Here is a 66,752-nt window from a genome sequence, read left to right on the forward strand (position 1 = left end):
ATCGCAGTTGGCAACCCTGTAGTATAAGGCATGGGGAAACGACATAAAACCACGATTTTCGACGGTTGGTCAATTTTGAACAACCCTACTGACAGTACATGACTTCACCGTGCTGCCATCAGATGTCGCTCTGTGTCAATGACTATGAAACATGGGCGTTAAAAAATTTGACCAATCACAATTGAAATCCACACACCCACTAATCTGACGTAACTGTGCGTGACGTGCTATTTCGTCATTCACATAACACAGACCAAATTTCCTCTGATTATCTCGCACTCGCTTCCATAATAGTGGCATCGAAGTGCTACAATGAACTGGTAAGCCAGCGCGCGGTCGATTATATATTCGCTTTCGTTGGCAAAGATGGGGCGTACATGTCATACAGGATACTAAAGACGCCAGATAGTTATGAGTAGATTTAATACGTCACTCGACATGGGATTGCCTTCGTACTTTGCTAAGATTAATCGATAGCACAGACTGTAAACATAGGGAGAGCTATGCCGCATCTGCTCGATTGAGACGAGGACAACGTCGCTTGAAATTGTAGAGGTCAATATTGGCGCTGCACACGTCTAGACCGTATTAGTGCGACGGTTGTTGAACTCATTTGCCGTACCGGTTCGCCGTAATATAACGTGCAGTCTGTTACATGTGTGTGATAGAAAATAATATAGTATTTATTACTTAATTCGCTCGAATATGTCGCTGCGACCGACGATCAATCTGCTTCGAAGACAATTGTCGTCTCAACAGGTAACTACTCTCACAGCATGTCATGACTAGATTATTGCTTAAAATATTGTGATGATCGAACGTTGCCGCTGAGCACTAAACGGCGGGAAAACTGAAAAACAACGAATATGTCGTAGTCTCTCTCGTGAATTTCCATTTGTATCGGCATGCGATGACTCTTATTTTCGGTAATTTCGCAGTACTTTTCCATGCCCCAATTTCAGATATCCTTGATAATTCGCTCTTAGACGCACATTATTGGAACTAAAAGCCTTTATCAATGCGGGGAAATATGGATCGGTGTTACATGAACAATACATAACAGCCGGCGTTTGCGACAACCGATTTGAGATATGTAGCAGACGAATAACCCCGGGTCAATGAACTAGAGTCGTAGCAAGCGCGTGACAAATCCTGAAATAGTTATGCCTATGCCTATGGAGCGGCTATCTATTGGACTTCTCGTAATAGCCTAGGATTTGTCAGTATGGGGGGTGTGTTCGAATTCCGTGTTATCCCCGCCTACAACTTGATAACACTGGACAAGTAACTGAGTGCTGACAATTCCAACCCGTTTCTTTAAATACCATATTCCCGGATACTTTCATGACTGCTTTCTGTTTCAAGTTCATGTAAACCTATGGTACCGATATTCGGTTCCCAACTGCTGAACGCACATTCAACACGTACACTTTTGTGTTTCTAGATCAAAAGACATGGTTCAAGCTTTAAGGTAAGCAGCATTTCTTTCCCAAACCCGTAAATGTAATGCTGGTGATTTCGATATGCATCTGCAAACACCTGTTTCGCATGGTAGCCTACTTACCAGCCGATGAAACCGCCATCGGGAGTAATCGTATTTGATCAACTTAGCGGATAGCGAGCTTCCTTTCTCTTCACAATTCGTGGTAATCAGCTAAAATCATCGAAATTGGACTTTTCTGTGGGTTTACCCGATTTTCCAATCACGTTGACCTTGAAAGTGTTTTAACTCCCTGCACTTTCAGGCGTCCGATTTGACAGTTGATATCACGACCAGACCGCACCAAAAACCGGACGAGCCCGAAAAATGCCTTTTCGGTAAGCACTTCACGGACCACATGTTTCTGGTCGAGTGGACCAGACAGCACGGGTGGGGAGTGCCGCAAATCAAGCCGGTGCAAAATCTCAGCATACACCCGGCCACTTCGTGTCTGCACTACGCAATACAAGTACGGCGCGACTACGCGAATTGTGAAATGATAACATCTAATACAAAGGCGTTTTGCAGCTTTTTGAAGGGATGAAAGGATATCGAACGGTCGACAATAGAATAGCGATGTTCCGCCCTGAACATAATATGGACAGAATGCTGCGAACGGCAAAAAGAGCGGCATTACCGGTCAGTCGCGATAAGTTAATTTGCTTTTCAACACAAATGTACTTTTTAATGGGAACAATTAAATTCGGTATATGAACAATTGAACATTGAATAGTTACTAAATACCGCCTGACACGATCGAGATCTCAGGGTCGCTGTATATGCCTGGAAGCAAACTCGTCATTTCGTTCGGGAAATTCCCGATATGTGCGAACTGTGACTTCTGTAAATTTGCGAATCGGGCAACTCAAATCCACTGGTTTACGCGTAGTGCAATTGAGTGTAATAATGTCCTATTCGCAACTCTGACATGAACACGATTAACTAGCATATAACGAAGGCAACGTTGGAGGCACGAACGCTATCGCCATGTTCGGTTCCGGCTGAATTTATGTTGGAAAAAACTATTCGCTCTTCCAACAGCTGGTGAAGTAGTTTTCATGGCTTCACCATACTTTGGTGTGTGATCTGAAGTCGCTAAAATATTCGCGCACGATACTTAGCTGTGGAATTGCCAATGTCAATTAGTCGACGATCACGGTACCCGCCAATGGCATACGTTTAAAATTGAAAGTATATACCGATATTATTATTCAGTCGGTACTTCGTCAGAGCAACGCTATTATTACGTTGCCAAGCTACACACACTCGTTTCAAATCTATTCCGGTATCTAAAGTACGTTGAACTACTTGAAATGCAGACACGGTCGTTGAAAGCGTGACCTCAAAAGTTGACAAGTGCTATCACAAAACGGGTGTAATCAGATAGCCGTGTTGACTGGCTGGGGACTGTTTCATTTGGTGAAAAGATATTTTTATTGGGGTTGAAACGGAGTGATTGATTCTTCAATGCGTTGCCGCCATTGTGTATTGTGCACAGTAGATACAATGGCATTCACAATCGGGGAGCGACCCTGTTGTATCATAATCGTATCACATTCGCGGGTCTGCGGCAAATAATATTAAGTAAACCGTTGCGTTTGCCTGAAACGTTTGGAGCAAAATGTGCGTATAGTTGCAGTAAAAGGCAGCTTCAATGTGTGGTCCTGCGCGTCTTATCTTGCCTCACACTTGATGAAATCGAAGATCTAGGCTTTTTTATTGTATTGCGTTGAGCAATGCTCAAGAGTTAGGGTATTGATTCGAAAAGGGATGGCAGCCTGCATAGTACATACGTAACGATGACACTTTCACATGTTTGGGGTATATACTGTAACTTTGGTCCGACCTCAAAGTCATTTTGTAACGTTGAACTTCACGTTTCGTGCTGTTGAAACAGAATGCAATCACATTGACTTATCTGAGCCGTTTTCCTTGCAGGAATTTGATAAAGAAGAATTTTTAAAATGCATATCGGAATTGATTCGGGTGGACCAAGAATGGGTGCCGGACTCCACAAAAGCTTCTCTTTACATTCGACCAACGTTCATAAGTATGGAGGTGCGTTGGCATAGTTGCTATCGAAACTCTATCTGCTATTCTCGCCATCTTGACTTTCAAACATTCGAGCGTAACTTAATTCTGATTTCCGACGTCACTTCATTGACGAGCAGATAGAATTTTCCCCTTGCGGTCTTATCCCTCGCCCCGTCCGCATTTATTGTGAGTATCGATTTAGTATTATAGTCTACAGAAGTTTTGCCAACTTACAATACCCAACTGCTTTAGGGGAAACTAATTTTAATACTTAGGATTTTGTAAAGCAGAAGTAGTTTTTGTACAGGTTGACGACACTTTTATGAGTGAAATTTTCACAACATCTGGCGAAGTGGCCCGGTATCTCGGTAACTGATTTACAGAGGTGGTCAGTAACGAAGTACTTCTACTTTTTCGAAGTACTCAAGTAGTTTTCCTCTACTTCTCGTACTTACTCAAGTAGATCTGATTTTCGCTACTTCTACTTCTACTTCGTAATATTTTGTGATCTACTTACTTACTTTTCGCTATTGTCAGTTTGTCAAGTAGAAGTAGTTCAATCCTCCAATCAGGAAGATAGCCTGAGAAATTTCGGGGTGTTTTCACGGAGTATTAACATTTAATTTTCATAAAAGTTGAGTAAAGCGAAGAATTTTCGTCGCGCTTCGCGCGCAGTGGATACGGGGTGGCCAGTATGATTTCACAAAAGTTTGGGTGAAAATAATTTAGGTCGCGGGCTGGCGTGGTTCCGTTTACACCACATTGTCGTCCTTCGCCCATATGAAATAATTCATCACAGTATATAGGGCTAATACATGACGTTTGAAACTGATGTTTCGCAATCTAGCATTTACTTGTCATATCGTAATCTAGCATGTCCACGGCGTGTCCTAATCCGGAAAAGTGGACTCTGATTTTTTTTAGTTTTAGAGCTGTTTTAGCATATCACCTTTGAAACTTTCTGGACTAAAGGCAGGGCTGTATCCAAGGCACAAGGTTCCGAGTCACAAGTCAATCTCGCTTTTATAGTTTTGACTCGAGTCATTTTCAATTCAGTACCGAGTCAAGTTCGAGTCCAAGTCACGGAGTAGAGTGTCGAGTCCGAGTTATAGTGTTTTGACTCGAGTCCGAGTCCAAGTCATTGTGTTGACTGCTCTGTTTCCAGTTTAAGTCTTGCTAAACCCACTTTTTATTACTCTGTTTGGTGATATCGAATGGTTCGCATTTACAAAATGCTAATTTTCCTCACTTATACCAGTTTCTGGTAACATTTTCAAGTATTAGTACTGATAGACAAAATAATTATAGTGTGATCTGATAACTTTCGTATTCTTCGAAATTACAATGAAATGCCTGTCTTGGTAGACCCAGTCTCGAGTAATGTGACTTGGTACGAGACTCGGACTCCGAGTCATGCGCAATGACTCGAGTACAAGTCGAGTCAATACACAAATTGACTCGAGTCGAGTCGAGTCCTTTTTCATTTTTAAGAAAATGACTCGAGTCAAGTTGAGTCATCAAAAAATCGTGACTCGAGTCGAGTCATTACAACCCTGACTAAAGGCATGAAATAGGCTACAAGTTCCACTTTTAGAAGTAGTATTTACATTTTACTTTCAATTCCCAGTATCATATACTTTGAGTTATAATTTATATCAGTTCTTTTGCCTGGAGAACATACATGTTGAAGTAAAAAAGCAAGTGTAGTAATGCCTTTAATTTATGGAAAAGATATCGAAAATTGGATACCTGCTGGTATGAATCAATATGAATCAAGCTTGTCACCTTTCGCATAGTTCAATTTGTACCTTTTTACAATCCATGTGAACGAATTAGGATTGTTTTCACAACTACTCACTTACTTGAGTACTTTTAAAGTCAGTCAATTCTACTTCCACTTCAAGTAGTTTTAGGTTGCTTATGGAAGAAGTACTTCTACTTCTACTTGAGTAGCTTTCTTGACTACTTTGACCACCTCTGCTGATTTATCATTTCGAAAATTTTACTTGTCTGTTATGTCATAATTATTAATCATGCGTTAGTCGATAAGAGGTATCTTGCAATTCCGGAACAAACCACATCTGAGTAACTACTTTTAAAGTATGTAACACCTCGACAAAATTCTCTCTCTCTGAAAACACTTTTCATACCTTCGTTTTTTTACTTACGCTTCAAGTAGGTCTGGTATATCTTGAAAATAACTACTTCTACGTCTAATTTAGTAGAAATTTTCAACATTTGTTTTGCTTGTGTACCATTGCCAGCTACTACTTTTACCACCTCAAGTAATTTGTCTTTTCAGCCTACGCTCGGGGTCAATGTTCCGAATTCTGCGCTACTCTACACACTTTTGTGCCCCGTCGGGCCCTATTTCGAGACCGGGTCATTCGAGCCGGTTTCGCTTATGGCGGATCCAAAGTACATCAGAGCATTCCCGGGCGGCGTGGGGGTCTACAAGTTAGGAAGGTGCGTGATATCAAATACCGTATATGTTGTACACTTGTGGCTCGGCTAGCCCGATTACAGTGTGAAGATTAGCGTTCATATTATATCTCGATTAGAGCGTAGCGTGACTGTTTTATTCCCATTCGCGTGATAGCTGTAATGTAACAATTAACGTACCAAGCATTTTGCAATGCGCAATTGTGCGTATGCGATTCCTGTTGCCCTCGCGAGAGCTTGCCAATTTTAGCTTTTAACGCAAGCTATCGTGCCGCAGATTATCACGACTATCAACCGCCGATGTAGGCTGCCAACTTAGAATGGCTGCTTGTAGCACGGTGTGGTATGCTAATTGGTGTTCTATGTTAACCATTGAATCGCTGCTAAGCAGCTGTCGTCTGATTTACTTCCTGTGCAACATTCTAACCGCTCGCGCATTCTTTATGCGTTTCCTATGCGTCGGGGTGTTGCATGGTGCCAACAACGTGGGGATTATTTCACAATCGTAGCCGTTTTTCGTCATTGGCAATCGTCAGCCATTGCATTGCCCGCGATATGTGAATGTGAAGTCATCACATGCTAACGTAACCAATCGCACACAGCAACTACGGCCCGACGATCAACGTCCAGCAGGAAGCCCAGAAGCGTGGCTGCCAGCAGGTGCTCTGGCTGTACGGCGAGGATCACGAAATCACCGAAGTCGGCACCATGAACCTGTTCGTGTACTGGATCAACGAGCAAGGAGGTGAGAGCGAGACATTCCGGTGGTTTTTCTCGCCGAGAGGTCGAGAGATGTCGCGGCCCCATGTTTTTCAGATGCCAGGGCACTCGCGGACCAGGGGAAGCCTACTGTGACCCCGAGCAGGTCTTACATACTTCTTTTTTCTGATTTCTGCGCGCGCGCCTTGAAAAATAGACCGGCCTGTAGCGCGGTTTCTCTTAATGGAAAGCCGGCTGAATCGTTTCCGTCGGCGTGATTGCGAACATGATTACGGGTATTACGTAGGCTTACCATACGTCCTCTTTTAAGAGGATTTGTCCTCTTTTTTGACTTTTTTGAAAGTGTCCTCGGAGGACGCCCTTTTGTCCTCTTTTTTGAGATTTTGTCCTCTTTTTTAGGATTTAGAGCAGATTTAGAGCAAATTGCGAGTGATATGCCACATATTAGCACAGACGCGAAGCTCCGACGGGTGAAAAACGGTGATTTTAGCTCTAAGCGAAAAGATGACCTTTTTTTTTTTTTTTTTTTTTATTTTTTTTTTAGTAATCGATCTGGCGACGTGGAGTAAAAAACGTTATTTTGAGATCTGAGCGGAAAAGATGACCTTTTTTTTTTTTTTTTCTTTTTAGTCAACCGATCACAAAGTGGGAAAAATTAACCGATTTTTGGGAATTTCACTCCGGATCTACAAGTTGCAAATTTCTGAAACAGTGTCCTCTTTTTTGATTTCCAAAATATGGTAAGCCTAGTATTACGTATGGTCGTATGCAGATACGCGCGAATAGTTGTTTACTTCATTACATCGCATTGTAGTACAATGCGATGTAATGAACAGATATGAGGGACGTCGAAACGTCCAAACGGTCTCTAACGTCTACCGGGGCCTAATACCGAATATGACAGTGTTCGACCGTGACCCTTTGTCTGTCTTTCTTCAGTCTAGGCCAGTGGTATATAAAAAAATCTATTACATTACATTGCACATCTAACCGCTTGTGATCAAAGTAGCAATCGTTGGTAAATCGTTTAGGATTGCGAGGCTTCACCTTGGAAAGCGCCTCGCAACATAACTTGGTACGAATTGCTGAATTGCAAATGGGCTTATAAATATTTGAACCACGGTACCACTGCTTTAGACGCTCTTCCTTGCTCTTTATCACCTGCTCACGTTAGTGCGGTAAGTCGCGATCAACCCGTAGTATTGCCACAAGTGCAATGAAATAGGCTTGGACGGAAAAATACCTAATTATCTGTAGGTATAGTGGAGAACGGCGTTCTATTTTGTGGTCACATAAGGATGATTATCGATAGATTGTGATGATATCACAATGAGCGATACTCGAGTAATCGATTATAAGCCTAATACGCGATTCGCACTCGAATCACTCGGATATTCGATTTACCTGGGACACGTAGGCCTAAAGAAGAACGCCTTGCGCATACTTAAAATAAGCATGGGTTTTCTTTCCGCAGCACACGCGGCCTCCCATTGCCTTGTTGAACAATGAACAATTGAACATACGCTGCTTGCGATCCTGCCGAGAAGGCGTCCACGCGAATATACCCGACTGACCACTGGTGCTGGTGTTGCGGTTGTCAGTGAATCCGACATGTGGTGAATTTGGCATTTGGCGGCTCATAACCCGAATACATTAATTCATACAAACTAAATTCCTAACGCGGAATTCAGTGAAGAAATCATTTACGAGTTATTAACGCAATCTTGATGCATTGCATTAATACAATAATAATAGCTTTTACATTTTTAATGCCAAATTCTCCGTGTGCTGAATTCATTGGCAACCGTTGTAAAACCGCTCATCGATCTCCAAGCGAAATAGCAACCCGATCATTTTCGATTGCAGAGAAAGAACTCATCACAATGCCGTTGGATAGCGGCATCATACTGCCCGGAGTGACGAGAACGAGCCTCCTCGAGTTGGCCCATCAGTGGGACGAGTTCAAAGTGACCGAAGCACGCTTCACGATGAGCGACGTGAAGAAGGCGCTGAACGAAAATAGGGTGTGTTTGTTGCCGTGTTTTGCTCTTATGTGCTTACTCCGCGAAGTGGTGCTTTACCAATGGGGTACGCGTTCGAGTCCCATCTAGGCTAATAATATCCATTGAACCGCGTAAGCGGTGTCTTACAAAAGCCAAGAACTAATGTAGGCCGTGTTATGAACCGGCAGCTCAGGAATCATGAAAAATAGTATCAGCCAATGGTGTAAAATGACCAATGTAGTCGAAATGCCATGAATAATGAAGTGTCTGTTCGGCCCCATGACGGCCGGCATGGTGACGTTGCGATAGTGCAGTCGATATAAGCGCGCTTTGTGGATAGGTATCTCTGCGTTGAATGTGAGGGAAATGGTGTGGGGGTGATTGCGTTCGGTACGTTTAAACCGTGGCAGCGCGAGGTTCTACCTGTGAATACGCTCTGAAATTGAAGCCGGGCATTGTGCAGTCAGGATTCCTCGGATTTCTTTGCATAGTTGCATTACCGTTGGGATCGCGCGCGATTTAAGGCGGCGAAATTGACTCTACAATACACTTTTGCTCACACGAGTCCGCGAAAGACTATGATTGGTGTAACGTGATCACACGCCCAACTCGACACGGCTGTTTTTCGGGCGTTTTAACGGGTCGGTGTTTGCCTGCTTGGACAACGCCCAGGCTATCGAGGCGTTTGCTCTGTATGTGTGTGCATTACCTCGTTGAGACGGCACGCGCGACCTCGGATGCACCCCGCCTTCAAGCGGAAACGATCGTTCAATAGGTAATAACCGCCGCCGGTCGCTTATCGATGCTGGATTTAGGATTGTTTAATACGCGTTGCGTCGTGCGCTCGATTGGGTAGCGCGTGCCGGTCAATGGAGATATGCTAGATTGATTACTGGAACACCCAGTAATTTAATGACCGGTGCCTGGCCAATCTGGGATAATTCGAGAATTAATAGCGAAAAACTCAAATAACTCCACTACCAGTTGGAATTGAGTCAAAGTTGTTTTGCGTCGTCTTTGAAGACAACTCAACAATTCATGGGGTTGACATAAAAATTTTAATTGGCTCTGCGGCTGCTTTGATACTTATTAGAATTGAACCAAATTTGGTCTGCAGGTTTTTTGGGGTATAACCTGACAATTTAATCAGTGAATGGCTGGAATCCGGAAACAAGTTATTTTTGAACAGCCCTAGTGCAGCCCGCCCGTAACGTGGTTTTTCTGTTAAGCTGATCGAAATGTTCGGAGCCGGCACGGCGTGCGTCGTCTGTCCCGTTAATAAAATCCTATACGTGGACGAGGAATTGCACATTCCCACCATGGACACGGGTGCCGAATTATCGAGGAGATTTCTGAACGTGTTGAACGATATTCAGGTGAGTGCTTGCCGCTTTCTTGCAATTGCGAACACGAAACGGGACTGTTGCGTGTAGCGACGGTTAGCCGTTACGGTAACAGAAGAGTGATTTAGATGCACCTGCCACCAGTGGCAAAACTAGGCCTAGAATACTCTTCTACTCACTTTAGTTTTGTCCGCCATATACACTAGTATTCTTATTAATATCTAACATGCCGTTGTTTGACCTTGCTAACAAGCATTATCCTATATAGTCTTGGTAATCGCATGATTGTAGTTGAGGAAGCTTTTGTCTGCAACTTCCCCGTATGAGATCACTAGCGTGACTTCGAGAGTTGTGTAGGAGTAAGCAAAGCGCTATTTGTTTCATGCGCTGGCACCTGAAACCAGTGCGGTATTCCGTGTAAAGTCACTGTGATATTTCACAAGCGCCGTCTGCTCACGTAATTCTAACAGCATATCGTCTGGGAAAGGTTGAATGCGGCAGACGAGTTGAGAATTAAGACTCAACGCTGACTACGTCTGGTTGTGGTGCTCAGTAACGAGTAACAACTAGAGAGCTCGCTGATTTATGGTGTTTCATTTTGTTAAATTGCTATGTAACTGCGTTTTTCAACAGTACGGCCGAATCGAACACGACTGGTCCTACACGGTGATGGATCTGCCGGAACAGTCGCTCGGTTCCTTGAAAATATAGCGGCTGCGAAGAGTTATTGCTTTTTCTTTAATTTTTGTTTTTGCACCTCTTGATTTTTGTCACACCTACACAAGGTTATGCGTGTACATAGCGAATTTCATCATTGTCTTGGGCTGGGCGCGGCGATTGTTCGATGCTGGAATCCGAGTCTGGTATATATCAAAATGCTTTCAACTGTCGTCTACTCATCGTTTTTACGCTCGGCTCGGATTCAAATCAGCCGGCTCTTCGCTTTGGCCTGCCCGACGCTTACACATCTGAAGCACAAAGTTACACACGATTTTCTTTAGTTTACTATGACCGTAGGACTACACTGCGCGATTTTCACTGGTTGCAACGATCATTGTTTCATAGTCTTTCGGGTAGCCCGCATTCAAGTTTCGTCGATTTTTTGCGTCTGACGCGATACACGCTCCCAAACGACTTTCCGTCAAGAATTGAGCGTCTTATTGCATTAAAATATACTTTCCGCATCCCCTGCCAGTGACGCCCAATTGTTGGCGATCAGATGAGCCTGAGCGACTGTGTGAGGGTGGCAAAATACTTTTCGTCATCATATACAATATGGAGGCATGTGCCGTCATTCGACCCGTCTGTTATACGATAACACGCGCACTGCAGCCGGTAGCGCATCGTCTGTAGGATGCAGTTTTCGTTTTTACGGCACTGATCACGTATATATATTAGTTAACGGTATTGTCGTGTGAATTTTACATTGTTCAGACTTTGCCAAGTGAGTAAGTGATGTCTTGAGTTCACGCGAGTTTTCTATTCCTTTCGCCTTTGAAGTTCTAGTATTGCTGTAGTGACGCTTCTAATCTGGCCGCACTCAGGTACACAAGTCGCCGTTCTTGAATATTGATTTGCTGAATAAAGTGATTTAGCCTGTGTTTTGTGGTCTGACTGGTCTTCCATTACGTGGAGGTCATAGTACGCGGCGCGTCCTGTCAAGGCAATTGAGCTGCTCAGTCAGGGCGGAGTAGTTTCTTCTACTGTCGCAGGCTTCTTGTACTAGTGTGGTACTTGAGTGCGTAGTTTCTAACTCCTCCAACGATCGCAGATGTAGTTCTATTTCGTTTAAGTAATATTAGTTTAGTCGACATCGGCAGTGGGAGATATACACTTTTGTCATGCAAGGAGCCACGGTGTGGTCTGTGATAGTTCGGCTGGAGTGTTTAACTCTGGATGCCATTCCTGTGGCAACCGACCCATGTCCTACCTATTTATTGCGAATTTGAACATTGGGCAATATCGTTTACCCGACTCCTGGATTTCAGACATGTTTCGGTAGTCTGAATTTGTATCTCAAATGCTCATGACTGTACAGTGTACTTAGGGCTCTTCAAAAATGACTTTTTTTCTCAAATCGTACTGGCTACTTGATAAAATTGTTAGGTTACCTAATTTAAGCCTACACACAAAATTTGGTTCAATTCCAGCCAGTAACCGCTTTGCTACAGGAGAAGAAAGTTTCTATTTATTATATATAAATAACAAAAAATTTGAAAATTTTCTGTTCACCCCATGAAAGTGTTAGGCTGTCTATAGAAACGATGCTCACCAAATTTGGTTCAATTCCGACCAGTGGAAGCGGAGTTATTGCCGTCGAAAAATTTTGATTTGAATAAATTAGTATTTACGGTGACCGATTCTTTGTTTATTCATTATAGTTGTGCTCACCGTAAATACTATTTTATTCAAATTTTTCGACGGCAATAACTTCGCTTCCACTGGTCGGAATTGAACCAAATTTGGCGAGCATCGTTTCTATAGACAGCCTAACACTTTCATGGGGTGAACAGAAAATTTTCAAATTTTTTGTTATTTATTTTTATATAATAAATAGAAACTTTCTTCTCCTGTAGCAAAGCGGTTACTGGCTGGAATTGAACCAAATTTTGTGTGTAGGCTTAAATTAGGTAACCTAACAATTTTACCAAGTAGCCAGTACAATTTGAGTAAAAAAGTCATTTTTGAAGAGCCCTAGGTACATGTACTAGCCACGCGGACGACACCAACAGAAAAAATAATAAATTGCATGCCAATGGATATCCAGGACGTGACGAGGCGAAATTGATGACCTTTTTTTATTCGTCGGCTGCCCAACATTCGAGTTTAGGCTACTCAGAAATTGAATCTGGTAGTACGGTTCAAAATATATCTGACTATGGCCCAAGCAATGAGACCGCGGGCTGCGAGCGAGATAGCGTAATGGTGATGCGTCCGGCTTCTTGATCGGTAGGCCGTGGGTTCGATCCCGGCTGGCTCAGACCAAAGACTCGAAAACTGGTGTCCGCAGCTATCCTGCTAGGCGCTCAGCATCCACGGATAGCATGAAGGAGAAAAAAGGGGGTGCAGACTAGGTGCCCTTACGGTCGTATCGCATCATCGTCGTCAACGCATCTTGATGGTGCAGGCGAACACGAATACACCCTTTCTCTCTAAAATAGGTTAAGAACCACCGAGATATAGACATCCTTCACTTATGTCCAAATGACGAGGCAGATAGTTCCGATTGGTAAATGAATTGTTTCCCTCTAAATCAAAAGTGATGTTCCAATGTCGGCAATACAGTGTACTGAGTACACGGGTCAAAGACACTCACGCGCCTAATATGGAGGGCCGGTGACCACAATGAAGGAACGATATGAAAATGTGGTGGTCATGCCGACTAATGCCTAAAACAAAACCTGTGTGGAGAGCGAGGCAAAATAGAAACTTGGTGGCAGATGTTGTAATCTTATTGGTTGACCTGATTCATTCCAACTGTACAATATGTGGAGTTCACCTCCGTGTGCACGGTGTACTGTAGGCTACTTGTGTAGCCTCTCGACAAGTGGAAAAGATTTCAAATATGGGACTGAATTTTTTTAATAATATTGGTAATAGCACCCTGTCTCGGCCCAAGTGAGCAGATTTACAGATACAGTTAAGGAGGTGCCGGTGCCTTCGAAAATTTAGGGCACGTAATCTAATAATTATACATCGGTCAGGCACTTTGATGCATGTTGGTGTTTCGTGACAGACCGTTTTCTATATAGTCAAAAAATATTGGAATCGTACAAACGTACCTGACTAAAATTTCTGTAGTTAGACGCACAAGATTCGAAATTGGCATTTCCTCACCGAGCGCATCATTTTCCTTTGCGGATGCACCGGGTCCGGGTGGCACTTTTGGTGGCATCTTTCAATTGCAGTGATAATTACGGATGGTGGCGGCTTTATTCAGCATATTTGCAATAAGCGTAGTACACAATGCACCATGCGATACTCAATATTATAATAATAATCGTTGGGTTATATCTTTCATCTGAACAACTCACAGACAATGTACATACAATGCGATAAGACACAATGCGGTGTAATGAACAGATAGGAGGATGTCGAACGACACGCATGCAGTTACGATCCTTATTCTAACATCCACCTCGGCCTAGAGTGCACGATGTCGCAGTTCTTTTCGATGTTGATCTTGTTGAAGCCGCGGCCCTTCTAGTTCTTTCCATTCCTTGTGAGTGCCCAGGAGGAGCCTCGCGACAGGAATCAAACTGAGTCCGCCTGATTGGTGGGCGCTTATCGTTGCCACTACGCTATCTCCTCCGCTATCTCCCTTATATTGCGATGTAATCAACAGATTAAAGAATGCCAAAACGACCAGTTGGGGTCTCTCAATCTGGCATCCACCTCGGCCTATAGTGCCCGACATCACAGTCTTTTCGATGTCAATCTTTATTCATCGTTTCTTTTCAGACGCTCCTGCTTGCTCTTTTCTTTTCTTAGTACGTTCTTCGTCGGGTATTTTCTGCGCTTTTTATCGCCGTATATTAACGACGACACGGGGAAGTGGGGCCCAGATTAATCTCGGGACAGGCCTACACCCAGGCCGTCAACGCAAGTAATCAGTAATTAGCAACATTTTCATCATTTCAAAACACCTCAAAACTGCGATACAATGAGAGAATATAAAAGGCAAGCAACAAAATGAAGTGGCATGTTGCGGAAGGTGAGATCAATTTCCCAGGTCGTGGATTTGTGTTCGGGTAATCTTAAGGGCTGACTAAATTGTGATATTTGGACTTGAATGTGGACAAATGGTCGACGACTGTTGGATAGTAGGCGAGATGATGTTCCGTCCTGATGATATGATAGTCGTTCCTCGAGGACGCGCGTGTGTTGCACTTGTGCACTTTTGACTTCGAGGTAAAGTAGTCGTTGAAATTTGAGGGGCAATGACGCCAGAGTCGCATCGGATCCGGACTTGGATCGCGTACTTTTTGATACGGTCAGAATCGCTATTGCAGACTATTGATGAGCATGACTATTGTAACTACCAACCACACTGTAGCCGAAAATAGGAACGAGCTGTGTTTAATACAAACCTCTGAGTTTTTATCATCATGTTTGTTTTGTTGCAATATTCAATATAAAACCTGAATTCGTACAGTATATGGTCTACTCTTGTAGTAGTTACTATAGAAATGTAGTATAGATAGGTATAAGAATAAGATTAGGGTTACCATATTTTGTGGCTCAAATTACGCACAGTCTTTAGCCCCTACTAGTGAGTTTTTCAATTAGGTATGAACACATTGTCTGTCGATATGACGCCATACTACCAAAGCTTTGCCCATCGACAGGAGTGGGACATAGGTCCTGAATTGAGCATTCTGAGCACTGGTGATTGCTAGCGTTTGTACAGGGATATCTAGAACTTCTATCTCGCAAACCTGTTTGCGGTACCGATTTGAGTGAGTAGTGAGTATACATGCGTTTTCATATTCAATCACAACCGACATCATCATATGATCATTGGTTTAATAGCAATTTTATAAGTTCAATACACCACAGAAATGCGATACAATGAGAGATAGGAAGGTGTCGAAGCGACTTGGAGTAGTCTATGAAATCGGACACCCACCTTGACCTATAGTGTAGTATTACCACCGAGCTTCTAGCTGTAAGACTGACTACTTAAACAGAAACCTTTACAAGCCGAACTCGAAGTGTATTCCCCAGCAGACCACATGCATGTCTGTTATTCCAACAATACAGGAACCCATCTCTGGGCGCTCAATCAAGCATATCATAACACCACATCTCCCTTTTTTAAGTGGGAGAGACATCAACACTACTTACACATAGCCTATACAAGTGACAAGGCATCGTCCGCTGGCACCATGTAGTATTACCAGCGAGCTTCTAGCTGTAAGACTGACTACGTAGACAGATACCTATACAAGCCGAACTCGAAGTGTATTCCCCAGCAGACCACATGCATGTCTGTTATTCCAACAATACAGGAACCCATCTCTGGGCGCTCAATCAAGCATATCATAACACCACACCTAGGCCAGGGGATCTCAGCCCATTCTTGGCCGTGGCCCATTTTCCGGTTTGAAAATGTGCTGCGGCCCACCTCTTATCTTGGAGTCATAATCCTGTTCAATGGGTGGTAATCGACGGCGGCCATATGCCTATTTCTCTAAAATATGCGCATTTTCTCTTAATTCACAGATAATATTTAAATGTAGACCTCTCGGCCCATGAAATCGCGCGAAGCGCGACGAAAATTTCCGTGTCTAATAAATATCCTCCAACAAACGACCAACGAAATAATCTCGGGCCCCTTCGAGCTCCCGCAATTGGAGGTTTGGATGCCTCAGTTACGGCCCTGGTAGATCATAGGCTAAAACTATGTGCATATTATGATCGTCCGCTGCTCCATTCGCGTCGCGAAACACAATGATCAAATCCACGCATCCCCTGTTTGATTGGGATTTTAGTTCCACTATTGTGGGGAATAATATAATTGTTCTGGGTCAGCTTCAAACAATTCATTGGTGAATGGGGTACTACAGAGAAGTGGAGAAAGATTTATTTAATATGCATGCTGTACAATCCACATTGCAGCCTATGTCTTGAACCAAACCAACTGAAGTTGATATGTCAGAATATTCAATCCAATGATACAATCAATTCATGTGACTCTTGCATTATGTACAATGATTTCCAGGGCGGACATTTTAAACCGACTCCAATGATTAATGCGCTCCGCTATTATTATTATTAAAGGTTTTCAGTGGCACTTATCACCTGTTAAGGTCTTGTGTGCCACGGACGCAAATAAGATCAGCAAAATTCAAGAAAAAGGCACTCAGCATGACAACGGCACTCAGATGTATCTACCACTTGATAGAACAAATTCAGCAACAGCTGCCGATGAGGCTGGGTTAGACAACACTTGGAACAGAGTAAAATGAAGATTGAGCCTAGTACACTCGTCGCGCAGAAATCTGCGATAAAATTGATACTCCGGACACACAATAACAAAATGGTACACCGTTTCAGGTACGTGACAACGTTCACAAAGGGGGGAGGGAACACAACCGATTTTGAACAGATGACTCTTCAGCTTGCAGTGTCCAGTGCGGAGCCGGAACATGATGGAGTCGAATAGACGATTGTAGGGCACCGGCGCAGGCGCGAGGACTGATTCTCGGAATTGACGGTAGTGCGACCCGGTGTCCGAATAACGGTATTGGTCTTGCCAGAGGTCAACACACAGTGATCTGATTGCAGCCTTGGCTTCTGGTAGTGACACTGTCGCTGCCTCGGTTGGAGGAGGGCATAACGATGCCGTCCTAGCAAGTTCATCGGCTTGGCTATTTCCCGGGATCCCACTGTGTCCTGGGATCTAAGCCAGAGTTACATGGAGGCGCTGATTGTTGACCTGAAGTAAGAATTCGAAAATATTTAGTAAAATTGCGTTGGTGCTGCACGGTAGCTGTGTTCGCGATACATTTGAAATGGATTTGAGGGCACCGAGACAATCTGACTGAATGATATACCGAGAGTACGATGAGCCATGTTCTGTAATCCACTTCAAAGCATGAAGAATGGCGCTCAATTCGGCGGAATAACTGGAATATGCATTCGGTAACGCTTTGGATAATTGAACGGAGTGGGCGGGAATAAACAGGCCGTAGCCAACACCGTTCTCAGTCTTGGACCCGTCAGTGTACATCGTTAGGAAACCTGCGTATTTTTCAAAAATGAAATCTAGGCTATTAGATAGGATAACTGGGGGCGTGGAGCACTTCGATATAGTCTCGCAAAGTTCGAGATCGACGTTTGGACACGGCGCGGTACACTGGGCGGGAAATGAGGTTGGCTTGGTCTGCAGTTTGAATTCTCGCAGTGAAGGTATCTGTGTGATTATATTAAATGTTCGGAAGTTGGGGTTTGTTAGATGATAGATCTCGTGCCAAGTTCCTTCTATCAGCTGTTCACGGTACGGAATCATCGATGGCACCGTTTGCAATTTACAACGGAGGTTGAGACACAGCTGGATATGACGAATGCTAAGCGGCATCTCATTACAAGCAGCTTGTAGCGCGCATATAGGTGAGCTTCGCATCGCCCCACAGCAGAGACGTAGTGCACGGTTCTGGATTGTTTGGACTTTCGCAAGGTGACACTTCGGGGCAAAGAAGTATGCTACCATCCCATACTCTATGACGGGACGTATCAATGCTCTATACAGCATCAAGAGGGATCTTTTACCAGCGCCCCATGCCGTCCCTGTAAGAATTCGTATAAGGTTGAGTCTTTTGCTACATTTATCGACGATCTTGTCGATGTGGTATTTGTAGGACAATGTTTTGTCGAAAGTCACTCCTAAATACCTCACCGTATTTTGCACTGAAATGGATTTGCCTCCGAGATGCAAGGACACCTGGGGGAATTTTCGTTTGCGAGAGAATATCATGGCCACAGTCTTGGATTCCGAAATAATGAAGCCCCACTTTTGGCACCAGTCGTGTATGGCGTTGAGGGATATTTGCACATTATCAGCGAGTGATGGGATAGACAATCCACTGTCCCAAACAGCAACATCGTCTGCATACAGCGCATGGTCACATTTAATAATCTGTGGTAGATCATTAATCATAATCGAGAACAGAATCGGGCTTATCACACAACCCTGGGGCAAGCCATTTTCAAGGGTATATTCTGCCGAAAGAGAGTTTCCAACTCTCACTTGAAACACCCGCTCCGTCAGAAAGTTTTCAATCCACAAAAGCATGTTACCTCGTATTCCCATCTGGGAAAGTTTATACAGCAAACCTTTCTCCATACCATATCGTATGCACTCTGGAAATCGATGAAGACGGAAACAACTGATCTCTGATTGTTGATCGCTTTGTAGGCGGTATCGTCGAGACGCAGGATGTGATCGAGGGTGCTCCGACGTTGACGAAAACCGGATTGGCTGGGAGATAATAGATTGTTCGATTCAACGTACCACTTCAACCTGTACACAATCATGGTTTCCATTATTTTACAAATGTGACTAGTTAATGAGATTGGCCTATACGACTTGGGTTGAGACTTAATTTTTCCACTTTTCAGGATGGGGACGACAACTGATCGCTTCCAGGATTCGGGTATTTCACTTTTGTCCCACGATCTGTTGAACAACGCAAGAAGATCAGTGAGCGAGTTCTGAGATAAATTTTTAAGCATTTGATAGCAAATTGAGTCACCGCCGGGAGACGATTTACCACGTGAAGCAATTGCAGACATCATTTCTTCCCGGCTGAAAGGAATATTAATTGGGCCCGCAGTAGAAGAGGAAAAAATAGGGTGAATCATGCTATCACACATTTGGTGAGACCGGAATGCCTCTGTGTAGTGATTGGAGCTGCTGACATCACGAAAGAGTTTGCCGAATACATTAGCTTTTCCATAGTCGTCCGAAATAGTGATATTATTGTCAACGATATGTGTGATTGCTCGAGATGAAGTTTGACCGGAGATTGACCTTACCACATTCCATATCTTTTTAAAACCCGAGTGCTCGTTCAAGGATGCACAGAAATCCTCCCAACATGTGCGTTTTGCTGCCAAGATCGTTTTTCGGCATTCTGCTCTCGTCTTCTTGAATTGTAACACGTCTGCTGTGGAGAATGTCCGCTTCATTTTCTGAAAAGCTGCTTTTTTACGACGGATTGCTCTTTGACACGTTGCAGTCCACCAAGGCACGGGGTTCTTTTCGGGGGTCTTCAGACGCGGTATTGTTTCCTCAGCAGAGACGAGCAGGAATTTTGTTATGGTTTCGTTCAAACTTTCCGCATTGAAATTTCGAAGGTCATATGAGCATAGTTGGTCGTTCACAAGTCTCGAAAATGTAGGCCAGCCTGCTCTATTAAATATCCATCTTGGCGGTCTTGGTATTCTGCGAAGGATCCTATCGTTGTAGGTGATGAAGACGACAAGATGATCGCTCCCAAGAAGTCGCTCTGATACCGTAGTCAGGCATTTTGCCGCAATATCTCTAGAGACCAATGTTAAGTCGATAAGGGACCAGCGATTCACCGCATTAGTTGAGATGTTGAGTCTGGTAGGAGACCTTGAATTTAGTAACACCATGCTATGATGGTCCATAACATCATAAAGCAGCGTTCCGCGTTGGTTGTTCATGTGGCTCCACGACGTGTGGTGAGCGTTGAAATCACCTCATATAATGGCCCATGACGATAAACTATCGAAAAACTGCAGGTCGCATCGATTCAACGTACAGTCTGGGGGTATGTAGACATTACAGATGGTAATATTGCAAACCTTCACCGCGAGAACTTCGAGTTTGGATTGTTTTGTAAAAAGAATACTTGATGAGAGAGTTTCAACGACAAAAATGCATAACCCACCCGAGTGAAGAGTTTTGTCTTGCCGATATATGGTATAGCCATGTATCCTAGGAGAGTACCTTTCAACAAGATGCGTCTCCTGCAGAATTATAACGTCAGGTTTCGCTTCTAGCGTCGCGAGATAATGTTTGAGTTCATGCAATTTTCGATAGATACCGCGACAGTTCCATTGCATCAGGTTCAGCGATTGGGTCAAGCTGAAGGCTGTTTTGATGCAGACGGAACAGAGGACTGACAACGGTTGTTGCAAGTATCAGAGACTGATTTAAGGGTTGCACTCTCAACTGTGTACCCCAGGTATTTGGAGGAAACTTCCGCGACTAGGCTGAATACATTGCTATTCCCGTCTTTGCATGCTGTAACAGTAAGTTGTACGATTTCCGCAACAAGCGCAAGTAGGCGAATTGGATCGAGTTGTGCTATTGCTGCAGCTGTGTTATGGACTCGGACTGGGGGTTCTCGGGCTATGGGCTCATTATCGAAACGTTGGTTATTACGAGGCACGAAGTAGCGTAGGTCGGCGTCGTTGGGGGCTGGTGTCGTAATGCGCGATGTATTCCTTCTACTATGTCTAAGCACTTGCGAGTACGCGAGGTCTCGGCTTGGAACGTTATTACTAGCGAGCTCTACATCTGGCGTAATCGGGCTAGGATTTTCGCGTAGTAGTAGGGTTTCTTTCGCCTCGGAGTAGGAAACCTGATTGCGTTCTTTAATTATTTGTATCCGCGCTTCTTCCTTGTATTTAGGGCAGCCTGCGTAAGCTGCACTATGCGGTTTGTTGCAATTGAGACATTGTACTAAATTTTTACAGTCACTGGACTTATGATCTGATCCCCCACATTTGGTACAGCAATGTTTTCCACGGCATTTCGTCGCTGTATGGCCGAAACGGTTGCAGTTGTAGCATCTGGTCGGTGGTGGGTTGTACGGTCGGGTTTGGAATCGGAGATAGGCGAATGTTAGAAACCGGGGGACTGTAGTGCTAGTAAAATTCAAAAGAACTGATTGACAGGGTTCAAAGCCTTCGTCTGTCTTCCTACGAAATCGTTTGACATAGGAAACCTTGTACTTTTGGAACCCGTCCAGCAACTCGTCATCTGATATCTCTATGGGCACGCCCCAGATCACAGCCCTAGATGCTGGGGGTTTGGGTAAGAAAACGGAGGCTTTAATCGGGATGTTAGTCTTCGCGTGGGTGAGCGTATCGCATTCCAGGAGTTTCTTTACTTGCTTAGCGTTAACACAAGATATAAGCAGATCGCCAGAATTAAGCATGTGAATGCTTTCCGAACTACCAACAAGGTGAAATATTGCACTGTTGACTGCGGTGGGGTGATATTGCCTTAACGACCTATTTGTACCGGTCACCAAAACCTTCAAATTATTTCCATCGGAGCACGGCGCACCACTATCTACGTTTTCAGCACTGTTGGACGATGAAGGTGGCGCATAGTGTCTGGCAGGAATCTTAGCATCTGTACTGCAACTCTCATCGCTGTCGCAAAGGTTCTCGTCTTCTGGTCGGACCCGCTTCCTTAGGGAAGTGTGATCCGACACCTCCATTTTAACAACAAGGGAGCAATGAATCTGTCCCTTCACTTGCACTTATCTGGGTACAACAAGCTATACGCAATTCCACGTAACGACTTTCTTCGGTATTCGAACGCTTTCGGCGACCAATTATCTACCTGTAGCAGAGACAATTACGAGCTCCGCACGCGGCGACGATCACTCGACGAATGAATGCGCTCTGCTAAATCAGGGATATCTAGTTTCTAGATATCCCTGCGCTAAATCCTCAATCCATTACGATTCGTAGCGGTGGTGCAGTATACCTCAACTAGAAGTTGCTAATAATCGGCAATTATTGCTATTTTTATCTTACAATAATACGACTTGCCTAAGTACAGTAAATCTATACATCAATTACACTTCATTCCGAGTTTATTGCACATTCCTTTCAACTGCCCATCGGCATATGCCCCTGCCCGAATACTTGGTTACTTCGGCATTTCCTTCCAGTTATTATATACTCGAAATTATTTTAGTTGCTGTTAGCCGTAGGTGGTCATAGCTAGTGGAAAAGGCCGCCGTTTCTCCCTCCCGTTATGGACTTGTACATGCTGACTCCATACGTGCCACTACGTCTCATCAGAGTCGGTTGAAAAGCTTTACGTAGCCTATGAATAATTAGATATTATGAATATATTTTTAGCGATTAACGTAACAAATACAACTAAACTTACATTAATTCTAAAATTTTCTAAATAACTCTGTGACCCACCTCAAATGCTCTTGTGGCCCACCAGTGGGCCATGGCCCACCCTTTGGGAACCCCTGGCCTAGGCGATGTAAAGAGGAGGCATGTACACTGAATGAAAAGTAAAGAAGATAGCATAGAAAAAAGCAAGCGACAAAAATGGGGTGGCATGTCATGGAAGGCGAGATCGATAGGTCAGTCGTGATCCGGTAATTTTGAGGATGGACTAGTATTCATTTAGTAGTAATTGCTTGTATTTCGACTTGAATGTGGACATGCTCGTCGACTGTCGGATAGCCGGCGGGATACTGTTCCAAACATCAGGTCCGGCATATTTGATGGAGCGATGATCTTTTGGTCGATCATCCGATATTTAGACGACGTGGACGCGCGTGTGTTGTACTTGTGCGCTTTTGATTCCGAGGTAAAAAAAAGTCATTGAAATATTCGGGGCAACGACCGCAGTGGAACATATGCGCGAAGCCTGCTAAAGTTCTGGATAATATTTATCATTTTTTCTGTGTATTTCGGGCGGCATCAAGTTGGTATATATGCTGCTGTACCATATCGGAAATGAGTTTGAAGCTCGGATTTGAAGCTAAAGTCTGTATGTAGTTATGAAATATTAAACCCAGGTTATTTCAGAACAGCAGCGGTCGCACGAGCTAGAGCCGGACTTGGACTATCCCTCTTTATCGACACCTATCGGTTTCGCCTGATGAAAAAAACCCGAAGGCATTTGTCAGTGTTGCAACCTCTGTCCGCGATCGGTTGAATGAACATTAAACAATTATTCTACTTGGCAATGGGATAGCTGCGACCGAATCATTCGTTTGCCGTCGTAATGAAGGTGCTCGTAATCGGTTTTCCCAAGACTGGTACGAAATCTTTGCATACGGCGCTGAAGAAACTAGGATACAAAGTGTATGATTACGAGCATAATTTCTATTACCTTCGAAAGCAATGGATGAAGGTTTTGTCGAAGGAAGGTGGAACGAAAGAGGATTTTTATGAAATGTATAAAGATGTGGATGCGACGATGGATATACCGGCCTGTGTGTTTTGGAAAGAGATACTAGCGGCGTTCCCGAACACGAAGGTGACTGTCTTTCAATCATACAATACAATTTCTGGAATAGCGAAAGGCAGTCAGATATGTGCTAAAATTATAATTCATGTATCAAGGAATTAATGTTTTATTTTCCCTAAATGCTATCATCATGGGGGCAATGCTGGTCTCCTTTGTAAATAAGAATCACAATCGTGCACTTATCATATAATAATGATTGATCATTTTGTCGGCCCTATTCTGATTCTGGAGAACTCTGATTTTTGAAATGCAGATAACTTATGGCGGCTTCATGGTTTCATTCGCAGCTTATTTTCAACGACAACAAAACGGAAGACGAATGGTGGTCTAGTTGGTACAGAACTACCCAAAATGCAGACAAAAACAAGTTGATGAAGGCAATGACTTTTCTATCCCCGACCGCGTTTTCACTCTACCGATACGCGCACCATGTCGGTAAGTTTCTCCTTATTTGCTGTATTTTCAGTATTCTCACATGCGTAATTACATAAGCTCTAACAAATTATCACGCAAGACCTCCAAATAAACCACTTAGTTTAGCATGAGCTTGAGAATTTTTAGTCAGCAGAGGTGTGGCTGTATTTTTCTTCGATTGTGGACACTATGAGAATCTATGCCACTTTGTCACATGAAAGCATCTATTAGAGTACGGTAGGTATAAGGGATGGTGTGAACCTCTGAAAGGTTCAGGTTCGTGTGAGCGCACACCTTTTAGAAAGGTTCTGTGTGAACGCGAACGTGAACCTCATGACGTCACGTTACGTCATTGCTAATTCCAACCCTACATTTCAGTGAAGTGACAGCCTATATTTATGTACACGATACCAAGCGACGATTCGGGCCACATAATGCCACAATGCTGAAGTACATATTGACGTTTTAAACGTCACCAAATGTATCAACTGAGGCAATCAAATGATATAATAATCCCATGAAATCAATATCTTCCGTCGCTTTGCCAACAATTTCGGCGTCTGAGTATTGCTACGTTGATATTAAGCAGAGTATAAAACGGGTTTCTGTACTTGCTACCGATATCCTCCCACTAACAAGTTATACAGCAGTAGCCAACACCCAAATCGCACGGATTTGGTTTTTATGATACAATAAACATATGAAATCAAGATTGAGCCCGTACGCCTGCTAGATTTTTTACATCGGACAACAATATCTATTTCATTGATTGGTTGAATCAGCATCATTGGCTGACTACGTATACATGTAGAAGTAGTGTATTTCGCTATTGGTGTTGATTTTTTTATTCTACCAGCGCCATGCATAGAGTGGTGCGAAGTTGAAATGCAAAGAATTTCAACCAAAGATGTTATAATGACGTGAAAAATTGTAATTTATGAAAAAGGTCCACAGTGCAGAACCTACCAAGGTTCGTTTGTGAACGTGAAATTCTAAATTTCTGAGGTTCACACACAGAACGCGAAGTCGCGAACGTGAACCTCACGTTCACACCATCCCTAGTAGGTATGTCGCCCGCGGCCGTCAAATGCGTTTCATTTGGCTGTATCGGCAAAATAACAATATCGTGGCTTTCCGCGCACTTCACACGATTCTCTGCCTAATTATTGCATGTCTGTGTACGGTCGCCTCATCGCGTTACCCCTAGCCCTATTTAATCAACAAGGTTTTTATCGAGGATGTGGATTTTTATTTCTTGTGGATCCGCGACCTGGTATTCAGAAGTTCTAAAGTTCTGGATGTTCGTCCTGGAATAGAGATTTTAGAAGCTTATGAAATCATTGACAGCTTGACGGCATAATCGTAATATTCAGATTCGCATTAGTAGGCCTACCCAAACCTTGATGGTAATTTAGAGGTTATGAATTGCGAAAGAAACTCCGTACGGACGTCACAGTAAATCAGCAATAATTGCAGAAATCTCACTTGATCGTTTATATTGCACTACAACTGCAAGTTGCTCACTAATGATTTGGAAATGTGACACTGAATTTCAGGGATTAACTCATGTCGGCTTCATTCACACGAACCATACATATCAAGATCGACCAAAAACGAAATAGAAAACAATTTAAATCCAGTCCACATTATGAAACGGAAGCATAATTGAGTTGCGTGATAGAAAAGTTTGTGTGAAGTAATGACTAGTACAAGTTTTTGCAACTTTTGCAACTTTTTTTTACAGCCTCCGGCAGCTTCCTAAATACTCGTAAGATATGTAGAATGCCGTTTCAAGCTGTTTGAAGGAATCTTATATTGCAACTTTTTGCAACTTTTGTCCATTTTTTCATGCAACTTTTTGCAACATTTTGCATCTTTCTCGATTTTCATGAAAGTTTTTTCGATTCTGGTTAAATACACGGACAAATTCGACTGAAACACCGTAAATCAGCACCGAAGTAAGGCTTTTGCGGGTATTGCGGGAGCTGAGTCGGAAAATTGACCTTTTTTGGGGGTTAATCTGGGAAGTTGACCTTTTTTTTAGTCAATGTCGGAAGTTGACCTTTTTTGTTAGTCAACTGAGCAAAATGTGGTCAAAATGCAACTTCTGCAGCTTTTTTCAAAAATAAATGCAACTTTCCACGGATTTAACTGCAACAAAAACTTGCCCTCGTAACCCCTCGGAACCCTCGTGGCGCCGTATTTGATGGCATTAAATCTCCACCATAAAGGTCCACACCTGCACAATCGTAGCGATCGTGTACAAATTTTGCAATTAATCAATTTCGTCCGTACCTTCGCCACCATGGTAATCTCGTGGCATCGTTAGGTTATGCTGGTACAGTGCACAGTGTACTGTACACGCATCGTTCGTATAGCACCGGAGTACTGGTATTGGAAATCAGCAATTGCAAATTCCCTTTCGTGTCCAGTTTACGCTATCCTCAAAATGTAGATTACATGATCAGTTTTCAGCTATTAGTTGTGTTTTCAGGTCGGGTATCCGTCGGAGCTCCACCACAGCTATTTTATCTTTCTTTCCGCAACATCAGTCCGACGGTAGCGAAAATGCGCTACCGAAACCACAATGCAGCAATCCGAGAATTTCGGGAGGTGAGTAAATAAAATAATAAATCATTACTTCATGAGAATACGTTTTGTCGCGCATGAAGTAACTATTCGCACGGTATGTAAAACGGCTGCAGCGATTCTTCGCTGCATGCCCCATGTAGTTATCTGATCCGATCCGATGCCAATGGCTGTTGTATTTCAGACGTAATGAAAAAAACATAAGCAACTTAAGTATCTCAAACTATCTCGGTAATATAAAATAACGTTTGCTGGCTTTACTGCGAATCCCGCATCAATGCCTTAGTAGCCTAAATGTAACGTTCAATTCATGTACTATATATCGTATTTCCGAATGAACCATGTTTTGTTCTAAAATATATCCCTATTGATTTATGAAGGAAAGCCAATATCATCGCTTGGAGTCACTAGTAGGCCGAAACTCATACTTTCTTTACTTCGAAACAGACGGTGTCAAAGGATCAATTCCTTACATTTCATCCATCCGAGGGCTGGGGACCGTTGTGCGATTTCCTGGGCAAACCTGTGCCGGAAGAAGATTTCCCTCACAAAAATAAGGGAGGGTCTTTGATGGACGATCTTTTAAAAGATAGCCCTATCTTTCGTCAAATGAAATATGAGATGGGCATATCGGTAGCTATACTTGTCATTATCGTTGCCGTACTACTCTTCAGTTCGCTATATTAAAGAGATTGTGGTTCAACGTGTGCGTGCTCGCGGTTTCGTTGATAATATTCCCATACCAAAGATAATCAGGAAGATATTGTGATATTGGTGTTAGTTAAACTATCCCAAATGCAGTCCCGATACGTCTTGTGCCAATAATATTTATATAACACCATTTCTCATTTTCATGTCTATTGTAGTGGTAGCTCTATGATGATACCAGCATTTCGGGTATCGCACCTGCTGTGTGCTGGGTCTCACCTGAATTAATAGTTGCTTGAAGTTTTACTAGTTTCGTATTACATCGGTGTTTCTCAAAGTACGGTCTGTGAACCCCCTCGGGTCCGCGAACTAGTCTTTAGAGGTCCATGAAAGACCAATAAAAATGCTACTAATTTTTTTCACTATTGAACTTATCATACCATATCAAGAAAAGACAAAAAAAAGAAAAGTAGGCCGACAGTGAAGAATACATCTGTCTTTGTTGTACTTTCATCACCCACGGCGATGGGATGCACAAGCCACGGATGTATGAAGCCATCAACATTAACAGAACATTTCGAATCGATTCATACCAACAATTCATCTGACACTATTAATCTCTTTTTGGAATGTTATATACAGAAAAGGTATGTTTAAATAATCCGTTTAAGAAAATGAGAGTTAAGTCACCTACAGAAGTATTGTTGATAACCCTACGGAGGCCCAAGATCAACGCTTTTAGGGGTGCGCTGAAGCAGTGTTATTTCACTCCTACACCTGCCATTGGGATTGATTGTAGGTCACCATCATCGCCATCAGTATGAACAAAAAGTTGTAATGAGCTTGAAAAGTTTTATATTTTAGGGTGTTTTTCTAAAGCATGTGGCCCCATCGTGCTGACGTGATTTTACTTTCACGTCTAGTCGTTAATTTGTCTTCTCATGAGCTATGTCGTTGACAATTCAAATTATTCCAAATGTGCAAGTTTTAGTACCTAACGAACATGTATAAAATTGTTTGAAGTAGGCATTATTTGAATCGCTACCTCGAAAAATCAAGCTAGAAAGGAGACGGAGGATGCCCAAAGCTGCCACAGGAGTCTTTTATGTGCCGTCCTGTTAATAGGACAGGCAATTCTGCTTCTAGAACCAAAAATTTTCATGTGAAAGGTATTTCACAAGAAAACAGTGATGGCAAAAACATCACAAACGATGTCCGCGATGCGAAGTTCCCCAGTATAGTCAATTTAACTTGGAAATTTGGCGTCCATGTGGTCCATTAAGACTGTCCGCTGGAATACGGCCTTGCAATATATAAGTCATCAAACTGCGGCCATGAACATCAAAATGTTTGACTCCCCATCTTTAGAATCTAAAGTGCTGGTTCTGAAACTGGGGCGCGCCCCTTGTTGGGCATGAAAGCATTTGAAGTGGATCGGTGGATCGTGAAGTCGCCTGAGATAATGACGTTGATGAACTCGTAATGAGTTTAATTTGTGCTGAAACTTCCAAGTTTCAACAACGGCAATGATTTTAAATCTCATAGTACCGTCGTACTATCGATACACCCAGGACCGTGACAGTACTTCGTCAGCCCCCCCCTAAAAAAACGTGGGTTTTGGGTCCCCCATAGGGTGTTAAACCGAACTTATGGGGGCTACTACCCCCCCCACCCAGACCCCCTCAGCCTATACCATTTGCCGGTATTTGTCACCTACATTGGATGTACTGTTTAACGAGTCACCTTACTTCGCCAATTCACGCGAAAAAATTCTATAATTCATGATTGAATTGGGCAATATGATCGGGAATTGCATATATAATGCTATCAGTTTTTATCCTCTCTCGGCTCATATAATCATATATACCGGTAGAGCTGATTGAGGTATGTTGGAAAAGGTAGGACCCCTAAATAATAAACATATTCGGGCGTACCCTTTGGTAAAGTGACTACGTTGCATGATGCTATTTCGTGACCTCCTATATTTGCTGTATCAAAAGATATTTAAAGTGCCAAAATGTACTGAACTAAAGGACGCACACGATTTCACATTGGTATTTCTTTACTGGCAAATAATTTTTCCCTGCGGGAAGGCATTTTTCCTGTGGGGTTCAGATCGCCAGACAAGAACATTCGGCGCCAGCCATTTAGGCGCCTATGGACAATCAAACATATATGTGTATATATCGAAGTTTCGGTCTGCACAAGGGCATTCCATTTCGGCTAAGGTCTTCTCGCTGCTGATCGTTCTGGCACATCTTCTCGGAGTGGCATGTTACATGGCCTATAACGTCATATGTCTTGGTGCGTCATGGCGCGGTACTGGCCGACGCCGAAGTGCCGATTTCTATAAATCATGCATATTTTTGTTGGAGGAAGGGTACCGAATAATTAAGATGTATAGCAACATTAATTCTCGCGCAGCGCGAAAAAATTTGGAAAAAGTTGCATAAATTTCCAAAGAAATACTCTATAATTTAGTTCAATTCACGAAATAATTTTGGGCCCCTTTCCAGCACGGGTTCCTCCCCAATTGGGGGTTTGGGGTGCGGCAGTTACGGTCCTGGATACACCGATGATAGATTGTGAAAGGATTAGCTGGTGAATTCGTGTAGGTGTTAGCTGATGCTGCTATGGTCTGTCTATCGAGAATCCGTGCAGAGTGCTTAGAAAGACACAAAGTTAGAGCCAAGCCCAAGTAAGGAAATAAAAAGGAATGAGACACCAAATTAGCTAAAATATGTATATGCTACGGGATACCATTGGACATGATTATTTTTGACAAACTATTCAACTGAAAGTTTTTCCGAGCTCCGAGCGATTTGCTTCCAGCTCGTACTTTTTGCTTTCTGCATAGTCCGGATTTCGTATTTGGAAGTGTCTCAGCGGTGATGACCTTCCATGCCATAAAGCTATGTGTTGTGATTGCAAACATTCTGTTTGTTCTTTTTAATATTTTTTTTTTAATGAGGATAAGGGGGCGCGAAATGCGAAATGTTTCACTATCTATAAGCGTTTGAGAACTACTGATCTAAAGTCTGCAAGATGTTTGTTTTGATATTATGACGTCACAACGGCATCATATTTCCTAAATTTTGAATTTGATTCACGGTATTACTGACTTTCGCTACTGTTGTCAATCGAAACGCATTTAGTGAATGAATCACGAATATATGATCATATTGTTTCGAGTAATTCTCAAGTTCTGTACCACAAATGGCTAGTTTTTAAAGTTGCCGTACTATACGTGAGAACGGAGAATGAGAGAGTTATGTCGGGTAAAAGTACCGACGAATACAATTTTATGGTAACAAAATAAGACTGTTGACATTACCGAATCTAATTGATCAATCAAATCAAATTGATATATTTCACATCCAAGTTTCCTTCCGTTTTGTCAAAATTTATTTGGCCGATACACGACACCAAAGTTGGAAATTTTCTTATACCTAACCTATAAGTTTCAATACCGATACCGTAATTAGCAGACCACGTCCTTTGTCTGCTACATGGAAAATCGCTGTCCAAGTGGCCCAGCGGAATTAATTAGTATTTCGTTCGAATCAATCTAATGCAGTAATTGGGCAGCACCAACTGTTGCCAACTCCAAATCAGATGGATCAGTATGCATTCGTACTGACTTCAAAGCATTGAATCAACCGATTCTGATTTATCAACATCACTTGCCCGCAATGGATGAAGTTCATTTGCAGGTGACAGGGTGGATATGCTTACAAGCGGCAATTGCCATTATCTAGGCCTATTTTCATCTAAAACTAGATCACTGGTTCCTGTGTTTCACGGACACCTACCGCGAGCCAGTCCCATTGTTCCCTTCTAAATGCAAAGACACACACACCCAACTTACACATATGATTTATGATGAAACGCCCGCCTTGGCCATCATTGGTTGCAAGTAATCAGGCCCGAAGAGTAGTCGAATTGTGACTTCTAAAATACCAATTCTATTTCTAAGCTCATTTGTAATTACGCAATTAGCACCGGGTTGTTGAGTTTGGACCAAACAGTACAAGTACTATATTTCCAAGGCGAATCTTCGCATTTTCGAACTGATATCTGAACGGAAACAGCATAGAAGTCGCGCTGGTTTTCAATTCAATATAACGATTTTATTTTGTGCGAAAATCATGCTTTAATGGTTGTTTAACGCTGTTGTTGATGCCCGGGCCTCTTTATTGTCATCTATGATATCGAGTGATGAAAAACCCCGAAGGCATAAATCAGTGTTGCACCCGTGTATGATGATTGCAGACATACATTATCAATCCTTATCCTAAACGCTTGAATGAACAATTACTCTACCTCGCAATGGAATTAACTGCGACCGGATTATGCGGGATATATGCTAGCGCATCGACGAACACTTGTCGTCAAAATGAAGGTACTCGTAATAGGATTTTCCAAAACTGGTACAAAATCAATGCATGCGGCACTGAAGAAATTGGGATACAAAGTGTATGATTACGAGCATAATTTCTATTACCTTCGGAAGCAATGGATTAAAGTTTTTTCGTCGGAAGGTGGAACGAAAGAGGATTTTTATGAAATGTATAAAGATGTGGATGCGACGATGGATATACCGGCCTGTGTGTTTTGGGAAGAGATAGTAGAGGCGTTTCCGGACACGAAGGTGACTATATATTTCAATCACTCAATACAATATCCAGAATAGCACAAAGACAGTCAGAAATGTAAGCGTACTATGATTATTATTATTGAAGTTTGTATACAAGGAAATCCACGTAATATTTGTCATTATGTGGGCAATGCTAGTCTGGAAGGAAGGATCGCAATCGTGCGAAAATCCGACGATCATGATTGACCATTTTGTCAACCCGTCCGTGAAACTCCGATCTTATAAATGCAGTGACATTTTCATAGATTGCGAAGAGCTTAATAGTTTTATTGCCAGCTTGTTTTCAATGAGAACAAAACTGAAGACGAATGGTGGGCTAGTTGGTACAGAACAACCGAAATTATCGACAACAACAAGTTGATGAAGGCAATGGCGTTTCTATCTCCGACCGCGTTTTTACTCTTTCAATACGCGCATCACGTCGGTAAGTTGCTCCTTATATGCTGTATTTCAGTATTCTCGCATGCGTGATGACATAAGCTGGTAAAATCACCACAAGTCTTCTTTTATTTGTATTTGATACATCACTTACTTAGTCATGTAAATATTAGTTAAGTACACAGTGACATGACTGCATTATCTTCGATTATTAACACCTCGTCAAGTTTTTTACAGCAAAAAGCTTTCAGGAGACAGCTAAAAGTGGTTGAAACATCAATATAGGACAATAGAGGGAAGTCTTCGGCCGTCAACATGCGTTCCACGCGGTTGCACCGGCATAATAACCATTTTCAACGCTCTAGCACAGACCTGGGCAAAGTGCGGCCCGCGGGCCAAATGCGGCCCGCGAAGCTATTCTGTGCGGCCCGCGAAAGGTTTCTTCGAATTCAAAACATAAAACTTGCTTTTTGAATGACGAAAACCATAGGCTGTATCAAATGAACAGAAAATTCGTTTACTTTGAAGCCTGTTCATTGATATGCCACGATTACGCTGCCTACGTACCTGACATGCGTAGGCTAATCCAGATTCATGATAAAGGCAATGTGGCAAAGTATGAGTAGCGATGGAAGTCACAAGAAATCACTCTTTCCATATAGTTTAGTTCAAACCTTCCTTGTTGCCATTGTCACATTACGTGTTATACGGTATGTGTTTCAATTTGTTACGTGATATGTATACAAATCATTAATTCGTAAGACAAGTCGATCAGTGCTCGCGATTACTAAGACTCGTCATATATATCACCCATAAAAGATTAACGGGCATGTCCAAAAAGAAAGCCGAAAACTGAAATTCAAACAAGGTTTAGAACAGCGGTTCTCAACCGGGGGTCCGCGGACCCCTGGGGGTCCGCGAAGCAATTTCAGGGGGTCCGCGAGACCTCTTAAGTTTTAGAATGGTTGATAACCTAATTTTTATTCTATTTTTTAATTTGAGAAAGCATGCAGCAGTTTCGCACCACAACTGCTGAAACCTCATGACTCATATCATCAAAATGTTGTTTTGTTGGGGTTTGTGGAAAAAATAAAAATATGGAGATAGTAACGTCAATCAGGGTGACTTCGTAATGTCTGCGAAACCTTTTCGATATGAAGTTAGCAGTCGTTTGAACAGTCGTTTGAAATAAAAATTTCCGAAGTATTTCCATAATTTGTCGCAATGCAGGGAACAGCTTCTTGGAGGTACAGAACTTTAATATACAATTGAATAGCATATTTATATTGATATGGACCCGAATACTTTCGGCTGACACTCGTCATAAATCGGACAATGATATACCTGCTCTTAAAGCTCGGCAATCAGATTTTGAGCATTCTTATTGCGGATTTTCTATCGACAAGGCTGATTTTTTGATGAACAAGGAGTGTTTCGTTGCTATCAAAGCATTACACTCCAACCCAGAAATTCATATCACAAGTTATATTGGTATGCAGCCTTGTCTTGTTAATGTTCAATTGTTCATGGTCGAAAATGTTTGCTCGTAAATATATATGTATACCCGAACAGAACAAATCGTTTCATGACAGTCTTTCTCTGGTAGGAAAACTTGGATCCATTCTTTGGAGCATAAAATTTGTCTATACTTTTAGATTAGGATTTCACGTTGACGGTAGAAACTCTCTGCGGGCCGATGAAAATGCCGTTGCAGGCCGAATTCGGCCAGCGGTCCGTATGTTGCCCGTCCCTGCGCTAGATGCTGGACGTGATGTGTTCATAAAATATGTGTTTCTTCATTTTGGTGCCATAAATGTTGCGATCACACCAAAAGTATCGTCGGAAGCGTTATGCGTTAATATTGCATTAGCCTCCATCTATCTTTGCGGAAATGGTTTTCGGCACTCCTCGTTCATATCAAAACAAAGCCGCGGATTTTCAAGACACGACCACGTACTTCAAGAAATACCGCTGCAATATTAGCTTTGAAATAATAAAAGTCCACCAATTTCTACATAAATAGTATGATGTTATCTTCAAGAAAAATCATTATTTTGCTGTTTATCACAAGCCTACAGTTCATATTTGCACAAGACAGATGAAGGTTGCACCATAACAGAGCTAAAATTGTACTAAAACTTGAGGGGGTCCGCGAGGGTCCGTGACGGTCAAAAGGGGTCCGCGAGGCCAAAAAGGTTGAGAACCACTGGTTTAGAATTTATAGCACGGAATATTCGCATACTGGAGTCAGGGGTAAACCCATCCTTTCTGTTTTTGCCGAGCATGTTGCCGAGATTAAGAATTTTAATTAAAGTCGTTCCTATGACAAAAACACGAAACACTCGGTCGAGAGAAGGCGAAGTTCAGAAAACCTGCAAGCTTCGCTCAACATAAAGGCTATTTAAGCTGCACATTGCTCGGATGGCAGCGACCAAGAAAATATAAGCTTTGTACTATTGCATATACATTTCAGTGCAGTGGTTCTCGAACTGGGAGACGTGAAATTATCAGAAGGGTGGCGCGAAGCTGAATTTTATTGAAAAAATTTTTCGCGCTCCGCTGGATAGGCCTATACTAGAGCTTATAGCCTCTGTGTATTTTCCGACTTGGATATTTCATAATTCGCTCATCAACAGCCATAATCTCCAATGCCATCAAACTATCCGTTGGGATTGCAAGCATTCTGGTTACATTTTGTGATATCATGATAAGGGGGTGCAAAATTGTTCACTGATATAAAGGGAGACGTGCCTAAAAAAGTTTGAGAACCACTGCTTTAGAGTCTTTATAGAAGAACGTGAATAGGGATTTGAAGAGAGCTGAAATGTATCATGTTTAACATTGTTTCGAATCATGACAGCAAATAGATATTTTTTAATTAACCGTCACTTTCTCACTCCCTAATATCAACACATTCAAGGAGCAGCATTTATTACCAATGTAATTTAGAAATAAAATTAAAATACGCTGGAGAATATAGCTAGAATTTTTAACTCGGCCCGCCAACATATTTATTTTTCTCATTTGGCCCGCGAAGGACAATAATTGCCCACCCCTTCTCTAGCATAAAGTCTTAAGTATGCGCACTGCGCAGTCAAAGCAATCTAGTACATATTTTGCAATTTTTTCAATCTCATACGAATAATTGCCACCATCTACTCACGCAGCGCCATCTCGTGCCGTCTTTTGGTTTTGATTGTGCTGTAAGCGTTTGTGGCAAATGTAATGGTATACAAAATTAGCAATGTTGACTGTTAACCTCGCATTCATGTCCAGTGTCCAGTGTCCATAAATTGTATTTTATATCGTCACATTATCCGCTAAAGCTATTCTGAAGTCGTCTTTAGTGTTTCGGCTATGTTTTCTCAGCACGCGTATCGGTCGGAAATCCACCTCAGCGCTTTTACACCGCTTACCGCGGAGCCAGTCCGACGGTTGCAAAAATGCGCTATAGAATCCACAACGCGAAAATCCGAGAATTTCGAGAGGTGAGTACTTGAATCAGTGCTTCGTGAGAAGCTGTCTTACCGCTCGACCTGCAAAACAGTAGCTGCGGTATTTCTCCACATACTCTCTAGGTTATTTGATGAGATCGTTGGATGACTGCGTAAGCATAAGCGAAAACATGTCGCACCTGAACATTAATCGGTATCACGAAATAACGTTCGCTGGTGTTACTGCAATTCCCGCACGAATGCCTTTAATGTGACATTCAATTTCGGACTTTTCAAATGACGCAAGGATTTTTTCTATAAATATATGCCTATTCTTTTATGAGAGAAAGCCTACCTCTTCGCTCTTATTCAAATATAGGCTGAATCACATAGCTGCGATAGTGACTCGATTCGAACTTTTTTCTTCGACACAGACAGCGTCAAAGGATCAATTCCTTACATTTCATCCATCGGAGGGATGGGGGCCATTGTGCGAGTTCCTGGGGAAACCTGTACCGGACGAAGATTTCCCTTACAAGAACAAGGGAGGTTCAGTCTTGGATGATCTTTTGAAAGAGAGCCCCATCTTTCATCAAATGAAATATGAAATGAGTGTATTGTTGGCTATACTTGTCATTCTCGTTGCCGTACTCCTCTTTAGGTGGCTGTATTGAGGATGTTTGGTTTCACGTTTACATGTTTGAAGTTTCGTTGCTAACGTTCACATTCAAACATATTCGGAACAGCATAATGTACTTGGTATCAGACGGTCCCTTTTGTATCTCCGACACCTCTTTCGTCAATGATAATTATGCAGGTTTTAGGGTTAGGGTTAGGATTCTCTTCATCTCGAATCCTTCCATCCCGAAAACCCATGTCTCATAGCATGAAAATCCCATCCTAGAAAACATATTTTGTCCGTGGTGCACAAGACCGGAATAATAATAATAATCCCGAATCCTTATTTCGGGGTAATTCTCTTTATATGCGAGTAAATCATCATGTAAATCGGGCATCATGCGGGATCGTTTCGACAAATATAAAATTGGCCTAGTGATGTGATATCACCGCATGGAGTCATGAAGTTGTGTACTCTAAAGATTCGCTTCATCCTGAATGTTTATTGTACTAGAGTTATCTGTATACATGGCTACTTCATATCCTAATTAGGAATTCACCCGGACCGTGTAATCAAATATAAAGTGTTTTGGGCCTAAGGATGTGATATGAGAGTATGACGTCCTAAATATTATTTTATACGGGCATAAATTACACTGGTCTACACATTTTAAAGATAAAATTGCGTTGAAAACTTTGATGATTGATGTAGGCTAATTTTCGATTGCTGAATCCGATTCTGAGCTCAGAATCACGTCAGATTTTCTCGCTATGAATTCGTTTGAATGAGTTTATCATTATTAATTTGCTTTTCCTGCTAACTTAAACGTGTGTGCTTATTATATCATGCTAATTCTTCTCCAGTTTGCATATAATGTCACATTTTATAGGAATCCAGGAAGCTGTTCCTGAACTATTTGTCTTTTTTATTGCCATGATATAAAATCCTTCTTTTACATCGTCCATTATTGACAAACAGATGAATGGAGACTGTTTATTGACGGCTCAAAACGAACCCTGACGTGTGTGTTACTTCAGAATAGAATTAAATGAGCATCGATTTTAGGACAGAGCCGAAGATAAGCCTTGGTTAATTTCTAGTGATTGTTTTAAATCATTTCGAGGCCTTGTGTCTGTGTTTTGCGTGATTAAAGTGATCGAATTGATCAGCGTTGCTACTCAAGTAGAACAAGGAACGCCTTACTTTTCTACCTAATTATAAGTAGAAGTTGTAATTCTGAGACATGTCAAAACTCAAAACGGCTTCAAATGGAAGAGGATAATGAAGGGTGTGGAAGTATCAAAGACATTATGCTTCTAAATATATTTGGTGGAAGTCGGGGGTGCCATACTTCTAGCGGTTACTCGGAGATGCAAGATGCAAAACTAAACATAGATCTTCGCTGGTTACCTCTCAAGGAGAATACTGAATTTGCTAAAATAACAACTCCAGCAGAAACGAGAGTAAACTATAGGCCAGGGGTGGGCAAACTTTTGAGCTCGCGGGCCGCATTCAACATCTGGATCCATTCGCGGGCCGCACTATATAAAATTAGGATGATAAATCAAAACACAATATTTGATTATATAGCGGGGACATGGAGATAATCTATATGCTTATTTAAAACCAACCATACACTGCTTTGACGAAATCTTACACGCGTCAGAAACAGTGGCGAGACTTTATAGCAGTCCAGTGGTTCTCAACGTTTTTTTAGACACGCCCCCTTTATGATAGTGAAAAATTTCGCGCCCCCCTTATCGTCATATCACAAAATCCGCCCGGGATGCCAGCAACCCCAACAGATTGTTTGATGGCATGGAAGGTTATGACTGTTGATGAGAGGATTCAGAAATATGAAATTCGGTCTATATAGAGAGAAACACGCTTGAATTGGAGGCAAATCGCGCAGAGCGCGAATTTTTTTTTTCAGTTGACTTCTTCTTCGCACCTCCTTCAGATGCTTTCACGACCCCAGGTTGAGAACCACTGCTTTATAGGCTGGTTGACCTCAAAAACCAATTTGTCAAAACTATAGGGATGAAAGTCGGTTGTCCCGCTTCTTAGGAAAGTGATTGAAATTGAAATCGGTGAGCAGCTATCTGTTCATAGATTTGCTAATCCACTTTTGGGTCAGTTCCCGGACACAAAAAGCTGACAGCATCAAAACCATGTTAACTTCAAACACGCTTCTACTATGTGTATGAAATATAAATAGCCGACTTTTACACCAGGGGTGGCCAACCTTTTGGCCATTCACGGCCGCATTTCGACTACTCATGTAGCCTACGGCCGCATTCCTGGGCGTGGGCATATTCGTAACGAACGAGCTGAGCGTCAAATAACCATGTGTCCAGTGTCTATGTTTATTTCCGGTAAACTCCGGACTCGTCTATTTAATGATATAGGCTTACTATACGAACAGAAATCACGAGTGAGATCTGGAAACAGTAAGGAACTGGTCGTATTCGCGCGAAGCGCGAAAATTTTTTCAGATTCACGAAAGAATTAAGTCCCTGTAGATTTTTAGTACGCATTCTAGCAATATTTTCAATAACTTTCATGGGACTCTCGCGGGCCGCACGAAACGGTGTTGCGGGCCGCATGCGGCCCGCGGGCCGTAGTTTGCCCACCCCTGCTATAGGCCCATGTATACGCACTAGCTTGCATAATGCAATGGTCATGTGCTGTTATTTTGCCAACTTGTGCTTGGATCTAGCCTGGTTTACTAACAATCAATTATTATGACTTCACAGTCATGTATATTGACTATGACAATAATAACTATGACCTAGCAGCAAGGGAAACTTCATAGAACAGGCTGTTATTAATAGTGAAATGCAGAATTTTAAAACACATATCATAAATAATCTTGACTTGATAATTAGCGACTTCATCTTCGTAATCAGCGTAAGCAAATTATGCTAGAAATCACCATTTTATTCAAAGAATAAAATCCATGTCGGCCATAGTGTTATTTATGTTGACTTCCGTAGAGTATAAAACTAGATTTCGGGGCAATGAACTAGTAAAACTAGTAATATTTCCCTCGCTCTGCGTGAAACAACTCTTTGTATTTCCGGGAAACGAATCGCATCAGCACTCGCTGGCAACAGCAAAAATAAAAAGTGTAATAAATGTCTGAAACAGAAGCGCGCAGGAGTGGAATGAACTTATGTTACAAGTTGTGTTTGTTTTATTTTGTATTTACTCACGATACGGCATCAATTCTGCGTTAGTTTAGTCTGTAATTTCATATACTGTGACATAAGAAAAATGAAAATGCGGCGTATATCTCGGGACCCTAACTGCTATCGGATTCATGGGAATTCATTTTGTTTTATAGTATTTATTCGAATCTGTGATTGATATTTCAGGATGGTAAGCTGCCAGGTATTCATGCTGAAGTTCTGGAAATCCGGCTTGGAATAGAATAAGGCTGATCTTAGAATTTTTGGAAATCGTTGACAGCTATACATGGCATCAGTTTAATATTCAGAGTCGTGTTCGGTAAGCCAATATTGCTGGTAGTTCAGAGCAGTGGTTCTCAACCGCCGGTCCGCGGACCGGTGCCGGTCCGCGACGACATTCCTGCCGGTCCGCGAGGTAGCCTATATTACAATTTCATACTTCAATTTCAAGATGTAATATTGAAGGCTTGTCCAATGATAGAATAAATAAAACATCAAATTTTAAAATAATTCAGAAGTTCGTGAGGTACCATTAGGGCTTGAAACATGTTCGATTTGACTTAAAGTTCAAGACGTGTTATTTGACGAGCGACAAGTACAGAACAGGTAAGAACTGACTCATCGCTGAACAGCGCAGTTTGCGCGATCATTCGTTTTCGATTCATTCATTTTGTGTAGGACCGTAACTGGGGCACCCAAAACCGCCCAATTGGAGAGGGGTCGAGCTTGAAAAGTGCCCAAAATTATTTTGCAAATGAACCTAAATCATAGCGTATTTTTCTGAAACTTTTTCCAACATTTTTCAATTTATTTTGGCGATTTGCGCGATTTAGTGTCATTAAATGTCTTGCTTATGCTCTTCTCCGAGATATACGCATGATTTATAGAAATAGGCCATTACCGCGCCACGACGTACAAACCCCTAATGAAGTATAGGCTAACATGGAACTCCGAAGGGTGTGCCAAAAATTCGGCAGCGAGAAAACCGATTCAGTCATGAATTATCGATAATATTCGGTATTGCCGCGATTAAGCTACATAAACTCTCTGCTTACAGTAGAGTAGAATGACTGTGCTCACAAGTACAGGTGAATGAATTACAGAGTAGAATGAATGTGCTCACGAGTACAGGTGGAAACATCCACGGAACTGTAGGGTCCGGGGGTGAATCCCTGGAAGTTTGGCTTATCTTCCCGTGGGGGACCAAGACTAACGTTTTTTGGGGTGGGCTAACGAAGTGCTTTTGCGGCCCGGATTTCCGGATGGCCGGTATAGTTGCTGCAAGGTGTTTTCCTGCGGCACACATTGTATTCGTAGTTGCCAGAGTAGCGTATGCGTCTGATGGAAGTGGGCAATGAGCAAGGTAGCACGGAAAGGTGCTTGGTTCGAGTTGGCGTGGTCGGTTAAACCGACGGCCTTCGGCGCGAAAGACTGTAAACGACTCTCGGCGGTAGCACGTATATCTGGATAAGGCAATTTTACCTCGAGTCAGCAGTCTGACTACCATAAAATCACATGGATGCTATAATGAAGATAATTAATTACGATCAATACCCTTTAAATGCCACTCTTTAGCACCATATAATTGCAAAAAAACGGTTGCATACTTTACATTTTGGCTTCATTTCAATTTTCGAAGTGCACCGGTCCGCCAGACATTTTTTAAAATTTTACCGGTCCGCGAGATGAAAAAGGTTGAGAACCACTGGTTCAGAGGATATTAAATGCAAGAGAAGCTTCGTAATAATCGACTACGATTACGATAACACGTATTTTGCTTCCTTCAACTTGAGCCAAACATAACACCATGTAACAAAATTTTGCAAAAGTTTTAGTTGGCCAACAATTTTTATGTATTGTGTTTCAGTATTCCCAACTTATTACCAAAATACCAAAATTTTTCCTGAAGTGTCCCAAATTTTGAAGAAATGTCAATTTCTCTAATTTTTGATTTTACTCATAATTGCTCCGTATTAATCACAAGAATTCTTTATTGGACGTAAGAAAACGCTAATGAAAAGGATAATATGAACTTTGAACAAATATAGCTTACTCATGTATCAAGTAACAATGCGAACACTTTAAAATTCGTCAGAAGTGGTTTAGTTTGCGTGACTTGCGTCTATGAAATGAGAAATCTTCTCTTGCTATGGACCACAAATACCACCATGTAATAAAATTTTGCAACATTTTAGTTGAGTAAAAATTTTTACGTATTGTGTTTTGCTATTCCAAACCAATCACTAGAATACAAAAATTTCTTCTGACGTGAGAAATGTCACTTTTTCTGATCTTTTTTTTTGCTCAAAATTTCCCTGTAATAATACCCATAATTCCTTATTGGACTTACAAACACACTAACAAAAAGAAGGAATATGCACAAATGTTGGCTACCATAGATTATAAAAGGATGGAAACACTTCAAAAAATGTCCGAAGTGGTTTTGTTTGCATGATTTGGGTCTGTACACTGGGAAATCTGCTGGTATTATGGACCGCAAATAATCCCCCTCATGATGCAACTCCACCACCCTTAGCATCTTCTTTCCAAATCATATATATCCAGATGTGGTCAAAGTAGTCAAGAAAACTACTCAAGTAGAAGTAGAGGTAGCGACGAAATATTCTACTCAAGTAAGAGTAGAAGTAATTTTTCCATAAGCAATCTAAAACTACTTGAAGTAGAAGTAGAATTGACTGACTTTAAATCTACTCAAGTAAGTTAGTAGTTGTGAAAACGATCGTAATTCGTTCTCATGGATTGTCAAAAGGTGTAAATTGAGCTATTCGAAAGGTACGGAGCTTGATACGTATTGATGCATACCAGAAGCTATCCAATTTTCAACAGCATAAGCATTCGTCCGCATCATGTGATGAAAATTATAGTATTGATATGGAAATGCGATACTAATCCTCTGTTTACTCGAACAGCACGTTTTAGAAAATATCATGCTATGGCGCCCTCCCCCATATTATAAGGCCTGTAGTTTTAGTCGAAGAGCAATACAGAGAAGTTGTTTAGGATACGGTGTAAACACTTTGCGCGATTAGTAAACGTTAATAAAAAGTATGCCGGATCGTAAAAATGCCACACTGTGTAGCTTTATTTACGGAAATTAAAGGCATTATTACACTTGCTTTTATGCTTCGTCAACATGTATGTTATCCAGACAAAAGAACTGATATTAATGAGAACTCAAAGTATATGATACTGGGAGTTGAAAGGGAAATATAAATACTACTTCTAAAAGCGAAGCATGTACTTCATGTCTTAATCAAGAAAGTTTCGAAGGTTGGTATGCTAAAACAGCTCTAAAACTAATAATAAGTCACAGTCCACTTTTTCAGATTAGGACACGCCATGGACTGCTAAAGTACGATATGATAAGTAAATGCTAGATTGCGACATTTCTGTTGCAAACGTTATGATGAGCCATGATGAAATATTTGATATGGCGAAGGGCGACAATGCGATGTGAACGAAACCACGCAACGAAAATTCTGGGCTTTACTCAAATTTTATGAAAATTAAATGTTGATGCTCCGTGAAAACAGCCCCCGAATTCCTCAGGCTATCTTCCCGTTTGAAGGATTAAACTACTTCTTCTTGACAAACTGAAAATAGCGAAAAGTAAGTAAGTAGATCACAAATATTACGAAGTAGAAGTAAAACTAGCGAAAATCAGATCTAATTGAGTAAGTACCAGAAGTAGAGGAAAAGTAGAAGTAGAAGTACTTCGTTACTGACCACCTCTGCACAGTTCTCATTGGCTTCAACAGCTTTTGAAGTGTATTGCTAATAATAAATTCATTTAATATTGTTTTGGGCCTCTATGCTTTCAATTTAAAATTCATATTATATGAGATTTTAGAGGTCTAAGAATTGCTGCATATAGGTTTAGGTAAAAGTTGTATAGGTAGATAAATACACGATTACTGTATCGATTTAGGAATCCGGCTCGTCAAGTACTTCGTTGTCCTATATCCGGCCCGCCGACTGGGGAAGTTGCCCACCCCTCATTCCGAGCAATTTTACCGAGCTCAAGTACCACCTCGCTATACCGACGGGAATAGAGGTAATTAGCTCGAAAGTGCTGGAGCTCGGTGTTTCAGCTTGAAGGCAAGATTTGGTACGGAATACTTTGAAATCGTGGAAAACCTTGTATTACTAATCCCCGAGACAGCAATTCGCACGACGTGCGGGAGATTGTTTTCAGCGATTTGATATATTTGATCCAAAAATGTCTTGCAACTTTTATGAAAAAATAAGCCGTATGAGATTTTGGGAGCAAAAGGATATCTCCCGGCTTGTCCCGCGGTTGCGCGTCTGATTAATTTCAACCACGGGTCGTAATTGAGCGGCGAACAATTGAACATACTAAGCTTGGGGTCATATTTTCTGTACCACCATCACTGCCATGTGTTATGTATTTTGGTTGGATGAAAATAAAGACTCTCTCTCTCTCTCTCTCTCTACTATAGTATACATTGAAGATTCTCAGTAGCTGGGAACATAAAAGCTTCCCTGCGTCACTTGTACAATCTAGTTTTAGTAGGTCCAGGGCTACTTGGATGCAAAGAAAATGAGAAATCTTGATCTATAATTGAAATTGAACGCAATGATATGCCGCTATCCCTGCGCCATTTGTACCTGTGTTTAACAAATCGCTATTGCCTCAGCACCAACAAACTCACCGAGCTAATTCTATATTGAACGAGTCATGGGAGGATATATATAGCTTAATAAATGAGAGATTTTCACCTTGCGATCCTCAACCAGTGTTGCCGCCCTTCGTGATTTGCACGTAACTGGGGAAGTCATATCAAAACCCCTCCGTGGATTGCTCAAGAACATGATTAGACTTATTAGTAGCAAGATCATTTGGTGGAAATACCCCTACAGAAACTGTGAAGGTGGTATTCCGCGACCACATTTTCTGTGAGTATTATAGTGAACACACACGTGTATATAATGGTTCGAAGACATTGTCAGGGTGTAGATATCCCGTATACGTTGAATGTAAAAATGTCTGTGACGCTTCCAAAAGGTTTCTCTGTATTTTATCTAAAGTTACATGCCATTAAAGATGCATTGTCGCCCTAAACGCCATAGCCAACCATAGGTCCATAGATCGGTCAATGACTGCGTTGTGAACAATAATATATTAGAATTTATTGAAGAACTTCAAAATAACAGTAGATCAATACCGCTCATCTGAATACCAGGACATGCTGTTGTTCGTGGCAACCAAATCACTGATCAAATAGCCAAAGACGCTGCTTAAAGAAGGGATGACGGGACCAATCAATTATTACCTAATCTGTGTGATACCATGTCCGTTTTACGACACCATTGCAGATGCGTACGGGATCAAATATACCAAAGAATTGAGACTGGAAAAACATAAGAATCCACGACCATCAATTATATCGACGATATGCCAAAACTTGGGACACGGCGAAGAGATGCGATTCTTTTTAGACTGAAAAGCGGCCATTGCAGACCGAACAAACATTTGCATACGATTTGGTGTTCTGACGCTCCACTATGACAAGAGTGCAGTGCCGAGGAATCTGTCGAGCACTTCTTGTTACATTGCTTTAAATATAAACGGCAAAGAAGACAATAATAGGCCTACTTCATGCTGCGCGAGTGAACCAAATTAATTCTGACTTGAAGGATGTTCTAACAGATCCAAAGATATCGGATTATGTTGTAGAGCTCGTCAGTTATATAGTAAGGCTAATACATGCAACTAAATGTGCACGCCTGTGTTAATGACGTATTGTCATCTTCTAAATTGTGGGCCAATTCTGTATATAGAATGTGCAATTGTGCATATTAGTGTGCCGCTAAGACTGGGTGATGTTGTAGCCTATGTATTTGCCTGGGATTGAAAGTACTAAATCCACTCGTTCCTTGTTGATATGCTTCATGAGATGGATTTACTCATCAATCGAGACAATATCACAGGAATAGACACTTACGTGACCTTTGACACAAACCAATCAGGTTGCAGCAGAATGTAAACAAAGAACAAGGCCGGGCAAGCTTACTATGAGCTCATATGGGAAATGGTTGAAAAATGAAGGTTTTAAGCAAATTTACGTTGAATTGGCGATGACTGGCCTTAATAAATAGTAATAGCGTAGAGCTAGTATGTAGTTGCAGCTTTTAGTCTAGGATGAACATGAATGGTGGTAAGTACGCATCAGCGTGCTGTGTCCAAATGCAAGGTTTTTTGACAACTTTTCGGATTAAGCGATGATTGTTGTATACTATACTATAGGATTGTTGTAATGCATATTTTGACGATTTCATAGGCTGCCGGTCTCGAGCGTAATTTTCAAGCATATCTCATGTTCAGAAATATATGCTATAAAATACAGCTGCTGCCACACATCACAATTTTGGTGTATTGATTATGAAACTTGAAAGCTATGGAAATTCCATCGAATTTCTGGATTTGAGTGGAACAGCATCTTCTTCTAGCACCGCGGAGAAAGCTACGAAATATTTCATGGAGCGCTACGTACACGACTTGGAGATAAAGATTGAGGAGACAATACACTCTTTGTGGAAGCAATATTCTAGTGAACAGCCAATGTTATCGCAACTTGCGGAAAAGTGAGATATACTCAATGGAAATACACATTCTCAGAAAATCTATTATTAATTTGTCTTGCACTTGTAAGACAGGGTAAGTAAAGCAAAAGACATTTTTTTCAGAGATTCCTGCAATAGATGTTGTAACCATGATTTATTTTCATATTAGGTTCTGATATATGTTCTCATGCATATATGCGTTGATTAAGACAATCCAGGACCTGAAGCTACAAGGAGTACATTGTGATTTGCATCAGTCTCAGTGAGCTCGATCGTGATTGACAATCAATTTCTCGACCGTACTCGCAACCGATCAACTCCTGCCTCAAGGTAGATTTTGGTGTATCTGGTGTCTTCAGTTTTATAACATTCCACCAAACACAAATAATCCAAGTACATTTTCACCTGGAGAATTGTTCATTCAACAAATTTGGCCTCTAAATAAGCTTCAATGCGCACCACTGGAGTATAGTATGAATAGACATGCACTGTTGGTACACATTGACCATGGCACCGCACAATTACGATCCGTAGCATGCTATTAGGCATCACGATATTCACAATGGAACTGAATTTGCACGATTGCCGAATATGTTGCGTCGGTCATTTTTAATTTTCAATCTTGAATTTGAGTAAGCAATTAGTCCATATTTGGTTAGTTGATACACAATGCTGCATAGTATGATACCAGACAAAATTTTATACTCCTTGATTCTTCCGATCAGCTGTTCAATATGAATACGTTGTCTTGCCATCTTTCTTGTTGTGGAACAGTCTGGCTCTGGCATTTGACGGTGTGCCAAATCATGTGCAGGAATATTTAAATCTAGATTCAATTTCTTGATTTCAGACTCAATGGTGAATCCCTCTTCTGCCATGATAGCATTTCCTGGTTCACCATAGCTGAACTCCATCATTGTCTCACATTTCTTGTCGAATCCACATATTTCACTAATATTTCGATCTGAAATGGTCCCTATGAACAGTTCCTGCACGAAAGTAAGTGCACCACAATCCATCAATCCTTTCAAAGTTGTATGTGATTTATTGACAGTCAATAATCATTCTAGTTTTGAGAAATCATGAATGAATGCAAATGGTGCCTTTTTAAGAACCACATATCTACATGGCCATGAATCGAAATCTAATGAAGCAGTTATATAAGGTTGACCCAATGGTTTAATACTATGCTTACAGCAATACTATAAATTTGACGTTAGTATGATAAGCAATTCAGAAAGAATTTAATGTAGTCTAGCATAAAATTTCAGCTTCTCCGCATCTTTTGACATTATGATGCTCCTCTGAGAACCAAACTTCACTAGCAATAATTGTCCGTCAATTTGTAATTTTCCTGGACGGGTTTCCTGTTTTGTGCTTCTACTTCTTCCAGAAATTTGATTTTCTTGCGTTTTATCCATCAAATTCCTCTTTCTGCAGCTTCATATAAGATATCCATCAAGCCTGCACAAAATATATAATATGTTTATTTTACAGAGCAACACTGCTGTGCACTTGTGCAGGCACCTATCAAGGCGTACTCGTCCGACTCATGCAACGTATCAGCGCTACCAATTTCAACTATTCATCTCATTATTGAATATATTGCTCTCAACAGTTTCAATCCATTACACACCATCAAGCAACAAAACTGGAGTGGAATAAAACGAGACACTCCAAGTCGATTGTGGCATCAAGTGTGACTGCATTTCAGATTAGACTCATTCTGAAACACAGAATTGTTTCATCTAAATTATGTCACGATTCCGTATTTTTGGTTTAATAATAGATAAGTCATTTTATTAATAAAATGAGAATTCAGATGACTACAAGGAAGTCCACATGCCTTTATCCAGATTTTACATTCTTCCATGCATGTTATTGGCTCTGGGAAAGGTACAAGCGCACACCAGGAACGGTCTGGGTAGGCATCTCCAAGTTACACAGGCTATTAGCGCAGTGGTTATCCGGCATTTGTCCTGATTGATTCAATACATGAGCTAGAACAAAAAATGACGATTTCAGCTGGAAACGGATCATGTTGCCTGACATATATCATATTAATATGATCATTGAATATGCAGACAAGTGTCCAGTGTAACAGTAATTTGCTAGATAATGATGCAGACTGTAGACTGTACTATACGATTTCATAAATAGAACGCTTATAACGCCAAGCCCACATAATGAATACCCCACATATCCTGACTCAAGACTAATCTAATACATGCACGACAATCCCATTGTGTACGACTAAGGATAATACAGCAATAGTTGCTTCATCCGAAAAGTTGTCAGAAATCCATTCATTTGGACATACCATGCTGATGAGTGCTTGTCACCATTCATGTTTATTGTAGGTTAGAACACTGCAAATACATACTAGCTCAGGGGTCGCCAACTCAAAATAGGTCGCGGGCCACTTTTCCAAATTCCTGGAGGCCGCGGGCCGCATGACATCAATATCGATATAAAAGTAGGCAACGCAGTTCAACAACCACGTCTGATAACTCTACGTTATTACAACGCTGTGCTTTCTAACATAGGCGACGGTTATAGTCACCACAAAAGAACTAATATTTTATTGAACAAACACAAATACAACAAAAAGTATCATGATCATCAATGTCATTATATTTTGGACTATGAGCTGTACACGACACCTGACAATGACAACACTCTTTAGCCGCTAAAACAGGGGTGGCCAACATTTTTGTAATTCACGGCCGCATTTCGCGTACTCATGTAGCCTGCGGCCGCATACCGGTGGTTAGTCGTGATAAACTAACTGGGGCCAAATACCCACGTTATCATGTCCATGTCCATTGCCGGTACACTCCGAACTAATCTATATGCACATATCGGCTTACTATGCGCACCAAATCGTTAGTAGTTATGTTGTAAAGAGCCACAGAGAACCAATCTGTAGTCGCGCGAAGCGCGAAAATTTTTTCATGTTCATGAGTGAATTTCGTCAATAAATATTAGTATAGTTTCACATATTACTATTAAATATTTATCCTTTCTCGGCCAATGTGATCAGATTCCCAGATACAGCTGATGCAGGGGGTATCTGCGAAAACTTAGGGTTGTTATTACAAGTGTCGACAGCCGCATAATTTTCCTTCTACTGCTGCAGATTGGCCACCCATGGATTGAAGAATCAATATTGGGGTTAGCTATACACGGTAGGCCTACTTGCTAGACAACTATCTCCTCGTAAAGCATGGTCTTTTGGAGCGCCCGAAGTCGTTTTGCAGGCGTCTCGGTCTTGGCAGTGGTGGGCCATTGCACGTCAAGGCAATATGCCCATTCGTACCAGCAAATTCTTCATCCATGGAATGATATTACCATGCCGAAGCCGTATCAACTAGTGAGTAATAGTGATAGTGGGCACATAGAATGGCTCACTTTGAAAAACAACAACATTATGTTTCAACTGAAATCAATTTTAGCGTTTCAACATGATTTACTAAGCGTTTTTCTGAATTTTTTTCAAATCAGGTCGTGGGCCGCAAAATAGGACCTCGCGGGCCGCATGCGGCCCGCGGGCCGCGTGTTGGAGACCCCTGTACTAGCTCTACGTTATTACCATTCACCAAAGCCAGCTATTCCCAATTCAATGTAATTTTGCAAAAAACTTCATTTTTCAACCCTTTCCCATAAGCGCTCATAGTGAGATTGCCCGGCCTTGTTCTTTGTTTACATCCTGCTGCTACCTGATTGGTTCGTGTCAAAGGTCACGTAAGTGTCTATTGGCGGGGGCGTTTACACTATTACCATGTGTCGCGCGTTGAATGAGTTTATACCTTTCATCATCTGAGCTTAATGATATCACGCAGTGTAATTAATCAGTAGTATTCCGCTCTATCATTGTTTACGAAATTACCATAGCAATATAGGGATCTCGGTAACATCAAATGTCTAATTTCCACAGATAGCATTTTTGCATGCAATCTTAGATCATTAATTGCAGTTTAGTTATATGTGATTTTCAAAGCGCAAGCCATTTGACAGTTGCATTTTTCCAAGCCAAAATGAAGGTGCTCTTCATCGGTTTTCCAAAGACTGGTACTACATCGATGCATGTGGCACTGGAAAGACTGGGCTACAAGGTGTACGACTACGAACATAATTTCTATTACCTTGGAAAACAGTATGGTTGAAGATATTATCAGGAAAAGGGGGAACGAAAGAAGATTTCTATGAAATGTATAAGGATGTCGATGCCAGCGTAGACATGCCAGCTGGGGTGTTCTGGAAGGAGATCTTGGAGGCGTTCCCAGACGTAAAAGTAAGATTGATAAAGAGACAATGCCTTCTTGATTATACATACCACCGTCAAGGTGTGCAATTTGCATTAAATTCCAGCCACAGTTACATGAGTTTTTGTGAAAACTTCCAGCTTGTCATACATTTACTTTGTTAATCTCACAATTCAGTTGTTCTTAGTCGGGGTTCAATTCAAACGAACTGGGGCTCGCTGAGTCAATCTCGGGGGTCTGGCGGAGGTCACGACATACACACCCGGCTCATATGATTTGTGATGATTCGCTCGCCTTGGCTATCACTCGCTGCAAGGAATTAGGCGCGATCATAGTAGTCGAATTGCGACTGTTGCGGTGGTACGTCGTGATGTGCGGTGGCGTACGCAGGGGAGGTGGGCGTCCGGAATGGGAACCCCGTCCTTTTAAAACAGGGGTGGCCAAACTGCAACCGCAGCAAGAAATTTGTGCGGCCGCACGAGGAAATTTGTGCGACCGTCGACACGTAATTCAATTATGTGTTGGCGGCCGTCGACATGCAAATTTAGTTTACGAATTGCGCCTCCCGAATTGTTTAGAGATTTTAATTAATCTTGAAATTTTCTGCGCTGCACGCGATTCAATGGGAATTTATTGGTGGATTTTAATATAGTACCGTCCTCTGTCATCTGAGCGCCTCAGTACAGACGTGAACAGCAGAGAAAAATGACGCGCCCCATATCGAAATACCAACTTGGAATCGTGTGCTCCTCTTGAAAGAAAAAAGTGTTTCTGGTACGGTTGGGCGAATCCAACATCTTTCCACTATATCAACAATGTTGTTGGGAGATCAAAAAAAGAACAGCATGCAACAAAGTGACTTATAACAATTGACCCACCCAAAGATCCATCATCATTTATAACTTGCCCTAAATTCCCGCAAACACCCCCACCATCAACACTACCGGTGAATCTGATCACATGGGCTGAGAAAGGCTGAATGTTTGATGATAATTTGTGAAAGTACTAATATTAATGACGAAATTCACTCGTGAATCTGAAAAAATTTAGCGCTACGCGCGACCATAACTTACCCCAGTAACTATTCTTAACATGACTACTCACGATTTCGGTGCGTGTAGTAGTAAGCCGTATGAATAAATATATTAGTCCGGATTTAACCGGAAAAGGACATGGCCAGTTTAACATGAATATTTTGCATACAGTCAGTTTATAAGGACTATGCCCTGAAATGAGGCCGTATAGGCTGCATGAGTAATCGAAATGCGGCCATGAATAGCGAAAACGTTGATTCTATCTGCAAGATTTATTAGCTCATTTACAATTAAACAATTCGCATCACGCTGTTGCGTTTCAATGGATTTTTCTTGTAACTTTATCTCGTTCTTCTGAGCGGACTCAATCAGCCATGAGCTGGATTTTTGTTTTTGTGACTCAGCGGGAATTTGCAATGTGCACAAGGGCAAGATTGCAGATTAGCGCAACGTATCGATGGTTTAGTAAAGGTAGGGTTACCATATGTCATCCGAGGGACACCTAAATATCCTCGTTTTTGGGAATTCGTCTTCCTATCTAGCTTTAACAACCAGGCCACTGGCTAGGACAGGCACAATTAAGAAACGCCATATAGCTACTGCGAAATCTGTATTGTGGATGTTCGAGCGGGTGCTGCATAACGATGTTGTCCAGGTCAAAGATAGTTTTAGTCTGTTTAAGACAGCGGTCGTAAGCCCTTTTTTCAACGGGGGCATATTTACCTATATTTTCAATGGTCAATGTCAATCCAATGTGACATCACGGATATTTAACTGTGGCGTTGAAGTCGATGTCGCTGAAGCTGGATGGACGCTCAGAGTCCTCTGACATTGAATTCCTTTCATTTCATGCCCAGCTGGTTTTTAACGACCACAAAACAGAGGAGGAATGGTGGATTAGTTGGAAAAGAACGGTCGACAATGCAGACGGTCATAAATTGATGGTGCTTTTAGCCTTTCTGTCTCCGACAGCCTACGCATTGGGGAAGTTCTCGCGACAAGTTGGTAAGTTTGGGACTTGTAGTATATACCAGGTTGTGATCGGTGTAGGATCGTGGGGTACAAAGTAGACGCTTTTTCTCGTTCAATAACATCACCTCAGTAAAATCAGACTCTGAAACGTAAATTCAGCTCTTTTTATGCACCTGGAATATCGCATCTAGTTCACACGAATATATCAATCCTCGTGACGGGCGGTCACTCGGCTGTAACAGAGATCCGTCTCAGTAATGTATGTTAGGAAGATATAGTAGTAGAGGGCAGACTATCGAATCGATAGTCAGACAATACATATCGATAACTCTATGTCTTCCGACAAAATAGAACCACGCGTGTACTTCACACAACGATAACATCAATAACAGTCTCATAGCAATGACTAAAACATGCCTGAGTGGTGGGGCTCAGCACACGCCCTCTGAGGCTATATGCGCCACAGTTGTCACGCATATAATTCCGATAACGTATATGCATTTGCAGTCCGCGCTACTATGGCGGCACCACCGCAATGGTTCTGGCAAATAGGTCGGGGAATCAGTCCCGTGACAGCGAAGAAGTGCTACAGGAATCACAACGCCAGCGTCAGACTATACAGAGAGGTATGCGATCTTGCCAAGTGATGCAATGCGTAATGGGCTATACATTGCAAATTGATATTGCACCATCTGTAGAGCAGTGCTCTACAGCCTTCTTGGGTTTGGCGAATACTTGAAGTTGGTGTGGGGAGCTCATGCCACTCTGAACCCTGCTCAGGTAACAGTGTTCACTCACGGCAAGAACCCCTCGTTTAGTGTGACTAGCTTATGATGCACCTTTCGTACTGGTGTCCCCATGCATATTTTTGCGCACCTTATGATTCATTGTGCACGTCGGTTGAAGAGTACCGCTGTACAAGACAACTAATTAGCCATGATTTCAATTTTATGGCATAGTTAAACGTGCTTTCCAATATGATTTGCTGCAAATTTCAAGCGTACAAAGAATACCGTCAAAACGCAGACCATATCCAAAGAAAGCACAGACTAAAGATAACTACATCTGATTTATAGATGCTAATCAAATATATTCAATACTCTAGTGTCTATTCTATGTATGTTTATGTCGCAATCTTGTGATGTTTTGAAATGATAATATCGAATAATCGAATGATTAATATGAAAATATACTATATAGCCTTGCGCTATTCACCAATATGACAAATTATTATTTGCAGAGTGCCTCGACGGAGCAATTTTTGACATTCCACCCCTCAGAAGGCTGGGAGCCTCTGTGCAAGTTCTTGAAGAAGCAGATTCCGAACGAACCGTTCCCGCACAAAAATCAGGGAGGATCTATTACGAAGGATCTTCTTGCCAAATCTCCCATTTTCTGGAGGATGAAATATGAAATGATTTTCTCGCTCGCCCTTTTGGTCGTTATAGTTGCTGTGCTACTGTTTAAATATCCATCGTAAAGCAACGTTGCGGTTACGTGACGGTGACAATATGTCTTTTTCTATACGAGAGTGAACTGATGGACAGTAACATAACATTAAGGAGCAAAATCCAATGTAATTATTGTTTGGCTTCATATTAATGTTAATTTTGGCTAAACTGCACTTAACAATGAATAAGACGAAAAACATTTGGTATCGGATCAACATTATTGAGATGTGGATTCAGGTTTCCTAGACACTAGGGATGGTGTGAACCTCAGAAAGATTCTGTGTGAACGCGAACCTTTTTAAAAGGTTCTGTGTGAACACGAACGTGAACCTCATGACGTCACGTGACGTCATATTGCTAATTCCAATTTCAGTGAAGTGATAGCCTATATCAGTATGGTCGGGAACCTATGGCTCGCGAGCCATGTATGGCTCTTTTGGGCATAAGATATGGCTCTTCGCGAAATTTTTATTTTTGTGCTTAATTTATCGATATTGCAGCAACGAGTTATCAAATCTTCAGCACGAGCAGTAGAAATATTCTTGTGGCAGTATAAAAATATATTTGAGAGGTTAATACAGTGACGTATTCAAGGTTAGGGGTTCGGACCCCCTTTTCAAAATCCTCAAATTTAAGTTGCTGTCGCGCCGCCGACCAATATCACTCGCAATAAATTCGATGTACCGGTACGAAATCTTGAATTGCACGATGCATTCATTGATCAAAGAGACTATGGAGACATGGCGGCGCATGTATCACAATGCAGTTTTCAAATCTACATTGTGTTTCTGATCTCCGGCGAGAAATAAACTGCCGTGGAAGCGACATTCACAATTACAAATTCAAATTACAAACAACGCGATAGCTATCCACGTTCTTGATTGATAACGTAGCTTTGTAGTGGCTGTTAAAATGTAGGTGTGCTGCGCAATTACAGTTATAATATCAGTTATTTTACATTCTATGATATTTACGATGAATTGCGCTATCACAATTCCTTAGCCTCTGTTTCAAACTTTATTTTCTAACAATAAATAGGCAATAAGTTGCGTGATTTTGGTAGTAAAAATGTTCAAAATCTAGTAGACAGGTGAGGCACTGCCTCACTTGCATCCCCTGACCCCACGTCACTGACTCATCACTAATGGGTATGTCTATGTATACTAATGTATAGTGACCATGTTTGGCTCCACCTAAGTATGCCATCATGGATCCTCGCATTTAACAATAGCATCAAGACCAACTTACGATCTTGTATAACTGACGAAAGTCTCAAATTTTTATGAGGCTTAACCTTAAAAATTATCAACCATACTAAAAAAAGCCATTCAGGAATACCATGCAACACTAGACGCATTACCTGTAAAAGGCGTGTAAAAAGTAGATCCGTACTCTTATTACTTGCAAAAAATCTATGTAGCTCAAGTTTAGCATACTCATTATTCAAATAAGGCAGCCAGCATGATTAATACGAGTTTTTACTGAGTAAAGATGGTGCAAACGACGAATCCCATGTATAGTTAAGTCGAATTTGCGCTAGCATGACGTCACGATTTTTCATTTGTAACGTAGTAGTGAATTGACATGTATGGCTCTTTGGCAGGTAAAATGGAAAATATACGCTCAATATGGCTCCTCGGACGAAAAAGGTTCCCGACCACTGGCCTATATTAATGTACAAGTATAGCCTATACACGATACCTAGCGACGACTCTGGCCACATAATACCAGAATGCTGAAGTACATATTGACGTTTTTAACGTCCCAAAATGTATCAACTGAGGCATTCAAATGATATATTAATCCCGTAAAATCAATCTCTTCCGTCCCTTCGCCAACAATTTCAACGGGGCCTTACGAAGGTATATAAGTTTACGCCTTGACGACCTAGGCCAGATCGGACAATGTATTCGGCGTCTGAGTATTGCTACGTTGATATTGAGCATGAGCAGAGTGTAAAACGGGTATCTATAGGCCTACTTGTGACCGATATTACCCTATTAACAAGTTATAAAGCAGTATTCAACACCCCAATAGCACGCATTTGGTTTTTATGATACAATTGACCCCATACACCTGCTAGATTTTTTACATCAGACAACGATATCAATTTCATTGATTGTTTGAATAAGCATCATTCGCTAACTACATGTAGTGCACCTGTTGTGTGATTGCGGCTCAAGCTCGCAGCAGAGAGTCACTAAATATTCACAAACGGAAAGATGGATATTTCAAGCAAAGCAAGGATAATTTTTGGGATTGTCAAGGTGCATGCTCGTTTAGTGTTGATTTGTTCATGCTGCCAGCGCCATGCATAGAGTGGCCCGCAGTTACGCTTACCATATTTTGGAAATCTAAAAAGAGGACACTTTTTCAGAAATTTGCAACTTGCAAAACCGGAGTAGAATTCTCAAAAACCGGTTAATTTTTCCCACTTTGTGATCGGTTGACTAAAAAAAAAAAGTCATCTTTCCCGCTCAGAGCTCAAAATACCGTTTTTCTCTCCACATTGCCAGGTGGATGACTAGAAAAAAAAAGAAAAAAAAAGGTCATCTTTTCGCTCAGAGCTAAAATCACCGTTTTTCACTCCGAAATACCCGCCGGAGCTTCACTTCTGTGCTAATTTGCGGCATATCACTCGCAATTTGCTCTAAATCTGACCTAAATTTTTAAAAAAGAGAACAAAATCTCAAAAAAGAGGACAAAAGGGCGTCCTCCGAGGACACTTTCAAAAAAGTCAAAAAAGAGGACAAATCCTCGTATGGACGTATGGTAAGCCTACCCGCAGTTGAAATGCAATAAATTTCAACCAAAGATGTTATAATGAAGTGAAAATTGTAATCTATGAAAAAGGTTCACAGTGCAGAACCTACCAAGGTTCGTTTGTGAATGTAAACCTTTAAATTTCTGAGGTTCACACACAGAACGCGAACGTGAACCTCACGTTCACACCATCCCTAATACATATGCGACTGAAACAAAGTTACACTGGATTTTTGGCGACATACTCGTCTTTCATCGTCAATTTCAAGCAGTCCCTCTCGAGCACAGCTTTTAGTATCTTTCAAAACAAATAAGTTACGTTCACATAGTCATGGAGATACAAATGGCAATGCAACTTGGATGGCTTTTGCACCTATCATGATATATGTCAGGACTTGAAATGAGACTGCCACCATTTTTGTGGAAACAGTGTTTTAAAAAACGGGATAGTTCGTATATCAATGAGCTGTTCTTTGATGATATTACTTGTTTCATTGCTTCCAAATGGACTGACTACCCATTTAAATTTGTGGACAACAAATCGTGAGACGAAATATTGCAATGCAAAGTTGAAGTCCAGGCAGTGGGCTCAGGCTTTGCGGAGTAATGTTGAGGAGATGTTTCACGAAGAGCGTAAAACGAATCTTCGGTACATAGCAGACCAATTATATAACGTGACAATTAATCTACTCATTGGCAATGACATGATTGGTTCCATTTATCAGATATGTAGCGATTAGAGTGCCTTTTCCGCATGTGCTTGCCTGCGTGCATTGATTTAAATAAATTACAAAAATATTCGCGGCACACCTGAGAATCTGTGGCGGCACACAGTTTGAGAATCACTATGGCAGGTGGTCGGAAAACCGGTTTCCGCGTCTACTTTCCGATGAGTTGACCTCTTTTCCGGGTTATATGCAGAGTAAACCGTCTTCATGTGCATTTTTTTTTACCGTGATAGTTAAATTTATCCCACTGGAGGTTCTAACATTTTCGCCCCCCAGTCGCCCCCTTTGGCATTTTCGCCCCCTGGTTTTTCAAAATCGCCCACGTTGGGAACCACGGTCCAAGGGTTTGATTTCATTAGTATGTGCTATCATGGAATATTTTTACATCCAAAGTCGGCCATTTGCATATTTATTGTTCATAATATCGGTAGAAAGGACAGGCAGGGCTCAGGTGAATAAATATTAGTCTGCGCTTGAGATTACCGGAGCACGACCTGATTTATCGCCAACGCTGTTTTTTTGCTTGTCCTTTCATGTTATATTCTGCTACTTTTCAATCACTGTGCACGCCACTTCTTTACTGCGCCTGTGCCCAGGTGGGCGTCTGATTTCAATTATTACACCAAGTCGTTTCGTGACCTTCCTATTTATTCATTTTATCGCAATCCTGTGATGTTTTGATGTTATAAAAGTCTCAATAAACTGATACTGATGCTGAGGAGCCACGGAAATCCGGGGTCTTTGCTTCAAATGCCATCCGGGAATCAGCGGTTTTAATTGGGTCGAGCATATGTCGAAAGGGAGTTAGTTCAAATGCGTCCCGGAATTTAGGATCTAATTTTTGATTCAAGCTCATTTCAATATACAGTACTAACAGGCTGGTAGGAATGGCATTGAATACCTCTTGCTATGACCTTTGCAATATTCTGCAGCGATTCCTATCTTTTACTGTAAGTTTTACAGACGAGGTTCGTCTTTCCTAACCAGATCAGAACCTGAATTATCAATTTCGTAGTATGTGAAATATCAACACCGCATAACCAATTCAACCTATTCAGTTTCGATATCCCTTTAAATTTTATTCTTATCAAACCTCTTGTACGGTAGAACGGTGTACTTTATACCAGTGTTGGGATCAAGTCACTACCTTCGAGTCACGAGTCATTTCGAGTCATTGCACATTTTGACTCGAGTCAAGTCAAGTCAATCGATTTTCAAAGGTGACTCGAGTCAAGTCAAGTCACTCGATTTCTGGAGGTGACTCGAGTCAAGTCGAGTCAAGTCAAGTCAAGTCACGAGTCAAGTCACAATTCAAGTCAAGTTGCCTTTTCGAGGTATGAGGCATGATTAAGTCATTGCATTTTGCTAGCTGTCTGAAATACGGGTTGAGTGGTCATTGATTTTGAACCGATGAACGAATATAAAGTTAAATATATACGCAAGAAGGCACTGTATCGCTCACATATAAGTAGGACTGCTAAACCTCTCTTTATAGTTACCAGCCCAGATAGAGAATAGACACGAATTGATAAGATGCAATACATTACGCATTTATAAATCGATATGATACAATTCGAGCCTGGGCCAATGATCGAGGACTATATAAACTATATTCGAATTCAGTTTCAATAAAACAATAGGTTTGGTTAAGGTACAAACAGAGAACATAATTTTCTTTACTATACTAGTTTACGACAACGTAAGCTGTAAGCTTCGATCACTTCGTTTGCGGTCAATTTATTTGTGAGAGAACAAGGGAGGCTCAGTAAAACGCACGATCATTGAATGATTGGTCGCTTTCACAGGTTACACCTGCGTTTGGCGAACAGTTCGAATATATGCAATGTACAGTGATTTTGATCGGCACCGACTACTTGATGACTTGAAATTGACTCGTGAATTTTGCTCCGAGTCACGAGTCAATCCACATTTTTGATAGACCGAGTCAAGTCAAGTCAAGTCATTTTAGCAAAGTGACTCGAGTCAAGTCAAGTCATACGAAAAAGGTGACTCGAGTCTGACTCGAGTCAAGTCATGACTCGAGTCATCCCAACACTGCTTTATACGTCATTGATGTAGGCGTATAACTGTTATCTTATGCAGGTGTATGTTGGCTGTTACATCATATCAAATATGTTGCAATTCCAAAGGTTTTATAGTCATCCTCGCTATTTCGTGGGGGTAGCAGTTAGAATGTTAGATGCATGTGTGACGTGGGGCAGGGTGGTTACTGCTGCACCCTAAACCCCTTAATTGGTTAGGGCGCTCGAGCTCGAAGGGCGTCCCAAATTATATCATGAATAAACCTGAAATATTATAGAGTATTTTTTGGATATTTATAGAAATTTTGTCTGTGTGTTGTGTGAAAATAAACATTTTCCATACGAGGGTGGAGTGGACAGCAGACACTAACATAAGACTACGTAACAAAATCCGATGAAATTATTGTTTGGCTTCATATTAACATTGTTTGTGGTCAAACTTGAATATCGCAAATATTTCGCGCTTGTATCGCGTATACGATAACCGCTCGACTAATTGATGATCTAACAATTGAACATACTATTTTATAAATCGAACCAATGTCGCTATAACAACCGTCGAGTACGGGCTCATACCTAGATTGTATTGTATTGATAATGTACGGCTGTGGTGCTTATATCCTTATGAGGCTTTGTGCTCCACGACAATGGCACGATGGCAATTTCAACAGCACAATTGCAATTTACACAGTTCAATGCATTTTTTCATGACGACTTTATCTTGCACTCTCTCTTCCACGAATCAGTCTCTCTCTCTTCCATGCGCCCTTCTTCATTCGATCATTGCTGCCGACTTTCAAGCTCGACTCACTGTACTTTCTGGGCTTTTCAAGTCACTGCAATCGCAGATAGGTCGGCGATGAGGAGCCCAGATAAACCTCCGACACATAGAAACTTGGTAGAGCCGAGACTAGAACCAACAACCATTGGTGTCGTGACGGTGTCGATTTGCACACAGCGCTACTCGCTTCCCAAGACTCAATGTATACACTACGATTCGACCAGCGATAGGCGAAAATACATTGAAATTGTATTTGGATTTGCAGGGTTGTAATGACTCTACACAACTTGATTGACTTACTGCATTGCGAGTCATATGACTCGAGTTATTTCATGCATTCATGCATGATTTTATACCCTTTCTCGGGGGTGAAATATTTTCTCACACTGATCTAGAGATATCCCAGTCATCGTTGCATGCATAATTATAAATTCAAGTTTCCCGGCTGCATACAGTATATCGTGGGCACTCGGAGCAGTTCAGCACCGGTTCGCGCACTCATGTCCATTGCGTACTGTGCAACTGCGACGACGCAATGTGGGTCACGGCTTTGTTTCCGCCGGCATCCCTCTTCAGATATATTCATGGCCTGGCGCACTCATACTACAGGGGTTGTAGGCCGACGGACAATGTTGAAGTCGGCGAATTTTCAGGCTTGAAATTATTCCCGGTTTGAATCGCGCCGAATGAGCGGTCGACTACTAAACGATGCAGAAATTGTACTCTGTCACGGGCTCATATCAGTTTGTCATTACGACCTTCCGGCACGGTGACAACCTATCAAGTTCGAGCACAATGTACTCAATTTCACATCCCCTCAGCGATGTGCATTGTGCATACAGTGAATTCGTGTGGGTTTCTTTATTGCTGCTTTCGCGATTAGTGAATTTACTGTTATAGTGGTACAGGGTTGCCATACATCGGAAATTTCAGTGTTCCGAGAGGAAATCCTAGGGTGGGTCCAAAGGCACACGACCTTGAAACCTTTGAGACATACGCTAAATAGCTCAGATGTTCCAACTTTCCCTGCGGTGTACTCTGTACTCTAATCTAAGCTACAGCAAGCCAAGAAGAATGTTTGGTCGTCACCTTAGAAACATAGAATAAATATTAACTTAAATGTTGTCATAAAGTGACGTCTTGATTTAACCTCTAATTTACAGCAAGTAAAAAAGTGAGAATTCCATACAGGCCTAGTTTTGCCTGAAAACCGAAAACTGTCTAGTATAGGGTTGCCATACGTCCGGAATTTCCCGGACATGTCAGGAATTTGACTGTTAAAACTGCGTCCGGGAGGAATTTCCAAAATATGCCTAAATGTCCGGAATTTTGAAGTAAGCTCATAATTTTTTCCTAAATCAAGATAAACAATAATATTTTTGGGCAGATTTATGCTACATGAAATTTTTCTTCGCGCTGCGCGCAATTTAGTGTCACATATATTGGTCTGAATATGGGGACTACCACCCTCGCAAAAATGCGATCATAAATAAATATAAATAACATTCAGTTACAGAAATAAGTCTAATCGTTATCGCAATTACAAGATAACGGTATCTTCAGAGAGTCGGATAAGGCCGTTTGGACTTAACGAAGTACAATTACGCTCCTTGCATTTTCGAAGTTATCATCCTCCACCAGCTCTACCGCAAACTCTGATCATGTGCGCGGAGTGAGCATCAAATTATATAGTAATATATGGAAGAACCAACATTATTGACATATTTCATTCAAATCATTTAACGACCAGATGCATATAGTAAGCCCCAGAAGCTGCATCGATTGCGATGGGCTCAAGATCAGTGGGCGGGGTGGGGCCATGGCCTACTAAGGCCATCGTGGGGCTGAAAAATGTGGATTCGGCCCTGGTTATACCCTACAACACACAACCACATACTCCTAAACCGGATCGTGACCACCTCTAGTCGATAGCCAAAGCTTTGCTGGTGTGACGTCATATCGATCCACAATGTGCTCATACCTCATTTTGAAATCCGCTAGTGGGCGCTGAAGAGCGTCCGGAATTTCGATTACAAAAATATGGTAACCCTAGTCTAGTAGAAGTAGTCAAAAATTATAATCACTGGAGGAAGTATTGCCAGTAGACAAAATCTATTTGAAGTACTTCGAAAAGTAGAAGTACTTCGTTACTCGGCATCTCTGTGAGTTAGCAACCTATCAGCTGAATATGCAGGAATCCGATCAGCAAAACGACAAATACTGGACCTCATAACCCCTTGATAGCATTCGATTCTGGGAAGTCGGTTATTCTATTGTATTGATACGGCAGTGGTGCTTATAGCCTTATGAGGCTTTGTGCTCCACGACAATGGCAATTGCAACAGTTCAATGCATTTTCTCCATGGCGACTTTTCTTGCACTCATTCTTCCACGAATCAGTCATTCATCATTCATCGGATCTTCGCTGCAGTCGCAGTGAGGTCGGCGATGACGAGCCCAGATAAACCTCCGACACACCTCCAATGGTGTCGCTTAGCACACTACGCCACTCGCTTCCCCAGTCCATCTGAATCTATTTGAAGTACTTCAAAAGGTATAGAAGTGCTTCGTTACGGAGTATCTCTGTGAGTTAGTAACCCAGTTGAATATGCAGAAAACCGATCAGTAAAACGGCAAATACTGGACCTCGTAATCCCGTGATAGCATTCGATTTTGGGAAGTCCGGTAACACGGACCAAACATAAGCTGGTTGAAGTCTGCACCAGCAAGTTTAAATGCGAAAGCAGGGGAGGCATGTTCTTGTACACAGGGTTGCATTTAAAACAAAAATCAATTTAAAACAAACATATTTAAAACAAGGCCAATGATTAAAACATGTTTTTTATTGTGTTTTTTTAGCCATGACGTCACGAATATTTAATTGTGACGTCAGAGTGGATTGCCATTGACAATTGAAAATATAGGGTAAATATGGCTCCTTCGACGAAAAGGGCTTGCGATCACTGTCATAAACAGACCAAAACTACATCGTTATGCAGCATTTTTACGGTCGGCGGTCATCATCATGACAACATACCTTCCGTACCAATGATCTATATCTGCGTGCAAAAACTGTTGAACCGACGACGATTGCGAGCGTTCCAGTCACCCGACATCGTCTACGTCGATTATTTTGGTGCAAATTGTCCGTAGGCTCATACTACATGTTTTGTCGGACGTTCTTACACAATTATGGCATGATTAGACAATGTTTGAAAAAAAGACACAATTTTTTTTAAAGCCATGTGTTGAAAACACTGTGATTGAAGACATCAAAGTGATTTAAGACACCTTTTGTTTTAAATGCAACCCTACTTGTGCACAATGTACATGTACGTACACATATCAGAGAGAACTGTCTTTGGAAATCTTCTTTTAGAATACGGGTCGCCAACACGCGGCCCGTGAAGTCATATTTCGCGGCCCTCGAGCTGATTTGAGATTTCTGAAAAACGCCACTATTCCTCACTAGCTGATACGGCTTCGGCGATGGTAATAGCACTCCATGGAGGGAGAATTAACTGATATGAATGGGCATATTGCCTTGATATAATGGCCTAGAGACACTACCAAGGGCTCGACGCTTCGAAAACAGCTTAAGGCTTCCCCGCTAACATTAAGCTTTCGAGGGGCGGGAGTTAACCGGCAAATATTACCGTGTCTAGGTAATCGCACTATCGATGCTTCAGTCCCTGAAAAGTGTTGGCAGGTCTCGTGCGCACCTCATAGTTCAAAATATAATGAAAGTGATGATCATGATATTTAAAAAAAGTATCTACTAGTGTTGGAAAGCACAGCAATGTGCTGGCGTAAAGTTTTAAAAACGAAATTGTTAAACTGCGTGGCATATTTTATTTCGACATTGAATTCATGCGGCCCGCGGCCTCTCCAAAATTGCAAAAGTGGCTCGCAACCGGTTTTGAGTTGGCGACCCCTGTTTTAGTAGATCAAATCGTTAGTAGATCACATCTATGTCTTATTCACAGGCAGCTGACACCCTCATGGCGGAGATTTCGAATTTGCACAAACTGCACAATATTCATCTAATCATCCATCTACGTTTGTGACTCTGAAAGCTCCTGTAAACCTATTCAATGACAGAGACCTATTACATGTTTTAATTGTGTATGTGATTGGGACAGAATCGTGGTTCATATTGATGTTATAGCTGTGGAACACCATCAGGTTGAGTCCTCCAGTGTCAGAATTGCATAGTGATCCGCATTTCATGAGTGCTCGGGAATTCGCGAATAGTGGTCAAGAACTTAACGATACAGCAGCGCGTATGATGAAATTAAATATCGACCACGCTATGAACATACCCGACGACAGAAAATACAAGCCAGTCGCTTACAAGCCGTGGAAGATCTCCGGCAAAGATTTCAAAATTTCGAAAAATCAACCCGTTCATCCACATAATTGGTATTGGATTTTTGTCAAATTAATCCTTTTCTTTGTTGTTTCGTTTCGTTATTCATTTCCCCATTATGTTCTTACGTTTCATTAGATAATATGGTATTTACAATGTCGGTGTGCAATTGGATGATGCATTTACCGTTATATTATTTTACACCAGTGGTTCCCAACCTGTGGTACGCATACCACTAGTGGGACGCGAAGGTCATCCAGGTGGTAGGCCTAAGCGAGTAGATTCTGTTTTGTTTTTCGACCGTAGGGAGTTATTAGTTCAGGTGGGGTTGATTTTGAGTTTTTTAAGTCGTCGTCGTCGTCGTGGTACGTCTATTTTTCACTGTGACGTCATATAACGTCTAGGTTAGATGCGCGCGGCGCGTGCGTTGTATTGTACTGGGATCTCGCAGCCTATAACGTGGTGGTTTGTTCAAGGGAGGTTTGTTTCTGGCAGAAAAGCATATGTCAGCTAAGGTAATCATGCGTGTTTAGTACTATTAAATCACGACAGTTTTTGCTTAAGATTCGGTATTAGAATGTATACTAGGCCTACTGATGTTAGTGTTGTTGGACTGCTAGTTGACCGGCAACTGTTAAAGACTCTTCGTGTAATCTAGGCTAGACGCGCGCTGTATTTTACTGAGAAAACGCAACGGTAACTGTTGAGAGTGTTGATAAAATAACAAGCATTAAATTGATGTGTGTGCTAACGGTTATTATGAGGAGTCAGATACCATAGTTCAATTGGAACACCCCTAACCACTACAACATTTACAAATCCTTGGATACATTTGTTACCAATTTTGTCTCATAATATTAGTATATAAGTCGGGCTAATTCTTATTAGACTGGTGGTGAAAAAAAATTCCATGCATCCCATCAACATTGGAATTTGTTACTACGCATCGCATAGGTCAAATATGTGATTGTGACGTCATAAATTGTGGAAACATTTTTGACAGCCTTCGGCGAGCGTAACTTATGTAGGTGTTACGCGAGCACTGCATAAAACCTCGAAATGGTACGTGGGTGGAACAAGGTTTTACATGGTGAATCGTGCAAAATGATGCTCATTTTTAGGTACGTTTGAGGATTTCCAAGGCAGTGTGCACTGTGCAATATGAAAATGGTGTCCTGAACTCGGACTCGCAGAACGCAGACTCGTCAAAAATTTAACGAAACATTCACAGTGAGGTTTTGCCTCACCCCATACCACAACAGCTGCTTAAACCCTGACATATATGGCATTTTAGTTAGCTAGGTAACATCGCGGCACTCAAATTTTAGCGGAATCCCCCATTTCAGCCGATATTCTTCCAGCTCAACATGCACACAGATGCAAGGGATAAGTTACAGAAAAAAGTATCTAGAATACGTTTTTAAGGCATAAGGCATGGGAAACGGACTGGAACCACGAAAGTCGACCAATTCTGAACAACCCTACTATATGTCGAACTTACGAATTTCCATGTACAAATACAGCGTACTCTTGAGACTGAAATTTCACCACTTTTTAACAGTTATGAACAAGTTCTGAAGCCGCGGCTTTCATATGACAGCCTAGGCCTACTCTTGACAAGACCTGAATTGCGCAGACCCAAAATGAGCAGACAATTGCCAATTTTCAAAATGCCGTAACTTTTGACCCCATAATTTTCCAAACATAAAGTTCATTCTGATTGGAATTAGATCGCGTATGAAAGATTTGGGGAGACTTGAAACTGTGTTGGTGGTAAGATAGGAGTCCAAGTTTGGAATGGTCCTTGCATTCGTCCTTGATTGCTTGCGTTTTCGTATTCAATATCCCCCGACATCATAATATTCGTAAAAGTATACTGAATAGTGATTTGACAATCTCTCTATCTTTTTGAGTCTCGCACGAAGTTAATTTTCCTATTGATTGAGGTAAATATGTATTTTGATTTAAAACAAAGTGTATTCCAAGCTTTTAGTCGGGTTTGAATTCAGCCTGCTGAA

General features: G+C 41.6%; 4 protein-coding genes, 2 long non-coding RNA genes and 1 pseudogene across 7 annotated transcripts; 5 read left to right on the forward strand and 2 right to left on the reverse strand.

The window, feature by feature from the left end:
- The first annotated feature begins 660 nt into the window (after positions 1-660).
- LOC145447209 (branched-chain-amino-acid aminotransferase, cytosolic-like) lies at positions 661-11,623 on the forward strand. The gene is made up of 10 exons (XM_080325625.1): positions 661-759; positions 1,445-1,471; positions 1,746-1,949; positions 2,009-2,119; positions 3,419-3,538; positions 5,817-5,980; positions 6,559-6,701; positions 8,543-8,700; positions 9,909-10,055; positions 10,656-11,623. Exons 1-10 carry the CDS (start codon positions 706-708, stop codon positions 10,731-10,733), a joined length of 1,206 nt encoding a protein of 401 aa, XP_080181751.1. The 5' UTR covers positions 661-705; the 3' UTR covers positions 10,734-11,623.
- A 5,282-nt stretch (positions 11,624-16,905) lies between these two features.
- On the reverse strand, positions 16,906-20,216 carry LOC145446696 (uncharacterized). Its single transcript, XM_080325047.1, has 5 exons — positions 19,563-20,216; positions 19,111-19,238; positions 18,861-19,047; positions 17,582-18,663; positions 16,906-17,026 (listed from the first exon to the last, which is right to left on the reverse strand). Exons 1-5 carry the CDS (start codon positions 20,214-20,216, stop codon positions 16,906-16,908), a joined length of 2,172 nt encoding a protein of 723 aa, XP_080181173.1.
- A 3,238-nt stretch (positions 20,217-23,454) lies between these two features.
- Positions 23,455-28,336, forward strand: LOC145445769 (uncharacterized). The gene is made up of 4 exons (XM_080323904.1): positions 23,455-23,802; positions 24,081-24,228; positions 26,702-26,820; positions 27,244-28,336. The coding sequence occupies exons 1-4, from the start codon at positions 23,548-23,550 to the stop codon at positions 27,481-27,483; spliced, it is 762 nt and encodes a 253-aa protein (XP_080180030.1). The 5' UTR covers positions 23,455-23,547; the 3' UTR covers positions 27,484-28,336.
- A 2,374-nt stretch (positions 28,337-30,710) lies between these two features.
- Positions 30,711-37,528, forward strand: LOC145445767 (uncharacterized). The gene is made up of 4 exons (XM_080323902.1): positions 30,711-32,095; positions 32,378-32,525; positions 35,849-35,967; positions 36,348-37,528. Exons 1-4 carry the CDS (start codon positions 31,808-31,810, stop codon positions 36,585-36,587), a joined length of 795 nt encoding a protein of 264 aa, XP_080180028.1. The 5' UTR covers positions 30,711-31,807; the 3' UTR covers positions 36,588-37,528.
- A 7,613-nt stretch (positions 37,529-45,141) lies between these two features.
- On the forward strand, positions 45,142-48,105 carry LOC145447258 (uncharacterized). Its single transcript, XR_013917507.1, has 3 exons — positions 45,142-46,423; positions 46,499-46,659; positions 47,827-48,105. It is a non-coding gene; the product is annotated as an uncharacterized LOC145447258 (long non-coding RNA).
- Positions 47,348-49,901, reverse strand: LOC145447259 (uncharacterized). Its single transcript, XR_013917508.1, has 2 exons — positions 48,176-49,901; positions 47,348-47,793 (listed from the first exon to the last, which is right to left on the reverse strand). It is a non-coding gene; the product is annotated as an uncharacterized LOC145447259 (long non-coding RNA).
- Positions 49,902-50,278: 377 nt separating this feature from the next.
- LOC145445770 (uncharacterized) lies at positions 50,279-54,711 on the forward strand (annotated as a pseudogene). Its single transcript, XR_013917111.1, has 4 exons — positions 50,279-50,623; positions 52,486-52,633; positions 53,108-53,226; positions 53,841-54,711. The product of XR_013917111.1 is annotated as an uncharacterized LOC145445770 (transcript).
- Positions 54,712-66,752: the final 12,041 nt, after the last annotated feature.

This window comes from Botryllus schlosseri, chromosome 9 (assembly GCF_051294905.1).
Source record: "Botryllus schlosseri isolate E-star chromosome 9, Bs_hap1, whole genome shotgun sequence".
Taxonomy (NCBI): domain Eukaryota; kingdom Metazoa; phylum Chordata; class Ascidiacea; order Stolidobranchia; family Styelidae; genus Botryllus; species Botryllus schlosseri.

Excerpts from the sequence above, each read along its gene's own strand:
- LOC145447209 (XM_080325625.1), top strand. The coding sequence starts at position 706 with ATGTCGCTGCGACCGACGATCAATCTGCTTCGAAGACAATTGTCGTCT. Across the intron at positions 1,472-1,745 it reads GACATGGTTCAAGCTTTAAG|GCGTCCGATTTGACAGTTGA; the intron begins GTAAGCAGCATT and ends CTGCACTTTCAG. Across the intron at positions 10,056-10,655 it reads ACGTGTTGAACGATATTCAG|TACGGCCGAATCGAACACGA; the intron begins GTGAGTGCTTGC and ends GTTTTTCAACAG.
- LOC145446696 (XM_080325047.1), bottom strand. The coding sequence starts at position 20,216 with ATGAACAACCAACGCGGAACGCTGCTTTATGATGTTATGGACCATCAT. Across the intron at positions 19,239-19,562 it reads TTAAAAAGATATGGAATGTG|AACTCGCTCACTGATCTTCT; the intron begins GTAAGGTCAATC and ends AATTTATCTCAG. Across the intron at positions 18,664-18,860 it reads ACGATATGGTATGGAGAAAG|ATTATTAAATGTGACCATGC; the intron begins GTTTGCTGTATA and ends GATCTACCACAG.
- LOC145445769 (XM_080323904.1), top strand. The coding sequence starts at position 23,548 with ATGAAGGTGCTCGTAATCGGTTTTCCCAAGACTGGTACGAAATCTTTG. Across the intron at positions 23,803-24,080 it reads CGGCGTTCCCGAACACGAAG|CTTATTTTCAACGACAACAA; the intron begins GTGACTGTCTTT and ends TTTCATTCGCAG. Across the intron at positions 24,229-26,701 it reads CCGATACGCGCACCATGTCG|GTCGGGTATCCGTCGGAGCT; the intron begins GTAAGTTTCTCC and ends TTGTGTTTTCAG.
- LOC145445767 (XM_080323902.1), top strand. The coding sequence starts at position 31,808 with ATGCTAGCGCATCGACGAACACTTGTCGTCAAAATGAAGGTACTCGTA. Across the intron at positions 32,526-35,848 it reads TCAATACGCGCATCACGTCG|CACGCGTATCGGTCGGAAAT; the intron begins GTAAGTTGCTCC and ends ATGTTTTCTCAG. Across the intron at positions 35,968-36,347 it reads AAATCCGAGAATTTCGAGAG|ACAGCGTCAAAGGATCAATT; the intron begins GTGAGTACTTGA and ends TCTTCGACACAG.